Raw genomic sequence first — 72,089 nt, forward strand, 5'->3', positions numbered from 1 at the left:
ATTATCCAAGTAAGCCATTCCACATTGTTGATTATCTTGGACTCGGATGTCACGCAGGTAGCTATAATCTCCCACGTGGTAAGGTCAATTGCTGCTGTAACCACAAATGCACGACTGACTTCTAATGTTGATTTCATTCGTTTGTTATTTCCTTCAATGTTTCTCATTCTAACACTTTTCGTCGTATTGCACAGGGACGAAAGCTTGACACGCGTGTCTGAGGAAACCACTTTGGTATAAGGGACTGTTCTTATTCCCTTCGTTTTGTTTAATGAACCATTATCCAAGTAAGCCATTCCACATTGTTGATTTTCTTGGACTCGGATGTCACGCAGGTAGCTATAATCTCCCACGTGGTAAGGTCAATTGCTGCTGTAACCACAAATGCACGACTGACTTCTGTTGTTGATTTCATTTGTTTGTTATTTCCTTCTATGTTTCTCATTCTAACACTTTTCATCGTATTGCACAGGAACGAAAGCTTGACGCAGGTGTCTAAGGAAACCACTTTGGTATAAGGGACTGTTCTTATTCCCTTCTTTTTGTTTAATGAACAATTATCCAAGTAGGCCATTCCACATTGTTGATTTTCTTGGACTCGGATGACACGCGGGTAGCTATACTCCCACGTGGTAAGGTCAATTGCTGCTGTAACCACAATTGGACGGCTGACTTCTGTTGTTGATTTCATTTGTTTGTGATTTCCTTCAATGTTACTCATTCTAACACTTCTCATCGTATTGCACAGGGACGAAAGCTTGACACACGTGTCTATGGAAACCACATTGGTATAAGGGACTGTTCTTATTCCCTTCTTTCTGTATGATGATCAATTATCCAAGTAAGCCATTCCACATTGTTGATTTTCTTGGACTCGGATGACACGCAGGTATCTATAATCTGTAACGTGGTAAGGTCAATTGCTGCTGTAACCACAAATGCACGACTGACTTCTGTTGTTGATTTCATTTGTTTGTTATTTCCTTCAATGTTTCTCATCCTAACACTTTTCATCGTATTGCACAGGGACGAAAGCTTGACACACGTGTCTAAGGAAACCACTTTGGTATAAGGGACTGTTCTTATTCAATTCTTTTTGTTTAATGAACAATTATCCAAGTAAGCCGTTCCACATTGTTGATTTTCTTGGACTCGGATGTCACGCAGGTAGCTATAATCTCCCACGTGGTAAGGTCAATTGCTGCTGTAACCACAAATGCACGACTGACTTCTGTTGTTGATTTCATTCGTTTGTTATTTTCTTCAATGTTTCTCATTCTAACACTTTTCATCGTATTGCACAGGGACGAGAGCTTGACACACGTGTCTAAGGAAACCACTTTGGTATAAGGGACTGTTCTTATTCCCTTCTTTTTGTTCAATCAACAATTATCCAAGTAAGCAATTCCACATTGTTGATTTTCTTGGACTCGAATGTCACGCAGGTAGCTATAATCTCCCACGTGGTAAGGTCAATTGCTGCTGTAACCACAAATGCACGACTGACTTCTGTTGTTGATTTCATTTGTTTGTTATTTCCTTCTATGTTTCTCATTCTAACACTTTTCATCGTATTTCACAGGGACGAAAGCTTGACACACGTGTCTCAGGAAACCACTTTGGTATAAGGGACTGTTCTTATTCCATTCTTTTTGTTTAATGAACATTTATCCAAGTAAGCCGTTCCACATTGTTCATTTTCTTGGGCTCGGATGTCACGCAGGTAGCTGTAATCTCCCACGTGGTAAGGTCAATTGCTGCTGTAACCACAAATGCACGACTGAATTCTGTTGTTGATTTCATTTGTTTGTTATTTCCTTCTATGTTTCTCATTCTAACACTTTTCATCGTATTGCACAGGGACGAAAGCTTGACACGCGTGTCTAAGGAAACCACTTTGGTATAAGGGACTGTTCTTATTCCCTTCGTTTTGTTTAATGAACAATTATCCAAGTAAGCCATTCCACATTGTTTATTTTCTTGGACTCGGATGACACGCAGGTAGCTATTATCTTTTACGTGGTAAGGTCAATTGCTGCTGTAACCACAAATGCACGACTGACTTCTGTTGTTGATTTCATTTGTTTGTTATTTCCTTTAATGTTTCTCATTCTAACATTTTTCATCGTATTGCACAGGGACGAAAGCTTGACACACGTGTCTGAGGAAACCACTTTGGTATAAGGGACTGTTCTTATTCCATTCTTTTTGTTTAATGAACATTTATCCAAGTAAGCCGTTCCACATTGTTCATTTTCTTGGGCTCGGATGTCACGCAGGTAGCTGTAATCTCCCACGTGGTAAGGTCAATTGCTGCTGTAACCACAAATGCACGACTGACTTCTGTTGTTGATTTCATTCGTTTGTTATTTTCTTCAATGTTTCTCATTCTAACACTTTTCATCGTATTACACAGAGACGAAAGCTTGACACGCGTGTCTAAGGAAACCACTTTGGTATAAGGGACTGTTCTTATTCCCTTCTTTTTGTTTAATGAACAATTATCCAAGTAAGCCATTCCACATTGTTGATTTTCTTGGACTCGGATGTCACGCAGGTAGCTATAATCTCCCACGTGGTAAGGTCAATTGCTGCTGTAACCACAAATGCACGACTGACTTCTGTTGTTGATTTCATTCGTTTGTTATTTTCTTCAATGTTTCTCATTCTAACACTTTTCATCGTATTGCACAGGGACGAAAGCTTGACACACGTGTCTAAGGAAACCACTTTGGTATAAGGAACTGTTCTTACTTCATTCTTTCTGTATAATGATCAATTATCCAAGTAAGCCATTCCACATTGTTGATTTTCTTGGACTCGGATGTCACGCAGGTAGCTATAATCTCCCACGTGGTAAGGTCAATTGCTGCTGTAACCACAAATGCACGACTGACTTCTGTTGTTGATTTCATTTGTTTGTTATTTCCTTCTATGTTTCTCATTCTAACACTTTTCATCGTATTGCACAGGAACGAAAGTTTGACGCAGGTGTCTAAGGAAACCACTTTGGTATAAGGGACTGTTCTTATTCCCTTCTTTTTGTTTAATGAACAATTATCCAAGTAGGCCATTCCACATTGTTGATTTTCTTGGACTCGGATGACACGCGGGTAGCTATACTCCCACGTGGTAAGGTCAATTGCTGCTGTAACCACAATTGGACGGCTGACTTCTGTTGTTGATTTCATTTGTTTGTGATTTCCTTCAATGTTACTCATTCTAACACTTCTTCTCATCGTATTGCACAGGGACGAAAGCTTGACACACGTGTCTATGGAAACCACATTGGTATAAGGGACTGTTCTTATTCCCTTCTTTCTGTATGATGATCAATTATCCAAGTAAGCCATTCCACATTGTTGATTTTCTTGGACTCGGATGACACGCAGGTATCTATAATCTGTAACGTGGTAAGGTCAATTGCTGCTGTAACCACAAATGCACGACTGACTTCTGTTGTTGATTTCATTTGTTTGTTATTTCCTTCAATGTTTCTCATCCTAACACTTTTCATCGTATTGCACAGGGACGAAAGCTTGACACACGTGTCTAAGGAAACCACTTTGGTATAAGGGACTGTTCTTATTCAATTCTTTTTGTTTAATGAACAATTATCCAAGTAAGCCGTTCCACATTGTTGATTTTCTTGGACTCGGATGTCACGCAGGTAGCTATAATCTCCCACGTGGTAAGGTCAATTGCTGCTGTAACCACAAATGCACGACTGACTTCTGTTGTTGATTTCATTCGTTTGTTATTTTCTTCAATGTTTCTCATTCAAACACTTTTCATCGTATTGCACAGGGACGAGAGCTTGACACACGTGTCTAAGGAAACCACTTTGGTATAAGGGACTGTTCTTATTCCCTTCTTTTTGTTCAATCAACAATTATCCAAGTAAGCAATTCCACATTGTTGATTTTCTTGGACTCGAATGTCACGCAGGTAGCTATAATCTCCCACGTGGTAAGGTCAATTGCTGCTGTAACCACAAATGCACGACTGACTTCTGTTGTTGATTTCATTTGTTTGTTATTTCCTTCTATGTTTCTCATTCTAACACTTTTCATCGTATTGCACAGGGACGAAAGCTTGACACGCGTGTCTAAGGAAACCACTTTGGTATAAGGGACTGTTCTTATTCCCTTCGTTTTGTTTAATGAACAATTATCCAAGTAAGCCATTCCACATTGTTTATTTTCTTGGACTCGGATGACACGCAGGTAGCTATTATCTTTTACGTGGTAAGGTCAATTGCTGCTGTAACCACAAATGCACGACTGACTTCTGTTGTTGATTTCATTTGTTTGTTATTTCCTTCTATGTTTCTCATTCTAACACTTTTCATCGTATTTCACAGGGACGAAAGCTTGACACACGTGTCTAAGGAAACCACTTTGGTATAAGGGACTGTTCTTATTCCATTCTTTTTGTTTAATGAACATTTATCCAAGTAAGCCGTTCCACATTGTTCATTTTCTTGGGCTCGGATGTCACGCAGGTAGCTGTAATCTCCCACGTGGTAAGGTCAATTGCTGCTGTAACCACAAATGCACGACTGACTTCTGTTGTTGATTTCATTTGTTTGTTATTTCCTTCTATGTTTCTCATTCTAACACTTTTCATCGTATTGCACAGGGACGAAAGCTTGACACGCGTGTCTAAGGAAACCACTTTGGTATAAGGGACTGTTCTTATTCCCTTCGTTTTGTTTAATGAACAATTATCCAAGTAAGCCATTCCACATTGTTTATTTTCTTGGACTCGGATGACACGCAGGTAGCTATTATCTTTTACGTGGTAAGGTCAATTGCTGCTGTAACCACAAATGCACGACTGACTTCTGTTGTTGATTTCATTTGTTTGTTATTTCCTTTAATGTTTCTCATTCTAACATTTTTCATCGTATTGCACAGGGACGAAAGCTTGACACACGTGTCTGAGGAAACCACTTTGGTATAAGGGACTGTTCTTATTCCATTCTTTTTGTTTAATGAACATTTATCCAAGTAAGCCGTTCCACATTGTTCATTTTCTTGGGCTCGGATGTCACGCAGGTAGCTGTAATCTCCCACGTGGTAAGGTCAATTGCTGCTGTAACCACAAATGCACGACTGACTTCTGTTGTTGATTTCATTCGTTTGTTATTTTCTTCAATGTTTCTCATTCTAACACTTTTCATCGTATTACACAGAGACGAAAGCTTGACACGCGTGTCTAAGGAAACCACTTTGGTATAAGGGACTGTTCTTATTCCCTTCTTTTTGTTTAATGAACAATTATCCAAGTAAGCCATTCCACATTGTTGATTTTCTTGGACTCGGATGTCACGCAGGTAGCTATAATCTCCCACGTGGTAAGGTCAATTGCTGCTGTAACCACAAATGCACGACTGACTTCTGTTGTTGATTTCATTCGTTTGTTATTTTCTTCAATGTTTCTCATTCTAACACTTTTCATCGTATTGCACAGGGACGAAAGCTTGACACACGTGTCTAAGGAAACCACTTTGGTATAAGGAACTGTTCTTACTTCATTCTTTCTGTATAATGATCAATTATCCAAGTAAGCCATTCCACATTGTTGATTTTCTTGGACTCGGATGTCACGCAGGTAGCTATAATCTCCCACGTGGTAAGGTCAATTGCTGCTGTAACCACAAATGCACGACTGACTTCTGTTGTTGATTTCATTTGTTTGTTATTTCCTTCTATGTTTCTCATTCTAACACTTTTCATCGTATTGCACAGGAACGAAAGCTTGACACAGGTGTCTAAGGAAACCACTTTGGTATGAGGGACTGTTCTTATTCCCTTCTTTTTGTTTAATGAACAATTATCCAAGTAAGCCATTCCACATTGTTGATTATCTTGGACTCGGATGTCACGCAGGTAGCTATAATCTCCCACGTGGTAAGGTCAATTGCTGCTGTAACCACAAATGCACGACTGACTTCTAATGTTGATTTCATTTGTTTGTTATTTCCTTCAATGTTTCTCATTCTAACACTTTTCGTCGTATTGCACAGGGACAAAAGCTTGACACGCGTGTCTAAGGAAACCACTTTGGTATAAGGGACTGTTCTTATTCCCTTCGTTTTGTTTAATGAACAATTATCCAAGTAAGCCATTCCACATTGTTGATTTTCTTGGACTCGGATGTCACGCAGGTAGCTTTAATCTCCCACGTGGTAAGGTCAATTGCTGCTGTAACCACTAATGCACGACTGACTTCTGTTGTTGATTTCATTTGTTTGTTATTTCCTTCTATGTTTCTCATTCTAACACTTTTCATCGTATTGCACAGGAACGAAAGCTTGACGCAGGTGTCTATGGAAACCACTTTGGTATAAGGGACTGTTCTTATTCCCTTCTTTTTGTTTAATGAACAATTATCCAAGTAGGCCATTCCACATTGTTGATTTTCTTGGACTCGGATGACACGCGGGTAGCTATACTCCCACGTGGTAAGGTCAATTGCTGCTGTAACCACATTTGGACGGCTGACTTCTGTTGTTGATTTCATTTGTTTGTAATTTCCTTCAATGTTACTCAATCTAACACTTCTCATCGTATTGCACAGGGACGAAAGCTTGACACACGTGTCTATGGAAACCACATTGGTATAAGGGACTGTTCTTATTCCCTTCTTTCTGTATGATGATCAATTATCCAAGTAAGCCATTCCACATTGTTGATTTTCTTGGACTCGGATGACACGCAGGTATCTATAATCTGTAACGTGGTAAGGTCAATTGCTGCTGTAACCACAAATGCACGACTGACTTCTAATGTTGATTTCATTTGTTTGTTATTTCCTTCAATGTTTCTCATTCTAACACTTTTCGTCGTATTGCACAGGGACAAAAGCTTGACACGCGTGTCTAAGGAAACCACTTTGGTATAAGGGACTGTTCTTATTCAATTCTTTTTGTTTAATGAACAATTATCCAAGTAAGCCGTTCCACATTGTTGATTTTCTTGGACTCGGATGTCACGCAGGTAGCTATAATCTCCCACGTGGTAAGGTCAATTGCTGCTGTAACCACAAATGCACGACTGACTTCTGTTGTTGATTTCATTCGTTTGTTATTTTCTTCAATGTTTCTCATTCTAACACTTTTCATCGTATTGCACAGGGACGAGAGCTTGACACACGTGTCTATGGGAACCACATTCGTATAAGGGACTGTTCTTACTTCATTCTTTCTGTATAATGATCAATTATCCAAGTAAGCCATTCCACATTGTTGATTTTCTTGGACTCGGATGTCACGCTGTAGCTATAATCTCCCACGTGGTACGGTCAATTGCTGCTGTAACCACAAATGCACGACTGACTTCTGTTGTTGATTTCATTCGTTTGTTATTTTCTTCAATGTTTCTCATTCTAACACTTTTCATCGTATTGCACAGGGACGAAAGCTTGACACACGTGTCTATGGAAACCACATTGGTATAAGGGACTGTTCTTATTCCCTTCTTTCTGTATAATGATCAATTATCCAAGTGAGCCATTCCACATTGTTGATTTTCTTGGACTCGGATGACACGCAGGTAGCTATTATCTTTTACGTGGTAAGGTCAATTGCTGCTGTAACCACAAATGCACGACTGACTTCTGTTGTTGATTTCATTTGTTTGTTATTTCCTTCAATGTTTCTCATTCTAACATTTTTCATCGTATTGCACAGGGACGAAAGCTTGACACACGTGTCTGAGGAAACCACTTTGGTATAAGGGACTGTTCTTATTCCCTTCTTTTTGTTTAATGAACAATTATCCAAGTAAGCCGTTCCACATTGTTCATTTTCTTGGGCTCGGATGTCACGCAGGTAGCTGTAATCTCCCACGTGGTAAGGTCAATTGCTGCTGTAACCACAAATGCACGACTGACTTCTGTTGTTGATTTCATTCGTTTGTTATTTTCTTCAATGTTTCTCATTCTAACACTTTTCATCGTATTGCACAGAGACGAAAGCTTGACACGCGTGTCTAAGGAAACCACTTTGGTATAAGGGACTGTTCTTATTCCCTTCTTTTTGTTTAATGAACAATTATCCAAGTAAGCCATTCCACATTGTTGATTTTCTTGGACTCGGATGTCACGCAGGTAACTATAATCTCCCACGTGGTAAGGTCAATTGCTGCTGTAACCACAAATGCACGACTGACTTCTGTTGTTGATTTCATTCGTTTGTTATTTTCTTCAATGTTTCTCATTCTAACACTTTTCATCGTATTGCACAGGGACGAAAGCTTGACACACGTGTCTAAGGAAACCACTTTGGTATAAGGCAATTGTCGGTTGACTTCTGTTGTTGATTTCATTCGTTTGTTATTTCCTTCAATGTTTCTTACTCTAACACTTTTTGTCGTATTGCTGAGGGATGAAAGCTTGACACACGTGTCTAAGGAAACCACTTTGGTATAAAGGACTGTTCTTATTTCCTTTTTTTTGTTTAATCAACAATTATCCAAGTAAGCCGTTCCACATTGTTGATTTTCTTGGGCTCGGATGTCACGCAGGTAGCTGTAATCTCCCACGTGGTAAGGTCAATTGCTGCTGTAACCACGAATGCACGACTGACTTCTGTTGTTGATTTCATTCGTTTGTTTTTTCTTCAATGTTTCTCATTCTAACACTTTTCATCGTATTGCACAGTGACCAAAGCTTGACACACGTGTCTAGGGAAACCACTTTGGTATGAGGGACTGCTCTTCTTCCCTTTTTTCTTTTTGATGAACAATTATCCAAGTAAGCCATTCCACATTGTTGATTTTCTTGGACTAGGATGTCACGCAGCTAGCTATAATCTCCCACGTGGAAAGGTCAATTGCTGCTGTAACCACAAATGCACGACTGACTTCTGTTGTTGATTTCATTTGTTTGTTATTTTCTTCTATGTTTCTCATTCTAACACTCTTCATCGTATTGCACAGGGACGAAAGCTTGACACACATGTCTGAGAAAACCACTTTGGTATGAGGGACTGTTCTTATTCCCTTTTTTTTTGTTTAATCAACAATTATCCAAGTGAGCCATTCCACATTGTTGATTTTCTTGGACTCGGATGTCACGCATGTAGCTACAATCTCTCAAATGGTAAGGTCAATTGCTGCTGTAACCAAAACTGGACGGCTGACTTCTGTTGTTGATTTCATTTGTTTGTTATTTCCTCCAATATTTCTTATTAAGCCATTCCACATTTTTGATTTCCTCCCACGTGGTAAGGTCAATTGCTGCTGTAACCAAAACTGGACGGTTGACTTCTGTTGTTGATTTCATTTGTTGTTATTTCCTTCAATGTTTCTTACTCTAACACTTTTTGTCGTATTGCTGAGGGATGAAAGCTTGACACACGTGTCTAAGGAAACCACTTTGGTATAAGGCAATTGTCGGTTGACTTCTGTTGTTGATTTCATTCGTTTGTTATTTCCTTCAATGTTTCTTACTCTAACACTTTTTGTCGTATTGCTGAGGGATGAAAGCTTGACACACGTGTCTAAGGAAACCACTTTGGTATAAAGGACTGTTCTTATTTCCTTTTTTTTGTTTAATCAACAATTATCCGAGTAGGCCATTCCACATTGTTGATTTTCTTGGACTCGGATGTCTCGCAGGTAGCTATAATCTCCCACGTGGTAAGGTCAATTGCTGCTGTAACCACAAATGCACGACTGACTTCTGTTGTTGATTTCATTTGTTTGTTATTTCCTTCAATGTTTCTCATTCTAACACTTTTCATCGTATTGCACAGGGACGAAAGCTTGACACACGTGTCTATGGAAACCACATTGGTATAAGGGACTGTTCTTACTTCATTCTTTCTGTATAATGATCAATTATCCAAGTAAGTCATTCCACATTGTTGATTTTCTTGGACTCGGATGTCACGCAGGTAGCTATAATCTCCCACGTGGTAAGGTCAATTGCTGCTGTAACCACAAATGCACGACCGACTTCTGTTGTTGATTTCATTCGTTTGTTATTTTCTTCAATGTTTCTCATTCTAACACTTTTCATCGTATTGCACAGGGACGAAAGCTTGACACACGTGTCTATGGAAACCACATTGGTATAAGGGACTGTACTTACTTCATTCTTTCTGTATAATGATCAATTATCCAAGTAAGTCATTCCACATTGTTGATTTTCTTGGACTCGGATGTCACGCAGGTAGCTATAATCTCCCACGTGGTAAGGTCAATTGCTGCTGTAATCACAAATGCACGACTGACTTCTGTTGTTGATTTGATTTGTTTGTTATTTCCTTCAATGTTTCTCATTCTAACACTTCTCATCGTATTGCACAGGGACGAAAGCTTGACACACGTGTCTATGGAAACCACATTGGTAAAGGGGACTGTTCTTATTTCCTTTTTTCTGTATAATGATCAATTATCCAAGTAAGCCATTCCACATTATTGATTTTCTTGGACTCGGATGTCACGCAAGTAGCTATAATCTCCCACGTGGTAAGGTCAATTGCTGCTGTAACCACAAATGCACGACTGACTTCTGTTGTTGATTTCATTCGTTTGTTATTTTCTTCAATGTTTCTCATTCTAACACTTTTCATCGTATTGCACAGGGACGAAAGCTTGACACACGTGTCTATGGAAACCACATTGGTATAAGGGACTGTTCTTACTTCATTCTTTCTGTATAATGATCAATTATCCGAGTAAGTCATTCCACATTGTTGATTTTCTTGGACTCGGATGTCACGCAGGTAGCTATAATCTCTCACGTGATAAGGTCAATTGCTGCTGTAATCACAAATGCACGACTGACTTCTGTTGTTGATTTGATTTGTTTGTTATTTCCTTCAATGTTTCTCATTCTAACACTTCTCATCGTATTGCACAGGGACGAAAGCTTGACACACGTGTCTATGGAAACCACATTGGTATAAGAGACTGTTCTTATTCCCTTTTTTTGGTATAATGATCAATTATCCAAGTAAGCCGTTCCACATTGTTCATTTTCTTGGGCTCGGATGTCACGCAGGTAGCTATAATCTCCCACGTGGTAAGGTCAATTGCTGCTGTAACCACAAATGCACGTCTGACTTCTGTTGTTGATTTCATTTGTTTGTTATTTCCTTCTATGTTTCTCATTCTAACACTTTTCATCGTATTGCACAGGGACGAAAGCTTGACACGCGTGTCTAAGGAAATCACTTTGGTATAAGGGACTGTTCTTATTCCCTTCTTTTTGTTTAATGAACAATTATCCAAGTAAGCCATTCCACATTGTTGATTTTCTTGGACTCGGATGTCACGCAGGTAGCTATAATCTCCCACGTGGTAAGGTCAATTGCTGCTGTAACCACAAATGCACGACTGACTTCGGTTGTTGATTTCATTTGTTTGTTATTTCATTCTATGTTTCTCATTCTAACACTTTTCATCGTATTGCACAGGGACGAAAGCTTGACACACGTGTCTAAGGAAACCACTTTGGTATAAGGGAATGTTCTTATTCCCTTTCTTTTTGTTTAATGAACAATTATCCAAGTAAGCCATTCCACATTGTTGATTTTCTTGGACTCGGATGACACGCGGGTAGCTATAATCTCCCACGTGCTAAGGTCAATTGCTGCTGTAACCACAATTGGACGGCTGACTTCTGTTGTTGATTTCATTTGTTTGTTATTTCCTTCAATGTTCCTCATTCTAACACTTCTCATCGTATTGCACAGGGACGAAAGCTTGACACACGTGTCTAAGGAAACCACTTTGGTATAAGGGACTGTTCTTACTTCATTCTTTCTGTATAATGATCAATTATCCAAGTAAGTCATTCCACATTGTTGATTTTCTTGGACTCGGATGACACGCAGGTAGCTATAATCTCCCACGTGGTAAGGTCAATTGCTGCTGTAACCACAATTGGACGGATAACTTCTGTTGTTGATTTCATTTGTTTGTTATTTCCTTCAATGTTCCTCATTCTAACACTTCTCATCGTATTGCACAGGGACGAAAGCTTGACACACGTGTCTAAGGAAACCACTTTGGTATAAGGGACTGTTCTTACTTCATTCTTTCTGTATAATGATCAATTATCCAAGTAAGTCATTCCACATTGTTGATTTTCTCGGACTCGGATGTCACGCAGGTATCTATAATCTCCCACGTGGTAAGGTCAATTGCTGCTGTAATCACAAATGCACGACTGACTTCTGTTGTTGATTTGATTTGTTTGTTATTTCCTTCAATGTTTCTCATTCTAACACTTTTCATCGTATTGCACAGGGACGAAAGCTTGACACACGTGTCTAAGGAAACCACATTGGTATAAGGGACTGTTCTTATTCCCTTCTTTCTGTATGATGATCAATTATCCAAGTAAGCCATTCCACATTATTGATTTTCTTGGACTCGGATGTCACGCAGGTAGCTATATTCTCCCACGTGGTAAGGTCAATTGCTGCTGTAACCACAATTGGACGGATAACTTCTGTTGTTGATTTCATTTGTTTGTTATTTCCTTCAATGTTCCTCATTCTAACACTTCTCATCGTATTGCACAGGGACGAAAGCTTGACACACGTGTCTAAGGAAACCACATTGGTATAAGGGACTGTTCTTATTCCCTTCTTTCTGTATGATGATCAATTATCCAAGTAAGCCATTCCACATTATTGATTTTCTTGGACTCGGATGTCACGCAGGTAGCTATAATCTCCCACGTGGTAAGGTCAATTGCTGCTGTAACCACAAATGCACGACTGACTTCTGTTGTTGATTTCATTCGTTTGTTATTTTCTTCAATGTTTCTCATTCTAACACTTTTCATCGTATTGCACAGGGACGAAAGCTTGACACACGTGTCTATGGAAACCACTTTGGTATAAAGGACTGTTCTTATTTCCTTTTTTTTGTTTAATCAACAATTATCCAAGTAAGCCATTCCACATTATTGATTTTCTTGGACTCGGATGTCACGCAGGTAGCTATAATCTCCCACGTGGTAAGGTCAATTGCTGCTGTAACCACAAATGCACGACTGACTTCTGTTGTTGATTTCATTCGTTTGTTATTTTCTTCAATGTTTCTCATTCTAACACTTTTCATCGTATTGCACAGAGACGAATGCTTGACACTCGTCTCTATGGAAACCACATTGGTATAAGGGACTGTTCTTACTTCATTCTTTCTGTATAATGATCAATTATCCAAGTAAGCCATTCCACATTGTTGATTTTCTTGGACTCGGATGTCACGCAGGTAGCTAAAATCTCCCACGTGGTAAGGTCAATTGCTGCTGAAACCACAAATGCACGACTGACTTCTGTTGTTGATTTCATTTGTTTGTTATTTCCTTCAATGTTTCTCATTCTAACACTTTTCATCGTATTGCACAGGGACGAGTACTTGACACACGTGTCTAAGAAAACCACTTTGGTATGAGGGACTGTTCTTATTTCCTTCTTTTTGTTCAATCAACAATTATCCAAGTAAACCATTCCACATTGTCGATTTTCTTGGACTCGGATGTCACGTAGGTAGCTATAATCTCCCACGTGGTAAGGTCAATTGCTGCTGTAACCACAAATGCACGACTGACTTCTGTTGTTGATTTCATTTGTTTGTTATTTCCTTCAATGTTTCTCATTCTAACACTTCTCATCGTATTGCACAGGGACGAAAGCTTGACACACGTGTCTATGGAAACCACATTGGTATAAGGGACTGTTCTTATTCCCTTTTTTTGGTATAATGATGAATTATCCAAGTAAGCCATTCCACATTGTTGATTTTCTTGGACTCGGATGTCACGCAGGTAGCTAAAATCTCCCACGTGGTAAGGTCAATTGCTGCTGTAACCACAAATGCACGACTGACTTCTGTTGTTGATTTCATTTGTTTGTTTTTTCCTTCTATGTTTCTCATTCTTACACTTTTCATCGTATTGCACAGAGACGAATGCTTGACACTCGTCTCTATGGAAACCACATTGGTATAAGGGACTGTTCTTACTTCATTCTTTCTGTATAATGATCAATTATCCAAGTAAGCCATTCCACATTGTTGATTTTCTTGGACTCGGATGTCACGCAGGTAGCTAAAATCTCCCACGTGGTAAGGTCAATTGCTGCTGAAACCACAAATGCACGACTGACTTCTGTTGTTGATTTCATTTGTTTGTTATTTCCTTCAATGTTTCTCATTCTAACACTTTTCATCGTATTGCACAGGGACGAGTACTTGACACACGTGTCTAAGAAAACCACTTTGGTATGAGGGACTGTTCTTATTTCCTTCTTTTTGTTCAATCAACAATTATCCAAGTAAACCATTCCACATTGTCGATTTTCTTGGACTCGGATGTCACGTAGGTAGCTATAATCTCCCACGTGGTAAGGTCAATTGCTGCTGTAACCACAAATGCACGACTGACTTCTGTTGTTGATTTCATTTGTTTGTTATTTCCTTCAATGTTTCTCATTCTAACACTTCTCATCGTATTGCACAGGGACGAAAGCTTGACACACGTGTCTAAGGAAACCACTTTGGTATAAGGGACTGTTCTTATTTTTTTTTTGTTCAATCAACAATTATCCAAGTAGGCCATTCCACATTGTTGATTTTCTTGGACTCGGATGTCACGCAGGTAGCTATAATCTCCCACGTGGTAAGGTCAATTGCTGCTGTAACCACAAATGCACAACTGACTTCTGTTGTTGATATCATTTGTTTGTTATTTCCTTCAATGTTTCTCATTCTATCACTTCTCATCGTATTGCACAGGGACGAAAGCTTGACACACGTGTCTAAGGAAACCACTTTGGTATGAGGGACTGTTCTTATTCCCTTCTTTTTGTTTAATGAACAATTATCCAAGTAAGCCATTCCACATTGTTGATTTTCTTGGACTCGGATGTCACGCAGGTAGCTATAATCTCCCACGTGGTAAGGTCAATTGCTGCTGTAACCACAAATGCACGACTGACTTCTAATGTTGATTTCATTTGTTTGTTATTTCCTTCAATGTTTCTCATTCTAACACTTCTCATCGTATTGCACATTGACGAAAGCTTGACACACGTGTCTAAGGAAACCACTTTGGTATAAGGGACTGTTCTTATTTTTTTTTTTGTTTAATCAACAATTATCCAAGTAGGCCATTCCACATTGTTGATTTTCTTGGACTCGGATGTCACGCAGGTAGCTATAATCTCCCACGTGGTAAGGTCAATTGCTGCTGTAACCACAATTGGACGGCTGACTTCTGTTGTTGATTTCATTTGTTTGTTATTTCCTTCAATGTTCCTCATTCTAACACTTCTCATCGTATTGCACAGGGACGAAAGCTTGACACACGTGTCTAAGGAAACCACTTTGGTATAAGGGACTGTTCTTACTTCATTCTTTCTGTATAATGATCAATTATCCAAGTAAGTCATTCCACATTGTTGATTTTCTCGGACTCGGATGTCACGCAGGTATCTATAATCTCCCACGTGGTAAGGTCAATTGCTGCTGTAATCACAAATGCACGACTGACTTCTGTTGTTGATTTGATTTGTTTGTTATTTCCTTCAATGTTTCTCATTCTAACACTTCTCATCGTATTGCACAGGGACGAAAGCTTGACACACGTGTCTAAGGAAACCACATTGGTATAAGGGACTGTTCTTATTCCCTTCTTTCTGTATGATGATCAATTATCCAAGTAAGCCATTCCACATTATTGATTTTCTTGGACTCGGATGTCACGCAGGTAGCTATAATCTCCCACGTGGTAAGGTCAATTGCTGCTGTAACCACAAATGCACGACTGACTTCTGTTGTTGATTTCATTCGTTTGTTATTTTCTTCAATGTTTCTCATTCTAACACTTTTCATCGTATTGCACAGGGACGAAAGCTTGACACACGTGTCTATGGAAACCACATTGGTATAAGGGACTGTTCTTACTTCATTCTTTCTGTATAATGATCAATTATCCAAGTAAGTCATTCCACATTGTTGATTTTCTTGGACTCGGATGTCACGCAGGTAGCTATAATCTCCCACGTGGTAAGGTCAATTGCTGCTGTAATCACAAATGCACGACTGACTTCTGTTGTTGATTTGATTTGTTTGTTATTTCCTTCAATGTTTCTCATTCTAACACTTCTCATCGTATTGCACAGGGACGAAAGCTTGACACACGTGTCTATGGAAACCACATTGGTATAAGGGACCGTTCTTATTCCCTTTTTTTGGTATAATGATGAATTATCCAAGTAAGCCATTCCACATTGTTGATTTTCTTGGACTCGCATGACACGCAGGTAGCTATAATCTTTTACGTGGTAAGGTCAATTGCTGCTGTAACCACAAATGCACGACTGACTTCTGTTGTTGATTTCATTCGTTTGTTATTTTCTTCAATGTTTCTCATTCTAACACTTTTCATCGTATTGCACAGGGACGAAAGCTTGACACGCGTGTCTAAGGAAACCACTTTGGTATAAGGGACTGTTCTTATTCCCTTCTTTTTGTTTAATGAACAATTATCCAAGTAAGCAATTCCACATTGTTGATTTTCTTGGACTCGGATGTCACGCAGGTAGCTATAATCTCCCACGTGGTAAGGTCAATTGCTGCTGTAACCACAAATGCACGACTGACTTCTGTTGTTGATTTCATTCGTTTGTTATTATCTTCAATGTTTCTCATTCTAACACTTTTCATCGTATTGCACAGGGACGAAAGCTTGACACACGTGTCTATGGAAACCACATTGGTATAAGGGACTGTTCTTACTTCATTCTTTCTGTATAATGATCAATTATCCAAGTAAGTCATTCCACATTGTTGATTTTTTTGGACTCGGATGTCACGCAGGTAGCTATAATCTCCCACGTGGTAAGGTCAATTGCTGCTGTAATCACAAATGCACGACAGACTTCTGTTGTTGATTTGATTTGTTTGTTATTTCCTTCAATGTTTCTCATTCTAACACTTCTCATCGTATTGCACAGGGACGAAAGCTTGACACACGTGTCTATGGAAACCACATTGGTATAAGGGACTGTTCTTATTCCCTTTTTTGGTATAATGATGAATTATCCAAGTAAGCCATTCCACATTGTTGATTTTCTTGGACTCGGATGACACGCAGGTAGCTATAATCTTTTACGTGGTAAGGTCAATTGCTGCTGTAACCACAAATGCACGACTGACTTCTGTTGTTGATTTCATTCGTTTGTTATTTTCTTCAATGTTTCTCATTCTAACACTTTTCATCGTATTGCACAGGGACGAAAGCTTGACACGCGTGTCTAAGGAAACCACTTCGGTATAAGGGACTGGTCTTATTCCCTTCTTTTTGTTTAATGAACAATTATCCATGTAAGCCATTCCACATTGTTGATTTTCTTGGACTCGGATGTCACGCAGGTAGCTAAAATCTCCCACGTGGTAAGGTCAATTGCTGCTGTAACCACAAATGCACGACTGACTTCTGTTGTTGATTTCATTTGTTTGTTTTTTCCTTCTATGTTTCTCATTCTTACACTTTTCATCGTATTGCACAGAGACGAATGCTTGACACTCGTCTCTATGGAAACCACATTGGTATAAGGGACTGTTCTTACTTCATTCTTTCTGTATAATGATCAATTATCCAAGTAAGCCATTCCACATTGTTGATTTTCTTGGACTCGGATGTCACGCAGGTAGCTAAAATCTCCCACGTGGTAAGGTCAATTGCTGCTGAAACCACAAATGCACGACTGACTTCTGTTGTTGATTTCATTTGTTTGTTATTTCCTTCAATGTTTCTCATTCTAACACTTTTCATCGTATTGCACAGGGACGAGTACTTGACACACGTGTCTAAGAAAACCACTTTGGTATGAGGGACTGTTCTTATTTCCTTCTTTTTGTTCAATCAACAATTATCCAAGTAAACCATTCCACATTGTCGATTTTCTTGGACTCGGATGTCACGTAGGTAGCTATAATCTCCCACGTGGTAAGGTCAATTGCTGCTGTAACCACAAATGCACGACTGACTTCTGTTGTTGATTTCATTTGTTTGTTATTTCCTTCAATGTTTCTCATTCTAACACTTCTCATCGTATTGCACAGGGACGAAAGCTTGACACACGTGTCTATGGAAACCACATTGGTATAAGGGACTGTTCTTATTCCCTTTTTTTGGTATAATGATGAATTATCCAAGTAAGCCATTCCACATTGTTGATTTTCTTGGACTCGGATGTCACGCAGGTAGCTATAATCTCCCACGTGGTAAGGTCAATTGCTGCTGTAACCACAAATGCACGACTGACTTCTGTTGTTGATTTCATTTGTTTGTTTTTTCCTTCTATGTTTCTCATTCTTACACTTTTCATCGTATTGCACAGAGACGAATGCTTGACACTCGTCTCTATGGAAACCACATTGGTATAAGGGACTGTTCTTACTTCATTCTTTCTGTATAATGATCAATTATCCAAGTAAGCCATTCCACATTGTTGATTTTCTTGGACTCGGATGTCACGCAGGTAGCTAAAATCTCCCACGTGGTAAGGTCAATTGCTGCTGAAACCACAAATGCACGACTGACTTCTGTTGTTGATTTCATTTGTTTGTTATTTCCTTCAATGTTTCTCATTCTAACACTTTTCATCGTATTGCACAGGGACGAGTACTTGACACACGTGTCTAAGAAAACCACTTTGGTATGAGGGACTGTTCTTATTTCCTTCTTTTTGTTCAATCAACAATTATCCAAGTAAACCATTCCACATTGTCGATTTTCTTGGACTCGGATGTCACGTAGGTAGCTATAATCTCCCACGTGGTAAGGTCAATTGCTGCTGTAACCACAAATGCACGACTGACTTCTGTTGTTGATTTCATTTGTTTGTTATTTCCTTCAATGTTTCTCATTCTAACACTTCTCATCGTATTGCACAGGGACGAAAGCTTGACACACGTGTCTAAGGAAACCACTTTGGTATAAGGGACTGTTCTTATTTTTTTTTTGTTCAATCAACAATTATCCAAGTAGGCCATTCCACATTGTTGATTTTCTTGGACTCGGATGTCACGCAGGTAGCTATAATCTCCCACGTGGTAAGGTCAATTGCTGCTGTAACCACAAATGCACAACTGACTTCTGTTGTTGATATCATTTGTTTGTTATTTCCTTCAATGTTTCTCATTCTATCACTTCTCATCGTATTGCACAGGGACGAAAGCTTGACACACGTGTCTAAGGAAACCACTTTGGTATGAGGGACTGTTCTTATTCCCTTCTTTTTGTTTAATGAACAATTATCCAAGTAAGCCATTCCACATTGTTGATTTTCTTGGACTCGGATGTCACGCAGGTAGCTATAATCTCCCACGTGGTAAGGTCAATTGCTGCTGTAACCACAAATGCACGACTGACTTCTAATGTTGATTTCATTTGTTTGTTATTTCCTTCAATGTTTCTCATTCTAACACTTCTCATCGTATTGCACATTGACGAAAGCTTGACACACGTGTCTAAGGAAACCACTTTGGTATAAGGGACTGTTCTTATTTTTTTTTTGTTTAATCAACAATTATCCAAGTAGGCCATTCCACATTGTTGATTTTCTTGGACTCGGATGTCACGCAGGTAGCTATAATCTCCCACGTGGTAAGGTCAATTGCTGCTGTAACCACAAATGCACGACTGACTTCTGTTGTTGATTTCATTTGTTTATTATTTCCTTCAATGTTTCTCATTCTAACACTTCTCATCGTATTGCACAGAACGAAAGCTTGACACACGTGTCTAAGGAAACCACTTTGGTATAAGGGACTGTTCTTATTTTTTTTTTTGATCAATCAACAATTATCCAAGTAGGCTATTCCACATTGTTTATTTTCTTGGACTCGGATGTCACGCAGGTAGCTATAATCTCCCACGTGGTAAGGTCAATTGCTGCTGTAACCACAAATGCACGACTGACTTCTGTTGTTGATATCATTTGTTTGTTATTTCCTTCAATGTTTCTCATTCTATCACTTTTCATCGTATTGCACAGGGACGAAAGCTTGACACACGTGTCTAAGGAAACCACTTTGGTATAAGGAACTGTTCTTATTCTCTTTTTTTTGTTTAAACAACAATTATCCAAGTAGGCCATTCCACATTGTTGATTATCTTGGACTCGGATGTCACGCAGGTAGCTATAATCTCCCACGTGGTAAGGTCAATTGCTGCTGTAACCACAAATGCACGACTGACATCTAATGTTGATTTCATTTGTTTGTTATTTCCTTCAATGTTTCTCATTCTAACACTTCTCATCGTATTGCACAGGGACGAAAGCTTGACACACGTGTCTATGGAAACCACATTGGTATAAGGGACTGTTCTTACTTCATTCTTTCTGTATAATGATCAATTATCCAAGTAAGTCATTCCACATTGTTGATTTTCTTGGACTCGGATGTCACGCAGGTAGCTATAATCTCCCACGTGGTAAGGTCAATTGCTGCTGTAATCACAAATGCACGACTGACTTCTGTTGTTGATTTGATTTGTTTGTTATTTCCTTCAATGTTTCTCATTCTAACACTTCTCATCGTATTGCACAGGGACGAAAGCTTGACACACGTGTCTATGGAAACCACATTGGTATAAGGGACCGTTCTTATTCCCTTTTTTTGGTATAATGATGAATTATCCAAGTAAGCCATTCCACATTGTTGATTTTCTTGGACTCGGATGACACGCAGGTAGCTATAATCTTTTACGTGGTAAGGTCAATTGCTGCTGTAACCACAAATGCACGACTGACTTCTGTTGTTGATTTCATTCGTTTGTTATTTTCTTCAATGTTTCTCATTCTAACACTTTTCATCGTATTGCACAGGGACGAAAGCTTGACACGCGTGTCTAAGGAAACCACTTTGGTATAAGGGACTGTTCTTATTCCCTTCTTTTTGTTTAATGAACAATTATCCAAGTAAGCAATTCCACATTGTTGATTTTCTTGGACTCGGATGTCACGCAGGTAGCTATAATCTCCCACGTGGTAAGGTCAATTGCTGCTGTAACCACAAATGCACGACTGACTTCTGTTGTTGATTTCATTCGTTTGTTATTATCTTCAATGTTTCTCATTCTAACACTTTTCATCGTATTGCACAGGGACGAAAGCTTGACACACGTGTCTATGGAAACCACATTGGTATAAGGGACTGTTCTTACTTCATTCTTTCTGTATAATGATCAATTATCCAAGTAAGTCATTCCACATTGTTGATTTTTTTGGACTCGGATGTCACGCAGGTAGCTATAATCTCCCACGTGGTAAGGTCAATTGCTGCTGTAATCACAAATGCACGACAGACTTCTGTTGTTGATTTGATTTGTTTGTTATTTCCTTCAATGTTTCTCATTCTAACACTTCTCATCGTATTGCACAGGGACGAAAGCTTGACACACGTGTCTATGGAAACCACATTGGTATAAGGGACTGTTCTTATTCCCTTTTTTGGTATAATGATGAATTATCCAAGTAAGCCATTCCACATTGTTGATTTTCTTGGACTCGGATGACACGCAGGTAGCTATAATCTTTTACGTGGTAAGGTCAATTGCTGCTGTAACCACAAATGCACGACTGACTTCTGTTGTTGATTTCATTCGTTTGTTATTTTCTTCAATGTTTCTCATTCTAACACTTTTCATCGTATTGCACAGGGACGAAAGCTTGACACGCGTGTCTAAGGAAACCACTTCGGTATAAGGGACTGGTCTTATTCCCTTCTTTTTGTTTAATGAACAATTATCCATGTAAGCCATTCCACATTGTTGATTTTCTTGGACTCGGATGTCACGCAGGTAGCTAAAATCTCCCACGTGGTAAGGTCAATTGCTGCTCTAACCACAAATGCACGACTGACTTCTGTTGTTGATTTCATTTGTTTGTTTTTTCCTTCTATGTTTCTCATTCTTACACTTTTCATCGTATTGCACAGAGACGAATGCTTGACACTCGTCTCTATGGAAACCACATTGGTATAAGGGACTGTTCTTACTTCATTCTTTCTGTATAATGATCAATTATCCAAGTAAGCCATTCCACATTGTTGATTTTCTTGGACTCGGATGTCACGCAGGTAGCTAAAATCTCCCACGTGGTAAGGTCAATTGCTGCTGAAACCACAAATGCACGACTGACTTCTGTTGTTGATTTCATTTGTTTGTTATTTCCTTCAATGTTTCTCATTCTAACACTTTTCATCGTATTGCACAGGGACGAGTACTTGACACACGTGTCTAAGAAAACCACTTTGGTATGAGGGACTGTTCTTATTTCCTTCTTTTTGTTCAATCAACAATTATCCAAGTAAACCATTCCACATTGTCGATTTTCTTGGACTCGGATGTCACGTAGGTAGCTATAATCTCCCACGTGGTAAGGTCAATTGCTGCTGTAACCACAAATGCACGACTGACTTCTGTTGTTGATTTCATTTGTTTGTTATTTCCTTCAATGTTTCTCATTCTAACACTTCTCATCGTATTGCACAGGGACGAAAGCTTGACACACGTGTCTATGGAAACCACATTGGTATAAGGGACTGTTCTTATTCCCTTTTTTTGGTATAATGATGAATTATCCAAGTAAGCCATTCCACATTGTTGATTTTCTTGGACTCGGATGTCACGCAGGTAGCTAAAATCTCCCACGTGGTAAGGTCAATTGCTGCTGTAACCACAAATGCACGACTGACTTCTGTTGTTGATTTCATTTGTTTGTTTTTTCCTTCTATGTTTCTCATTCTTACACTTTTCATCGTATTGCACAGAGACGAATGCTTGACACTCGTCTCTATGGAAACCACATTGGTATAAGGGACTGTTCTTACTTCATTCTTTCTGTATAATGATCAATTATCCAAGTAAGCCATTCCACATTGTTGATTTTCTTGGACTCGGATGTCACGCAGGTAGCTAAAATCTCCCACGTGGTAAGGTCAATTGCTGCTGTAACCACAAATGCACGACTGACTTCTGTTGTTGATTTCATTTGTTTGTTATTTCCTTCAATGTTTCTCATTCTAACACTTTTCATCGTATTGCACAGGGACGAGTACTTGACACACGTGTCTAAGAAAACCACTTTGGTATGAGGGACTGTTCTTATTTCCTTCTTTTTGTTCAATCAACAATTATCCAAGTAAACCATTCCACATTGTCGATTTTCTTGGACTCGGATGTCACGTAGGTAGCTATAATCTCCCACGTGGTAAGGTCAATTGCTGCTGTAACCACAAATGCACGACTGACTTCTGTTGTTGATTTCATTTGTTTGTTATTTCCTTCAATGTTTCTCATTCTAACACTTCTCATCGTATTGCACAGGGACGAAAGCTTGACACACGTGTCTAAGGAAACCACTTTGGTATAAGGGACTGTTCTTATTTTTTTTTTGTTTAATCAACAATTATCCAAGTAGGCCATTCCACATTGTTGATTTTCTTGGACTCGGATGTCACGCAGGTAGCTATAATCTCCCACGTGGTAAGGTCAATTGCTGCTGTAACCACAAATGCACAACTGACTTCTGTTGTTGATATCATTTGTTTGTTATTTCCTTCAATGTTTCTCATTCTATCACTTCTCATCGTATTGCACAGGGACGAAAGCTTGACACACGTGTCTAAGGAAACCACTTTGGTATGAGGGACTGTTCTTATTCCCTTCTTTTTGTTTAATGAACAATTATCCAAGTAAGCCATTCCACATTGTTGATTTTCTTGGACTCGGATGTCACGCAGGTAGCTATAATCTCCCACGTGGTAAGGTCAATTGCTGCTGTAACCACAAATGCACGACTGACTTCTAATGTTGATTTCATTTGTTTGTTATTTCCTTCAATGTTTCTCATTCTAACACTTCTCATCGTATTGCACATTGACGAAAGCTTGACACACGTGTCTAAGGAAACCACTTTGGTATAAGGGACTGTTCTTATTTTTTTTTTTGTTTAATCAACAATTATCCAAGTAGGCCATTCCACATTGTTGATTTTCTTGGACTCGGATGTCACGCAGGTAGCTATAATCTCCCACGTGGTAAGGTCAATTGCTGCTGTAACCACAAATGCACGACTGACTTCTGTTGTTGATTTCATTTGTTTATTATTTCCTTCAATGTTTCTCATTCTAACACTTCTCATCGTATTGCACAGAACGAAAGCTTGACACACGTGTCTAAGGAAACCACTTTGGTATAAGGGACTGTTCTTATTTTTTTTTTTGATCAATCAACAATTATCCAAGTAGGCTATTCCACATTGTTTATTTTCTTGGACTCGGATGTCACGCAGGTAGCTATAATCTCCCACGTGGTAAGGTCAATTGCTGCTGTAACCACAAATGCACGACTGACTTCTGTTGTTGATATCATTTGTTTGTTATTTCCTTCAATGTTTCTCATTCTATCACTTTTCATCGTATTGCACAGGGACGAAAGCTTGACACACGTGTCTAAGGAAACCACTTTGGTATAAGGAACTGTTCTTATTCTCTTTTTTTTGTTTAAACAACAATTATCCAAGTAGGCCATTCCACATTGTTGATTATCTTGGACTCGGATGTCACGCAGGTAGCTATAATCTCCCACGTGGTAAGGTCAATTGCTGCTGTAACCACAAATGCACGACTGACATCTAATGTTGATTTCATTTGTTTGTTATTTCCTTCAATGTTTCTCATTCTAACACTTCTCATCGTATTGCACAGGGACGAAAGCTTGACACACGTGTCTAAGGAAACCACTTTGGTATAAGGGACTGTTCTTATTCCCTTCTTTTTGTTCAATCAACAATTATCCAAGTAAGCAATTCCACATTGTTGATTTTCTTGGACTCGAATGTCACGCAGGTAGCTATAATCTCCCACGTGGTAAGGTCAATTGCTGCTGTAACCACAAATGCACGACTGACTTCTGTTGTTGATTTCATTTGTTTGTTATTTCCTTCTATGTTTCTCATTCTAACACTTTTCATCGTATTGCACAGGGACGAAAGCTTGACACAGGTGTCTAAGGAAACCACTTTGGTATAAGGGACTGTTCTTATTCCCTTCGTTTTGTTTAATGAACAATTATCCAAGTAAGCCATTCCACATTGTTGATTTTCTTGGACTCGGATGTCACGCAGGTAGCTATAATCTCCCACGTGGTAAGGTCAATTGCTGCTGTAACCACAAATGCACGACTGACTTCTGTTGTTGATTTCATTTGTTTGTTATTTCCTTCAATGTTTCTCATTCTAACACTTTTCATCGTATTGCACAGGGACGAAAGCTTGACACACGTGTCTAAGGAAACCACTTTGGTATAAGGGACTGTTCTTATTCAATTCTTTTTGTTTAATGAACAATTATCCAAGTAAGCCGTTCCACATTGTTGATTTTCTTGGACTCGGATGTCACGCAGGTAGCTATAATGTCCCACGTGGTAAGGTCAATTGCTGCTGTAACCACAAATGCACGACTGACTTCTGTTGTTGATTTCATTCGTTTGTTATTTTCTTCAATGTTTCTCATTCTAACACTTTTCATCGTATTGCACAGGGACGAAAGCTTGACACACGTGTCTATGGAAACCACATTGGTATAAGGGACTGTTCTTACTTCATTCTTTCTGTATAATGATCAATTATCCAAGTAAGCCATTCCACATTGTTGATTTTCTTGGACTCGGATGTCACGCAGGTAGCTATAATCTCCCACGTGGTAAGGTCAATTGCTGCTGTAATCACCAATGCACGACTGACTTCTGTTGTTGATTTGATTTGTTTGTTATTTCCTTCAATGTTTCTCATTCTTACACTTCTCATCGTATTGCACAGGGACGAAAGCTTGACACACGTGTCTATGGAAACCACATTGGTATAAGGGACTGTTCTTATTCCCTTCTTTCTGTATAATGATCAATTATCCAAGTAAGCCATTCCACATTGTTGATTTTCTTGGACTCGGATGACACGCAGGTTGCTATAATCTTTTACGTGGTAAGGTCAATTGCTGCTGTAACCACAAATGCACGACTGACTCCTGTTGTTGATTTCATTCGTTTGTTATTTTCTTCAATGTTTCTCATTCTAACACTTTTCATCGTATTGCACAGGGACGAAAGCTTGACACACGTGTCTATGGAAACCACATTGGTATAAGGGACTGTTCTTACTTCATTCTTTCTGTATAATGATCAATTATCCAAGTAAGCCATTCCACATTGTTGATTTTCTTGGACTCGGATGTCACGCAGGTAGCTATAATCTCCCACGTGGTAAGGTCAATTGCTGCTGTAACCACAAATGCACGACTGACTTCTGTTGTTGATTTCATTTGTTTTTTATTTCCTTCTATGTTTCTCATTCTAACACTTTTCATCGTATTGCACAGAGACGAAAGCATGACACACGTGTCTAAGGAAACCACTTTGGAATAAGGGACTATTCTTATTCCCTTCTTTTTGTTTAATGAACAATTATCCAAGTAAGCCATTCCACATTGTTGATTTTCTTGGACTCGGATGACACGCGGGTAGCTATAATCTCCCACGTGGTAAGGTCAATTGCTGCTGTAACCACAATTGGACGGCTGACTTCTGTTGTTGATTTCATTTGTTTGTTATTTCCTTCAATGTTTCTCATTCTAACACTTCTCATCGTATTGCACAGGGACGAAAGATTGACACACGTGTCTATGGAAACCACATTGGTATAAGTCCTTGTTCTTATTCCCTTTCTTTCTGTATGATGATCAATTATCTAAGTAAGCCATTTCACATTGTTGATTTTCTTGGACTCGGATGACACGCAGGTAGCTATAATCTTTAACGTGGTAAGGTCAATTGCTGCTGTAACCACAAATGCACGACTGACTTCTGTTGTTGATTTCTTTCGTTTGTTATTTTCTTCAATGTTTCTCATTCTAACACTTTTCATCGTATCGCACAGGGACGAAAGCTTGACACACGTGTCTATGGAAACCACATCGGTATAAAGGACTGTTCTTATTCCATTCTTTCTGTATAATGATCAATTATCCAAGTAAGCCATTCCACATTGTTGATTTTCTTGGACTCGAATGTCACGCAGGTAGCTATAATCTCACACGTGGTGAGGTCAATTGCTGCTGTAACCACAAATGCACGACTGACTTCTGTTGTTGATTTCATTTGTTTGTTATTTCCTTCAATGTTTCTCATTTTAACACTTTTCATCGTATTGCACAGGGACGAAAGCTTGACACACGTGTCTACGGAAACCACAAGGGTTTGTTCTCATTCCCTTTTTTCTTTTTGATGAACAATTATCCAAGTAAGCCATTCCACATTGATGATTTTCTTGGACTCGGATGTCACGCAGGTAGCTATAATCTCCCACGTGGTAAGGTCAATTGCTGCTGTAACCACAAATGCTCGACTGACTTCTGTTGTTGATTTCATTCGTTTGTTATTTTCTTCAATGTTTCTCATTCTAACACTTTTCATCGTATTGCACAGGGACGAAAGCTTGACACATGTGTCTAAGGAACCCACTTTGGTATAAGGGACTGTTCTTATTCCCTCCTTTTTGTTTAATGAACAATTATCCAAGTAAGCCATTCCACATTGTTGATTTTCTTGGACTCGGATGTCACGCAGCTAGCTATAATCTCCCACGTGGTAAGGTCAATTGCTGCTGTAACCACAAATGCACGACTGACTTCTGTTGTTGATTTCATTTGTTTGTTATTTCCTTCAATGTTTCTCATTTTAACACTTTTCATCGTATTGCACAGGGACGAAAGCTTGACACACGTGTCTACGGAAACCACAAGGGTTTGTTCTCATTCCCTTTTTTCTTTTTGATGAACAATTATCCAAGTAAGCCATTCCACATTGATGATTTTCTTGGACTCGGATGTCACGCAGGTAGCTATAATCTCCCACGTGGTAAGGTCAATTGCTGCTGTAACCACAAATGCTCGACTGACTTCTGTTGTTGATTTCATTCGTTTGTTATTTTCTTCAATGTTTCTCATTCTAACACTTTTCATCGTATTACACAGGGACGAAAGCTTGACTTTCGTGTCTAAGGAAGCCACATTGGTATGAGGTACTGTTCTTATTCCCTTTTTTCTTTTTGATGAACAATTATCCAAGTAAGCCATTCCACATTTTTGATTTTCTTGGACTAGGATGTCACGCAGCTAGCTATAATCTCCCACGTGGTAAGGTCAATTGCTGCTGTAACCACAAATGCACGACTGACTTCTGTTGTTAATTTCATTTGTTTGTTATTTCCTTCTATGTTTCTCATTTTAACACTTTTCATCGTATTGCACAGGGACGAAAGCTTGACACACGTGTCTACGGAAACCACAAGGGTTTGTTCTCATTCCCTTTTTTCTTTTTGATGAACAATTATCCAAGTAAGCCATTCCACATTGATGATTTTCTTGGACTCGGATGTCACGCAGGTAGCTATAATCTCCCACGTGGTAAGGTCAATTGCTGCTGTAACCACAAATGCTCGACTGACTTCTGTTGTTGATTTCATTCGTTTGTTATTTTCTTCAATGTTTCTCATTCTAACACTTTTCATCGTATTGCACAGGGACGAAAGCTGGACACATGTGTCTAAGGAACCCACTTTGGTATAAGGGACTGTTCTTATTCCCTCCTTTTTGTTTAATGAACAATTATCCAAGTAAGCCATTCCACATTGTTGATTTTCTTGGACTCGGATGTCACGCAGGTAGCTATAATCTCTCACGTGGTAAGGTCCATTCGTGCTGTAACCACGAATGCATGATTGACTTCTGTTGTTGATTTCATTTGTTTGTTATTTCCTTCTATGTTTCTCATTCTAACACTTTTCATCGTATTGCACAGGGACGAATGCTTGACACATGTGTCTAAGGAAACCACTTTGGTATGAGGGACTGTTCTTATTCCCTTCTTTTTGTTTAATGAACAATTATCCAAGTAAGCCATTCCACATTGTTGATTTCCTTGGACTCGGATGTCACGCAGGGAGCTATAACCTCCCACGTGGTTAGGTCAATTGCTGCTGTAACCACAAATGCACGACTGACTTCTGTTGTTGATTTCATTCGTTTGTTATTTTCTTCAATGTTTCACATTCTAATACTTTTCATCGTATTGCACAGGGACGAAAGCTTGACACACGTGTCTATGGAAACCACATTGGTATAAGGGACTGTTCTTACTTCATTCTTTCTGTATAATGATCAATTATCCAAGTAAGTCATTCCACATTGTTGATTTTCTTGGACTCGGATGTCACGCAGGTAGCTATAATCTCCCACGTGGTAAGGTCAATTGCTGCTGTAACCACAAATGCACGACCGACTTCTGTTGTTGATTTCATTCGTTTGTTATTTTCTTCAATGTTTCTCATTCTAACACTTTTCATCGTATTGTACAGGGACGAAAGCTTGACACACGTGTCTATGGAAACCACATTGGTATAAGGGACTGTACTTACTTCATTCTTTCTGTATAATGATCAATTATCCAAGTAAGTCATTCCACATTGTTGATTTTCTTGGACTCGGATGTCACGCAGGTAGCTATAATCTCCCACGTGGTAAGGTCAATTGCTGCTGTAATCACAAATGCACGACTGACTTCTGTTGTTGATTTGATTTGTTTGTTATTTCCTTCAATGTTTCTCATTCTAACACTTCTCATCGTATTGCACAGGGACGAAAGCTTGACACACGTGTCTATGGAAACCACATTGGTAAAGGGGACTGTTCTTATTTCCTTTTTTCTGTATAATGATCAATTATCCAAGTAAGCCATTCCACATTGTTGATTTTCTTGGACTCGGATGTCACGCAGGTAGCTATAATCTCCCACGTGGTAAGGTCAATTGCTGCTGTAACCACAAATGCACGACTGACTTCTGTTGTTGATTTCATTTGTTTGTTATTTCCTCCAATATTTCTTATTAAGCCATTCCACATTTTTGATTTCCTCCCACGTGGTAAGGTCAATTGCTGCTGTAACCAAAACTGGACGGTTGACTTCTGTTGTTGATTTCATTCGTTTGTTATTTCCTTCAATGTTTCTTACTCTAACACTTTTTGTCGTATTGCTGAGGGATGAAAGCTTGACACACGTGTCTAAGGAAACCACTTTGGTATAAAGGACTGTTCTTATTTCCTTTTTTTTGTTTAATCAACAATTATCCGAGTAGGCCATTCCACATTGTTGATTTTCTTGGACTCGGATGTCTCGCAGGTAGCTATAATCTCCCACGTGGTAAGGTCAATTGCTGCTGTAACCACAAATGCACGTCTGACTTCTGTTGTTGATTTCATTTGTTTGTTATTTCCTTCTATGTTTCTCATTCTAACACTTTTCATCGTATTGCACAGGGACGAAAGCTTGACACGCGTGTCTAAGGAAACCACTTTGGTATAAGGGACTGTTCTTATTCCCTTCTTTTTGTTTAATGAACAATTATCCAAGTAAGCCATTCCACATTGTTGATTTTCTTGGACTCGGATGTCACGCAGGTAGCTATAATCTCCCACGTGGTAAGGTCAATTGCTGCTGTAACCACAAATGCACGACTGACTTCGGTTGTTGATTTCATTTGTTTGTTATTTCATTCTATGTTTCTCATTCTAACACTTTTCATCGTATTGCACAGGGACGAAAGCTTGACACACGTGTCTAAGGAAACCACTTTGGTATAAGGGAATGTTCTTATTCCCTTTCTTTTTGTTTAATGAACAATTATCCAAGTAAGCCATTCCACATTGTTGATTTTCTTGGACTCGGATGACACGCGGGTAGCTATAATCTCCCACGTGGTAAGGTCAATTGCTGCTGTAACCACAATTGGACGGCTGACTTCTGTTGTTGATTTCATTTGTTTGTTATTTCCTTCAATGTTCCTCATTTTAACACTTCTCATCGTATTGCACAGGGACGAAAGCTTGACACACGTGTCTAAGGAAACCACTTTGGTATAAGGGACTGTTCTTACTTCATTCTTTCTGTATAATGATCAATTATCCAAGTAAGTCATTCCACATTGTTGATTTTCTTGGACTCGGATGTCACGCAGGTATCTATAATCTCCCACGTGGTAAGGTCAATTGCTGCTGTAATCACAAATGCACGACTGACTTCTGTTGTTGATTTGATTTGTTTGTTATTTCCTTCAATGTTTCTCATTCTAACACTTCTCATCGTATTGCACAGGGACGAAAGCTTGACACACGTGTCTAAGGAAACCACATTGGTATAAGGGACTGTTCTTATTCCCTTCTTTCTGTATGATGATCAATTATCCAAGTAAGCCATTCCACATTATTGATTTTCTTGGACTCGGATGTCACGCAGGTAGCTATAATCTCCCACGTGGTAAGGTCAATTGCTGCTGTAACCACAAATGCACGACTGACTTCTGTTGTTGATTTCATTCGTTTGTTATTTTCTTCAATGTTTCTCATTCTAACACTTTTCATCGTATTGCACAGGGACGAAAGCTTGACACACGTGTCTATGGAAACCACATTGGTATAAGGGACTGTTCTTACTTCATTCTTTCTGTATAATGATCAATTATCCGAGTATGTCATTCCACATTGTTGATTTTCTTGGACTCGGATGTCACGCAGGTAGCTATAATCTCTCACGTGATAAGGTCAATTGCTGCTGTAATCACAAATGCACGACTGACTTCTGTTGTTGATTTGATTTGTTTGTTATTTCCTTCAATGTTTCTCATTCTAACACTTCTCATCGTATTGCACAGGGACGAAAGCTTGACACACGTGTCTATGGAAACCACATTGGTATAAGGGACTGTTCTTATTCCCTTTTTTTGGTATAATGATGAATTATCCAAGTAAGCCATTCCACATTGTTCATTTTCTTGGGCTCGGATGTCACGCAGGTAGCTGTAATCTCCCACGTGGTAAGGTCAATTGCTGCTGTAACCACAAATGCACGACTGACTTCTGTTGTTGATTTCATTCGTTTGTTATTTTCTTCAATGTTTCTCATTCTAACACTTTTCATCGTATTGCTGAGGGATGAAAGCTTGACACACGTGTCTAAGGAAACCACTTTAGTATAAGGAACTGTTCTTACTTCATTCTTTCTGTATAATGATCAATTATCCAAGTAAGCCATTCCACATTGTTGATTTTCTTGGACTCGGATGTCACGCAGGTAGCTATAATCTCCCACGTGGTAAGGTCAATTGCTGCTGTAACCACAAATGCACGACTGACTTCTGTTGTTGATTTCATTTGTTTGTTATTTCCTTCTATGTTTCTCATTCTAACACTTTTCATCGTATTGCACAGGAACGAAAGTTTGACGCAGGTGTCTAAGGAAACCACTTTGGTATAAGGGACTGTTCTTATTCCCTTCTTTTTGTTTAATGAACAATTATCCAAGTAGGCCATTCCACATTGTTGATTTTCTTGGACTCGGATGACACGCGGGTAGCTATACTCCCACGTGGTAAGGTCAATTGCTGCTGTAACCACAATTGGACGGCTGACTTCTGTTGTTGATTTCATTTGTTTGTGATTTCCTTCAATGTTACTCATTCTAACACTTCTCATCGTATTGCACAGGGACGAAAGCTTGACACACGTGTCTATGGAAACCACATTGGTATAAGGGACTGTTCTTATTCCCTTCTTTCTGTATGATGATCAATTATCCAAGTAAGCCATTCCACATTGTTGATTTTCTTGGACTCGGATGACACGCAGGTATCTATAATCTGTAACGTGGTAAGGTCAATTGCTGCTGTAACCACAAATGCACGACTGACTTCTGTTGTTGATTTCATTTGTTTGTTATTTCCTTCAATGTTTCTCATCCTAACACTTTTCATCGTATTGCACAGGGACGAAAGCTTGACACACGTGTCTAAGGAAACCACTTTGGTATAAGGGACTGTTCTTATTCAATTCTTTTTGTTTAATGAACAATTATCCAAGTAAGCCGTTCCACATTGTTGATTTTCTTGGACTCGGATGTCACGCAGGTAGCTATTATCTTTTACGTGGTAAGGTCAATTGCTGCTGTAACCACAAATGCACGACTGACTTCTGTTGTTGATTTCATTTGTTTGTTATTTCCTTTAATGTTTCTCATTCTAACATTTTTCATCGTATTGCACAGGGACGAAAGCTTGACACACGTGTCTGAGGAAACCACTTTGGTATAAGGGACTGTTCTTATTCCATTCTTTTTGTTTAATGAACATTTATCCAAGTAAGCCGTTCCACATTGTTCATTTTCTTGGGCTCGGATGTCACGCAGGTAGCTGTAATCTCCCACGTGGTAAGGTCAATTGCTGCTGTAACCACAAATGCACGACTGACTTCTGTTGTTGATTTCATTCGTTTGTTATTTTCTTCAATGTTTCTCATTCTAACACTTTTCATCGTATTACACAGAGACGAAAGCTTGACACGCGTGTCTAAGGAAACCACTTTGGTATAAGGGACTGTTCTTATTCCCTTCTTTTTGTTTAATGAACAATTATCCAAGTAAGCCATTCCACATTGTTGATTTTCTTGGACTCGGATGTCACGCAGGTAGCTATAATCTCCCACGTGGTAAGGTCAATTGCTGCTGTAACCACAAATGCACGACTGACTTCTGTTGTTGATTTCATTCGTTTGTTATTTTCTTCAATGTTTCTCATTCTAACACTTTTCATCGTATTGCACAGGGACGAAAGCTTGACACACGTGTCTAAGGAAACCACTTTGGTATAAGGAACTGTTCTTACTTCATTCTTTCTGTATAATGATCAATTATCCAAGTAAGCCATTCCACATTGTTGATTTTCTTGGACTCGGATGTCACGCAGGTAGCTATAATCTCCCACGTGGTAAGGTCAATTGCTGCTGTAACCACAAATGCACGACTGACTTCTGTTGTTGATTTCATTTGTTTGTTATTTCCTTCTATGTTTCTCATTCTAACACTTTTCATCGTATTGCACAGGAACGAAAGCTTGACACAGGTGTCTAAGGAAACCACTTTGGTATGAGGGACTGTTCTTATTCCCTTCTTTTTGTTTAATGAACAATTATCCAAGTAAGCCATTCCACATTGTTGATTATCTTGGACTCGGATGTCACGCAGGTAGCTATAATCTCCCACGTGGTAAGGTCAATTGCTGCTGTAACCACAAATGCACGACTGACTTCTAATGTTGATTTCATTTGTTTGTTATTTCCTTCAATGTTTCTCATTCTAACACTTTTCGTCGTATTGCACAGGGACGAAAGCTTGACACGCGTGTCTAAGGAAACCACTTTAGTATAAGGGACTGTTCTTATTCCCTTCGTTTTGTTTAATGAACAATTATCCAAGTAAGCCATTCCACATTGTTGATTTTCTTGGACTCGGATGTCACGCAGGTAGCTTTAATCTCCCACGTGGTAAGGTCAATTGCTGCTGTAACCACTAATGCACGACTGACTTCTGTTGTTGATTTCATTTGTTTGTTATTTCCTTCTATGTTTCTCATTCTAACACTTTTCATCGTATTGCACAGGAACGAAAGCTTGACGCAGGTGTCTATGGAAACCACTTTGGTATAAGGGACTGTTCTTATTCCCTTCTTTTTGTTTAATGAACAATTATCCAAGTAGGCCATTCCACATTGTTGATTTTCTTGGACTCGGATGACACGCGGGTAGCTATACTCCCACGTGGTAAGGTCAATTGCTGCTGTAACCACATTTGGACGGCTGACTTCTGTTGTTGATTTCATTTGTTTGTAATTTCCTTCAATGTTACTCAATCTAACACTTCTCATCGTATTGCACAGGGACGAAAGCTTGACACACGTGTCTATGGAAACCACATTGGTATAAGGGACTGTTCTTATTCCCTTCTTTCTGTATGATGATCAATTATCCAAGTAAGCCATTCCACATTGTTGATTTTCTTGGACTCGGATGACACGCAGGTATCTATAATCTGTAACGTGGTAAGGTCAATTGCTGCTGTAACCACAAATGCACGACTGACTTCTGTTGTTGATTTCATTTGTTTGTTATTTCCTTCAATGTTTCTCATTCTAACACTTTTCATCATATTGCACAGATACGAAAGCTTGACACACGTGTCTAAGGAAACCACTTTGGTATAAGGGACTGTTCTTATTCAATTCTTTTTGTTTAATGAACAATTATCCAAGTAAGCCGTTCCACATTGTTGATTTTCTTGGACTCGGATGTCACGCAGGTAGCTATAATCTCCCATGTGGTAAGGTCAATTGCTGCTGTAACCACAAATGCACGACTGACTTCTGTTGTTGATTTCATTCGTTTGTTATTTTCTTCAATGTTTCTCATTCTAACACTTTTCATCGTATTGCACAGGGACGAGAGCTTGACACACGTGTCTATGGGAACCACATTCGTATAAGGGACTGTTCTTACTTCATTCTTTCTGTATAATGATCAATTATCCAAGTAAGCCATTCCACATTGTTGATTTTCTTGGACTCGGATGTCACGCTGTAACTATAATCTCCCACGTGGTAAGGTCAATTGCTGCTGTAATCACAAATGCACGACTGACTTCTGTTGTTGATTTGATTTGTTTGTTATTTCCTTCAATGTTTCTCATTCTAACACTTTTCATCGTATTGCACAGGGACGAGAGCTTGACACACGTGTCTATGGAAACCACATTCGTATAAGGGACTGTTCTTACTTCATTCTTTCTGTATAATGATCAATTATCCAAGTAAGCCATTCCACATTGTTGATTTTCTTGGACTCGGATGTCACGCTGTAGCTATAATCTCCCACGTGGTACGGTCAATTGCTGCTGTAACCACAAATGCACGACTGACTTCTGTTGTTGATTTCATTCGTTTGTTATTTTCTTCAATGTTTCTCATTCTAACACTTTTCATCGTATTGCACAGGGACGAAAGCTTGACACACATGTGTATGGAAACCACATTGGTATAAGGGACTGTTCTTATTCCCTTCTTTCTGTATAATGATCAATTATCCAAGTGAGCCATTCCACATTGTTGATTTTCTTGGACTCGGATGACACGCAGGTAGCTATTATCTTTTACGTGGTAAGGTCAATTGCTGCTGTAACCACAAATGCACGACTGACTTCTGTTGTTGATTTCATTCGTTTGTTATTTTCTTCAATGTTTCTCATTCTAACACTTTTCATCGTATTGCACAGGGACGAAAGCTTGACACACGTGTCTAAGGAAACCACTTTGGTATAAGGCAATTGTCGGTTGAATTCTGTTGTTGATTTCATTCGTTTGTTATTTCCTTCAATGTTTCTTACTCTAACACTTTTTGTCGTATTGCTGAGGGATGAAAGCTTGACACACGTGTCTAAGGAAACCACTTTGGTATAAAGGACTGTTCTTATTTCCTTTTTTTTGTTTAATCAACAATTATCCAAGTAAGCCGTTCCACATTGTTGATTTTCTTGGGCTCGGATGTCACGCAGGTAACTATAATCTCCCACGTGGTAAGGTCAATTGCTGCTGTAACCACAAATGCACGACTGACTTCTGTTGTTGATTTCATTCGTTTGTTATTTTCTTCAATGTTTCTCATTCTAACACTTTTCATCGTATTGCACAGAGACGAAAGCTTGACACGCGTGTCTAAGGAAACCACTTTGGTATAAGGGACTGTTCTTATTCCCTTCTTTTTGTTTAATGAACAATTATCCAAGTAAGCCATTCCACATTGTTGATTTTCTTGGACTCGGATGTCACGCAGGTAACTATAATCTCCCACGTGGTAAGGTCAATTGCTGCTGTAACCACAAATGCACGACTGACTTCTGTTGTTGATTTCATTCGTTTGTTATTTTCTTCAATGTTTCTCATTCTAACACTTTTCATCGTATTGCACAGAGACGAAAGCTTGACACGCGTGTCTAAGGAAACCACTTTGGTATAAGGGACTGTTCTTATTCCCTTCTTTTTGTTTAATGAACAATTATCCAAGTAAGCCATTCCACATTGTTGATTTTCTTGGACTCGGATGTCACGCAGGTAACTATAATCTCCCACGTGGTAAGGTCAATTGCTGCTGTAACCACAAATGCACGACTGACTTCTGTTGTTGATTTCATTCGTTTGTTATTTTCTTCAATGTTTCTCATTCTAACACTTTTCATCGTATTGCACAGGGACGAAAGCTTGACACACGTGTCTAAGGAAACCACTTTGGTATAAGGCAATTGTCGGTTGAATTCTGTTGTTGATTTCATTCGTTTGTTATTTCCTTCAATGTTTCTTACTCTAACACTTTTTGTCGTATTGCTGAGGGATGAAAGCTTGACACACGTGTCTAAGGAAACCACTTTGGTATAAAGGACTGTTCTTATTTCCTTTTTTTTGTTTAATCAACAATTATCCAAGTAAGCCGTTCCACATTGTTGATTTTCTTGGGCTCGGATGTCACGCAGGTAGCTGTAATCTCCCACGTGGTAAGGTCAATTGCTGCTGTAACCACGAATGCACGACTGACTTCTGTTGTTGATTTCATTCGTTTGTTATTTTCTTCAATGTTTCTCATTCTAACACTTTTCATCGTATTGCACAGTGACCAAAGCTTGACACACGTGTCTAGGGAAACCACTTTGGTATGAGGGACTGCTCTTCTTCCCTTTTTTCTTTTTGATGAACAATTATCCAAGTAAGCCATTCCACATTGTTGATTTTCTTGGACTAGGATGTCACGCAGCTAGCTATAATCTCCCACGTGGAAAGGTCAATTGCTGCTGTAACCACAAATGCACGACTGACTTCTGTTGTTGATTTCATTTGTTTGTTATTTTCTTCTATGTTTCTCATTCTAACACTCTTCATCGTATTGCACAGGGACGAAAGCTTGACACACATGTCTGAGAAAACCACTTTGGTATGAGGGACTGTTCTTATTCCCTTTTTTTTTGTTTAATCAACAATTATCCAAGTGAGCCATTCCACATTGTTGATTTTCTTGGACTCGGATGTCACGCATGTAGCTACAATCTCTCAAATGGTAAGGTCAATTGCTGCTGTAACCAAAACTGGACGGCTGACTTCTGTTGTTGATTTCATTTGTTTGTTATTTCCTCCAATATTTCTTATTAAGCCATTCCACATTTTTGATTTCCTCCCACGTGGTAAGGTCAATTGCTGCTGTAACCAAAACTGGACGGTTGACTTCTGTTGTTGATTTCATTTGTTGTTATTTCCTTCAATGTTTCTTACTCTAACACTTTTTGTCGTATTGCTGAGGGATGAAAGCTTGACACACGTGTCTAAGGAAACCACTTTGGTATAAGGCAATTGTCGGTTGACTTCTGTTGTTGATTTCATTCGTTTGTTATTTCCTTCAATGTTTCTTACTCTAACACTTTTTGTCGTATTGCTGAGGGATGAAAGCTTGACACACGTGTCTAAGGAAACCACTTTGGTATAAAGGACTGTTCTTATTTCCTTTTTTTTGTTTAATCAACAATTATCCGAGTAGGCCATTCCACATTGTTGATTTTCTTGGACTCGGATGTCTCGCAGGTAGCTATAATCTCCCACGTGGTAAGGTCAATTGCTGCTGTAACCACAAATGCACGACTGACTTCTGTTGTTGATTTCATTTGTTTGTTATTACCTTCAATGTATCTCATTCTAACACTTTTCATCGTATTGCACAGGGACGAAAGCTTGACACACGTGTCTAAGGATACCACTTTGGTATAAGGGACTGTTCTTATTCAATTCTTTTTGTATAATGATCAATTATCCAAGTAAGTCATTCCACATTGTTGATTTTCTTGGACTCGGATGTCACGCAGGTAGCTATAATCTCCCACGTGGTAAGGTCAATTGCTGCTGTAACCACAAATGCACGACCGACTTCTGTTGTTGATTTCATTCGTTTGTTATTTTCTTCAATGTTTCTCATTCTAACACTTTTCATCGTATTGCACAGGGACGAAAGCTTGACACACGTGTCTATGGAAACCACATTGGTATAAGGGACTGTACTTACTTCATTCTTTCTGTATAATGATCAATTATCCAAGTAAGTCATTCCACATTGTTGATTTTCTTGGACTCGGATGTCACGCAGGTAGCTATAATCTCCCACGTGGTAAGGTCAATTGCTGCTGTAATCACAAATGCACGACTGACTTCTGTTGTTGATTTGATTTGTTTGTTATTTCCTTCAATGTTTCTCATTCTAACACTTCTCATCGTATTGCACAGGGACGAAAGCTTGACACACGTGTCTATGGAAACCACATTGGTAAAGGGGACTGTTCTTATTTCCTTTTTTCTGTATAATGATCAATTATCCAAGTAAGCCATTCCACATTGTTGATTTTCTTGGACTCGGATGACACGCAGGTAGCTATAATTTTTTACGTGGTAAGGTCAATTGCTGCTGTAACCACAAATGCACGACTGACTTCTGTTGTTGATTTCATTTGTTTGTTATTTCCTCCAATATTTCTTATTAAGCCATTCCACATTTTTGATTTCCTCCCACGTGGTAAGGTCAATTGCTGCTGTAACCAAAACTGGACGGTTGACTTCTGTTGTTGATTTCATTCGTTTGTTATTTCCTTCAATGTTTCTTACTCTAACACTTTTTGTCGTATTGCTGAGGGATGAAAGCTTGACACACGTGTCTAAGGAAACCACTTTGGTATAAAGGACTGTTCTTATTTCCTTTTTTTTGTTTAATCAACAATTATCCGAGTAGGCCATTCCACATTGTTGATTTTCTTGGACTCGGATGTCTCGCAGGTAGCTATAATCTCCCACGTGGTAAGGTCAATTGCTGCTGTAACCACAAATGCACGACTGACTTCTGTTGTTGATTTCATTCGTTTGTTATTTTCTTCAATGTTTCTCATTCTAACACTTCTCATCGTATTGCACAGGGACGAAAGCTTGACACACGTGTCTATGGAAACCACATTGGTATAAGGGACTGTTCTTATTCCCTTTTTTTGGTATAATGATGAATTATCCAAGTAAGCCATTCCACATTGTTCATTTTCTTGGGCTCGGATGTCACGCAGGTAGCTGTAATCTCCCACGTGGTAAGGTCAATTGCTGCTGTAACCACAAATGCACGACTGACTTCTGTTGTTGATTTCATTCGTTTGTTATTTTCTTCAATGTTTCTCATTCTAACACTTCTCATCGTATTGCACAGGGACGAAAGCTTGACACACGTGTCTATGGAAACCACATTGGTATAAGGGACTGTTCTTATTCCCTTTTTTTGGTATAATGATGAATTATCCAAGTAAGCCATTCCACATTGTTCATTTTCTTGGGCTCGGATGTCACGCAGGTAGCTGTAATCTCCCACGTGGTAAGGTCAATTGCTGCTGTAACCACAAATGCACGACTGACTTCTGTTGTTGATTTCATTCGTTTGTTATTTTCTTCAATGTTTCTCATTCTAACACTTCTCATCGTATTGCACAGGGACGAAAGCTTGACACACGTGTCTAAGGAAACCACTTTGGTATAAGGGACTGTTCTTATTCCCTTCTTTTTGTTTAATGAACAATTATCCAAGTAGGCCATTCCACATTGTTGATTTTCTTGGACTCGGATGACACGCGGGTAGCTATACTCCCACGTGGTAAGGTCAATTGCTGCTGTAACCACAAATGCACGACTGACTTCGGTTGTTGATTTCATTTGTTTGTTATTTCATTCTATGTTTCTCATTCTAACACTTTTCATCGTATTGCACAGGGACGAAAGCTTGACACACGTGTCTAAGGAAACCACTTTGGTATAAGGGAATGTTCTTATTCCCTTTCTTTTTGTTTAATGAACAATTATCCAAGTAAGCCATTCCACATTGTTGATTTTCTTGGACTCGGATGACACGCGGGTAGCTATAATCTCCCACGTGGTAAGGTCAATTGCTGCTGTAACCACAATTGGACGGCTGACTTCTGTTGTTGATTTCATTTGTTTGTTATTTCCTTCAATGTTCCTCATTCTAACACTTCTCATCGTATTGCACAGGGACGAAAGCTTGACACACGTGTCTAAGGAAACCACATTGGTATAAGGGACTGTTCTTATTCCCTTTTTTTGGTATAATGATGAATTATCCAAGTAAGCCATTCCACATTGTTCATTTTCTTGGGCTCGGATGTCACGCAGGTAGCTGTAATCTCCCACGTGGTAAGGTCAATTGCTGCTGTAATCACAAATGCACGACTGACTTCTGTTGTTGATTTGATTTGTTTGTTATTTCCTTCAATGTTTCTCATTCTAACACTTCTCATCGTATTGCACAGGGACGAAAGCTTGACACACGTGTCTATGGAAACCACATTGGTAAAGGGGACTGTTCTTATTTCCTTTTTTCTGTATAATGATCAATTATCCAAGTAAGCCATTCCACATTGTTGATTTTCTTGGACTCGGATGACACGCAGGTAGCTATAATTTTTTACGTGGTAAGGTCAATTGCTGCTGTAACCACAAATGCACGACTGACTTCTGTTGTTGATTTCATTTGTTTGTTATTTCCTCCAATATTTCTTATTAAGCCATTCCACATTTTTGATTTCCTCCCACGTGGTAAGGTCAATTGCTGCTGTAACCAAAACTGGACGGTTGACTTCTGTTGTTGATTTCATTCGTTTGTTATTTCCTTCAATGTTTCTTACTCTAACACTTTTTGTCGTATTGCTGAGGGATGAAAGCTTGACACACGTGTCTAAGGAAACCACTTTGGTATAAAGGACTGTTCTTATTTCCTTTTTTTTGTTTAATCAACAATTATCCGAGTAGGCCATTCCACATTGTTGATTTTCTTGGACTCGGATGTCTCGCAGGTAGCTATAATCTCCCACGTGGTAAGGTCAATTGCTGCTGTAACCACAAATGCACGACTGACTTCTGTTGTTGATTTCATTCGTTTGTTATTTTCTTCAATGTTTCTCATTCTAACACTTCTCATCGTATTGCACAGGGACGAAAGCTTGACACACGTGTCTATGGAAACCACATTGGTATAAGGGACTGTTCTTATTCCCTTTTTTTGGTATAATGATGAATTATCCAAGTAAGCCATTCCACATTGTTCATTTTCTTGGGCTCGGATGTCACGCAGGTAGCTGTAATCTCCCACGTGGTAAGGTCAATTGCTGCTGTAACCACAAATGCACGACTGACTTCTGTTGTTGATTTCATTCGTTTGTTATTTTCTTCAATGTTTCTCATTCTAACACTTTTCATCGTATTGCTGAGGGATGAAAGCTTGACACACGTGTCTAAGGAAACCACTTTGGTATAAAGGACTGTTCTTATTTCCTTTTTTTTGTTTAATCAACAATTATCCGAGTAGGCCATTCCACATTGTTGATTTTCTTGGACTCGGATGTCTCGCAGGTAGCTATAATCTCCCACGTGGTAAGGTCAATTGCTGCTGTAACCACAAATGCACGTCTGACTTCTGTTGTTGATTTCATTTGTTTGTTATTTCCTTCTATGTTTCTCATTCTAACACTTTTCATCGTATTGCACAGGGACGAAAGCTTGACACGCGTGTCTAAGGAAACCACTTTGGTATAAGGGACTGTTCTTATTCCCTTCTTTTTGTTTAATGAACAATTATCCAAGTAAGCCATTCCACATTGTTGATTTTCTTGGACTCGGATGTCACGCAGGTAGCTATAATCTCCCACGTGGTAAGGTCAATTGCTGCTGTAACCACAAATGCACGACTGACTTCGGTTGTTGATTTCATTTGTTTGTTATTTCATTCTATGTTTCTCATTCTAACACTTTTCATCGTATTGCACAGGGACGAAAGCTTGACACACGTGTCTAAGGAAACCACTTTGGTATAAGGGACAGTTCTTATTCCCTTTCTTTTTGTTTAATGAACAATTATCCAAGTAAGCCATTCCACATTGTTGATTTTCTTGGACTCGGATGACACGCGGGTAGCTATAATCTCCCACGTGGTAAGGTCAATTGCTGCTGTAACCACAATTGGACGGCTGACTTCTGTTGTTGATTTCATTTGTTTGTTATTTCCTTCAATGTTCCTCATTCTAACACTTCTCATCGTATTGCACAGGGACGAAAGCTTGACACACGTGTCTAAGGAAACCACTTTGGTATAAGGGACTGTTCTTACTTCATTCTTTCTGTATAATGATCAATTATCCAAGTAAGTCATTCCACATTGTTGATTTTCTTGGACTCGGATGTCACGCAGGTATCTATAATCTCCCACGTGGTAAGGTCAATTGCTGCTGTAATCACAAATGCACGACTGACTTCTGTTGTTGATTTGATTTGTTTGTTATTTCCTTCAATGTTTCTCATTCTAACACTTCTCATCGTATTGCACAGGGACGAAAGCTTGACACACGTGTCTAAGGAAACCACATTGGTATAAGGGACTGTTCTTATTCCCTTCTTTCTGTATGATGATCAATTATCCAAGTAAGCCATTCCACATTATTGATTTTCTTGGACTCGGATGTCACGCAGGTAGCTATAATCTCCCACGTGGTAAGGTCAATTGCTGCTGTAACCACAAATGCACGACTGACTTCTGTTGTTGATTTCATTCGTTTGTTATTTTCTTCAATGTTTCTCATTCTAACACTTCTCATCGTATTGCACAGGGACGAAAGCTTGACACACGTGTCTATGGAAACCACATTGGTATAAGGGACTGTTCTTATTCCCTTTTTTTGGTATAATGATGAATTATCCAAGTAAGCCATTCCACATTGTTCATTTTCTTGGGCTCGGATGTCACGCAGGTAGCTGTAATCTCCCACGTGGTAAGGTCAATTGCTGCTGTAACCACAAATGCACGACTGACTTCTGTTGTTGATTTCATTCGTTTGTTATTTTCTTCAATGTTTCTCATTCTAACACTTTTCATCGTATTGCACAGGGACGAAAGCTTGACACGCGTGTCTAAGGAAACCACTTTGGTATAAGGGACTGTTCTCATTCCCTTCTTTTTGTTCAATGAACAATTATCCAAGTAAGCAATTCCACATTGTGGATTTTCTTGGACTCGGATGTCACGCAGGTAGCTATAATCTCCCACGTGGTGAGGTCAATTGCTGCTGTAACCACAAATGCACGACTGACTTCTGTTGTTGATTTCATTCGTTTGTTATTTTCTTCAATGATTCTCATTCTAACACTTTTCATCGTATTGCACAGGGACGAAAGCTTGACACGCGTGTCTAAGGAAACCACTTTGGTATAAGGGACTGTTCTTATTCCCTTCTTTTTGTTTAATGAACAATTATCCAAGTAAGCCATTCCACATTGTTGATTTTCTTGGACTCGGATGTCACGCAGGTAGCTATAATCTCCCACGTGGTAAGGTCAATTGCTGCTGTAACCACAAATGCACGACTGACTTCGGTTGTTGATTTCATTTGTTTGTTATTTCATTCTATGTTTCTCATTCTAACACTTTTCATCGTATTGCACAGGGACGAAAGCTTGACACACGTGTCTAAGGAAACCACTTTGGTATAAGGGAATGTTCTTATTCCCTTTCTTTTTGTTTAATGAAAAATTATCCAAGTAAGCCATTCCACATTGTTGATTTTCTTGGACTCGGATGACACGCGGGTAGCTATAATCTCCCACGTGGTAAGGTCAATTGCTGCTGTAACCACAATTGGACGGCTGACTTCTGTTGTTGATTTCATTTGTTTGTTATTTCCTTCAATGTTCCTCATTCTAACACTTCTCATCGTATTGCACAGGGACGAAAGCTTGACACACGTGTCTAAGGAAACCACTTTGGTATAAGGGACTGTTCTTACTTCATTCTTTCTGTATAATGATCAATTATCCAAGTAAGTCATTCCACATTGTTGATTTTCTCGGACTCGGATGTCACGCAGGTATCTATAATCTCCCACGTGGTAAGGTCAATTGCTGCTGTAATCACAAATGCACGACTGACTTCTGTTGTTGATTTGATTTGTTTGTTATTTCCTTCAATGTTTCTCATTCTAACACTTCTCATCGTATTGCACAGGGACGAAAGCTTGACACACGTGTCTAAGGAAACCACATTGGTATAAGGGACTGTTCTTATTCCCTTCTTTCTGTATGATGATCAATTATCCAAGTAAGCCATTCCACATTGTTGATTTTCTTGGACTCGGATGTCACGCAGGTAGCTATAATCTCCCACGTGGTAAGGTCAATTGCTGCTGTAACCACAAATGCACGACTGACTTCTGTTGTTGATTTCATTCGTTTGTTATTTTCTTCAATGTTTCTCATTCTAACACTTTTCATCGTATTGCACAGGGACGAAAGCTTGACACACGTGTCTATGGAAACCACATTGGTATAAGGGACTGTTCTTACTTCATTCTTTCTGTATAATGATCAATTATCCAAGTAAGTCATTCCACATTGTTGATTTTCTTGGACTCGGATGTCACGCAGGTAGCTATAATCTCCCACGTGGTAAGGTCAATTGCTGCTGTAATCACAAATGCACGACTGACTTCTGTTGTTGATTTGATTTGTTTGTTATTTCCTTCAATGTTTCTCATTCTAACACTTCTCATCGTATTGCACAGGGACGAAAGCTTGACACACGTGTCTATGGAAACCACATTGGTATAAGGGACCGTTCTTATTCCCTTTTTTTGGTATAATGATGAATTATCCAAGTAAGCCATTCCACATTGTTGATTTTCTTGGACTCGGATGACACGCAGGTAGCTATAATCTTTTACGTGGTAAGGTCAATTGCTGCTGTAACCACAAATGCACGACTGACTTCTGTTGTTGATTTCATTCGTTTGTTATTTTCTTCAATGTTTCTCATTCTAACACTTTTCATCGTATTGCACAGGGACGAAAGCTTGACACGCGTGTCTAAGGAAACCACTTTGGTATAAGGGACTGTTCTTATTCCCTTCTTTTTGTTTAATGAACAATTATCCAAGTAAGCAATTCCACATTGTTGATTTTCTTGGACTCGGATGTCACGCAGGTAGCTATAATCTCCCACGTGGTAAGGTCAATTGCTGCTGTAACCACAAATGCACGACTGACTTCTGTTGTTGATTTCATTCGTTTGTTATTATCTTCAATGTTTCTCATTCTAACACTTTTCATCGTATTGCACAGGGACGAGTACTTGACACACGTGTCTAAGAAAACCACTTTGGTATGAGGGACTGTTCTTATTTCCTTCTTTTTGTTCAATCAACAATTATCCAAGTAAACCATTCCACATTGTCGATAATCTTGGACTCGGATGTCACGTAGGTAGCTATAATCTCCCACGTGGTAAGGTCAATTGCTGCTGTAACCACAAATGCACGACTGACTTCTGTTGTTGATTTCATTTGTTTGTTATTTCCTTCAATGTTTCTCATTCTAACACTTCTCATCGTATTGCACAGGGACGAAAGCTTGACACACGTGTCTATGGAAACCACATTGGTATAAGGGACTGTTCTTATTCCCTTTTTTTGGTATAATGATGAATTATCCAAGTAAGCCATTCCACATTGTTGATTTTCTTGGACTCGGATGTCACGCAGGTAGCTAAAATCTCCCACGTGGTAAGGTCAATTGCTGCTGTAACCACAAATGCACGACTGACTTCTGTTGTTGATTTCATTTGTTTGTTTTTTCCTTCTATGTTTCTCATTCTTACACTTTTCATCGTATTGCACAGAGACGAATGCTTGACACTCGTCTCTATGGAAACCACATTGGTATAAGGGACTGTTCTTACTTCATTCTTTCTGTATAATGATCAATTATCCAAGTAAGCCATTCCACATTGTTGATTTTCTTGGACTCGGATGTCACGCAGGTAGCTAAAATCTCCCACGTGGTAAGGTCAATTGCTGCTGTAACCACAAATGCACGACTGACTTCTGTTGTTGATTTCATTTGTTTGTTATTTCCTTCAATGTTTCTCATTCTAACACTTCTCATCGTATTGCACAGGGACGAAAGCTTGACACACGTGTCTATGGAAACCACATTGGTATAAGGGACTGTTCTTATTCCCTTTTTTTGGTATAATGATGAATTATCCAAGTAAGCCATTCCACATTGTTGATTTTCTTGGACTCGGATGTCACGCAGGTAGCTAAAATCTCCCACGTGGTAAGGTCAATTGCTGCTGTAACCACAAATGCACGACTGACTTCTGTTGTTGATTTCATTTGTTTGTTTTTTCCTTCTATGTTTCTCATTCTTACACTTTTCATCGTATTGCACAGAGACGAATGCTTGACACTCGTCTCTATGGAAACCACATTGGTATAAGGGACTGTTCTTACTTCATTCTTTCTGTATAATGATCAATTATCCAAGTAAGCCATTCCACATTGTTGATTTTCTTGGACTCGGATGTCACGCAGGTAGCTAAAATCTCCCACGTGGTAAGGTCAATTGCTGCTGAAACCACAAATGCACGACTGACTTCTGTTGTTGATTTCATTTGTTTGTTATTTCCTTCAATGTTTCTCATTCTAACACTTTTCATCGTATTGCACAGGGACGAGTACTTGACACACGTGTCTAAGAAAACCACTTTGGTATGAGGGACTGTTCTTATTTCCTTCTTTTTGTTCAATCAACAATTATCCAAGTAAACCATTCCACATTGTCGATTTTCTTGGACTAGGATGTCACGCAGCTAGCTATAATCTCCCACGTGGAAAGGTCAATTGCTGCTGTGACCACAAATGCACGACTGACTTCTGTTGTTGATTTCATTTGTTTGTTATTTCCTTCAATGTTTCTCATTCTAACACTTCTCATCGTATTGCACAGAGACGAAAGCTTGACACACGTGTCTAAGGAAACCACTTTGGTATAAGGGACTGTTCTTATTTTTTTTTTGTTCAATCAACAATTATCCAAGTAGGCCATTCCACATTGTTGATTTTCTTGGACTAGGATGTCACGCAGCTAGCTATAATCTCCCACGTGGAAAGGTCAATTGCTGCTGTGACCACAAATGCACGACTGACTTCTGTTGTTGATTTCATTTGTTTGTTATTTCCTTCAATGTTTCTCATTCTAACACTTCTCATCGTATTGCACAGGGACGAAAGCTTGACACACGTGTCTAAGGAAACCACTTTGGTATAAGGGACTGTTCTTATTTTTTTTTTGTTCAATCAACAATTATCCAAGTAGGCCATTCCACATTGTTGATTTTCTTGGACTCGGATGTCACGCAGGTAGCTGTAATCTCCCACGTGGTAAGGTCAATTGCTGCTGTAACCACAAATGCACGACTGACTTCTGTTGTTGATATCATTTGTTTGTTATTTCCTTCAATGTTTCTCATTCTATCACTTCTCATCGTATTGCACAGGGACGAAAGCTTGACACACGTGTCTAAGGAAACCACTTTGGTATGAGGGACTGTTCTTATTCCCTTCTTTTTGTTTAATGAACAATTATCCAAGTAAGCCATTCCACATTGTTGATTTTCTTGGACTCGGATGTCACGCAGGTAGCTATAATCTCCCACGTGGTAAGGTCAATTGCTGCTGTAACCACAAATGCACGACTGACTTCTAATGTTGATTTCATTTGTTTGTTATTTCCTTCAATGTTTCTCATTCTAACACTTCTCATCGTATTGCACATTGACGAAAGCTTGACACACGTGTCTAAGGAAACCACTTTGGTATAAGGGACTGTTCTTATTTTTTTTTTTGTTTAATCAACAATTATCCAAGTAGGCCATTCCACATTGTTGATTTTCTTGGACTCGGATGTCACGCAGGTAGCTATAATCTCCCACGTGGTAAGGTCAATTGCTGCTGTAACCACAAATGCACGACTGACTTCTGTTGTTGATTTCATTTGTTTATTATTTCCTTCAATGTTTCTCATTCTAACACTTCTCATCGTATTGCACAGAACGAAAGCTTGACACACGTGTCTAAGGAAACCACTTTGGTATAAGGGACTGTTCTTATTTTTTTTTTTGATCAATCAACAATTATCCAAGTAGGCTATTCCACATTGTTTATTTTCTTGGACTCGGATGTCACGCAGGTAGCTATAATCTCCCACGTGGTAAGGTCAATTGCTGCTGTAACCACAAATGCACGACTGACTTCTGTTGTTGATTTCATTTGTTTGTTATTTCCTTCTATGTTTCTCATTCTAACACTTTTCATCGTATTGCACAGGGACGAAAGCTTGACACACGTGTCTAAGGAAACCACTTTGGTATAAGGAACTGTTCTTATTCTCTTTTTTTTGTTTAAACAACAATTATCCAAGTAGGCCATTCCACATTGTTGATTATCTTGGACTCGGATGTCACGCAGGTAGCTATAATCTCCCACGTGGTAAGGTCAATTGCTGCTGTAACCACAAATGCACGACTGACATCTAATGTTGATTTCATTTGTTTGTTATTTCCTTCAATGTTTCTCATTCTAACACTTCTCATCGTATTGCACAGGGACGAAAGCTTGACACACGTGTCTAAGGAAACCACTTTGGTATAAGGGACTGTTCTTATTCCCTTCTTTTTGTTCAGTCAACAATTATCCAAGTAAGCAATTCCACATTGTTGATTTTCTTGGACTCGAATGTCACGCAGGTAGCTATAATCTCCCACGTGGTAAGGTCAATTGCTGCTGTAACCACAAATGCACGACTGACTTCTGTTGTTGATTTCATTTGTTTGTTATTTCCTTCTATGTTTCTCATTCTAACACTTTTCATCGTATTGCACAGGGACGAAAGCTTGACACAGGTGTCTAAGGAAACCACTTTGGTATAAGGGACTGTTCTTATTCCCTTCGTTTTGTTTAATGAACAATTATCCAAGTAAGCCATTCCACATTGTTGATTTTCTTGGACTCGGATGTCACGCAGGTAGCTATAATCTCCCACGTGGTAAGGTCAATTGCTGCTGTAACCACAAATGCACGACTGACTTCTGTTGTTGATTTCATTTGTTTGTTATTTCCTTCAATGTTTCTCATTCTAACACTTTTCATCGTATTGCACAGGGACGAAAGCTTGACACACGTGTCTAAGGAAACCACTTTGGTATAAGGGACTGTTCTTATTCAATTCTTTTTGTTTAATGAACAATTATCCAAGTAAGCCGTTCCACATTGTTGATTTTCTTGGACTCGGATGTCACGCAGGTAGCTATAATCTCCCACGTGGTAAGGTCAATTGCTGCTGTAACCACAAATGCACGACTGACTTCTGTTGTTGATTTCATTCGTTTGTTATTTTCTTCAATGTTTCTCATTCTAACACTTTTCATCGTATTGCACAGGGACGAAAGCTTGACACACGTGTCTATGGAAACCACATTGGTATAAGGGACTGTTCTTACTTCATTCTTTCTGTATAATGATCAATTATCCAAGTAAGCCATTCCACATTGTTGATTTTCTTGGACTCGGATGTCACGCAGGTAGCTATAATCTCCCACGTGGTAAGGTCAATTGCTGCTGTAATCACCAATGCACGACTGACTTCTGTTGTTGATTTGATTTGTTTGTTATTTCCTTCAATGTTTCTCATTCTTACACTTCTCATCGTATTGCACAGGGACGAAAGCTTGACACACGTGTCTATGGAAACCACATTGGTATAAGGGACTGTTCTTATTCCCTTCTTTCTGTATAATGATCAATTATCCAAGTAAGCCATTCCACATTGTTGATTTTCTTGGACTCGGATGACACGCAGGTTGCTATAATCTTTTACGTGGTAAGGTCAATTGCTGCTGTAACCACAAATGCACGACTGACTCCTGTTGTTGATTTCATTCGTTTGTTATTTTCTTCAATGTTTCTCATTGTAACACTTTTCATCGTATTGCACAGGGACGAAAGCTTGACACACGTGTCTATGGAAACCACATTGGTATAAGGGACTGTTCTTACTTCATTCTTTCTGTATAATGATCAATTATCCAAGTAAGCCATTCCACATTGTTGATTTTCTTGGACTCGGATGTCACGCAGGTAGCTATAATCTCCCACGTGGTAAGGTCAATTGCTGCTGTAACCACAAATGCACGACTGACTTCTGTTGTTGATTTCATTTGTTTTTTATTTCCTTCTATGTTTCTCATTCTAACACTTTTCATCGTATTGCACAGAGACGAAAGCATGACACACGTGTCTAAGGAAACCACTTTGGAATAAGGGACTATTCTTATTCCCTTCTTTTTGTTTAATGAACAATTATCCAAGTAAGCCATTCCACATTGTTGATTTTCTTGGACTCGGATGACACGCGGGTAGCTATAATCTCCCACGTGGTAAGGTCAATTGCTGCTGTAACCACAATTGGACGGCTGACTTCTGTTGTTGATTTCATTTGCTTGTTATTTCCTTCAATGTTTCTCATTCTAACACTTCTCATCGTATTGCACAGGGACGAAAGATTGACACACGTGTCTATGGAAACCACATTGGTATAAGTCCTTGTTCTTATTCCCTTTCTTTCTGTATGATGATCAATTATCTAAGTAAGCCATTTCACATTGTTGATTTTCTTGGACTCGGATGACACGCAGGTAGCTATAATCTTTAACGTGGTAAGGTCAATTGCTGCTGTAACCACAAATGCACGACTGACTTCTGTTGTTGATTTCTTTCGTTTGTTATTTTCTTCAATGTTTCTCATTCTAACACTTTTCATCGTATCGCACAGGGACGAAAGCTTGACACACGTGTCTATGGAAACCACATCGGTATAAAGGACTGTTCTTATTCCATTCTTTCTGTATAATGATCAATTATCCAAGTAAGCCATTCCACATTGTTGATTTTCTTGGACTCGAATGTCACGCAGGTAGCTATAATCTCACACGTGGTTAGGTCAATTGCTGCTGTAACCACAAATGCACGACTGACTTCTGTTGTTGATTTCATTTGTTTGTTATTTCCTTCAATGTTTCTCATTCTAACTCTTTTCATCGTATTACACAGGGACGAAAGCTTGACTTTCGTGTCTAAGGAAGCCACATTGGTATGAGGTACTGTTCTTATTCCCTTTTTTCTTTTTGATGAACAATTATCCAAGTAAGCCATTCCACATTTTTGATTTTCTTGGACTAGGATGTCACGCAGCTATCTATAATCTCCCACGTGGTAAGGTCAATTGCTGCTGTAACCACAAATGCACGACTGACTTCTGTTGTTAATTTCATTTGTTTGTTATTTCCTTCTATGTTTCTCATTTTAACACTTTTCATCGTATTGCACAGGGACGAAAGCTTGACACACGTGTCTACGGAAACCACAAGGGTTTGTTCTCATTCCCTTTTTTCTTTTTGATGAACAATTATCCAAGTAAGCCATTCCACATTGATGATTTTCTTGGACTCGGATGTCACGCAGGTAGCTATAATCTCCCACGTGGTAAGGTCAATTGCTGCTGTAACCACAAATGCTCGACTGACTTCTGTTGTTGATTTCATTCGTTTGTTATTTTCTTCAATGTTTCTCATTCTAACACTTTTCATCGTATTGCACAGGGACGAAAGCTTGACACATGTGTCTAAGGAACCCACTTTGGTATAAGGGACTGTTGTTATTCCCTTCTTTTTGTTTAATGAACAATTATCCAAGTAAGCCATTCCACATTGTTGATTTCCTTGGACTCGGATGTCACGCAGGGAGCTATAACCTCCCACGTGGTTAGGTCAATTGCTGCTGTAACCACAAATGCACGACTGACTTCTGTTGTTGATTTCATTCGTTTGTTATTTTCTTCAATGTTTCACATTCTAATACTTTTCATCGTATTGCACAGGGAGGAAAGCTTGACACACGTGTCTATGGAAACCACATTGGTATAAGGGACTGTTCTTACTTCATTCTTTCTGTATAATGATCAATTATCCAAGTAAGTCATTCCACATTGTTGATTTTCTTGGACTCGGATGTCACGCAGGTAGCTATAATCTCCCACGTGGTAAGGTCAATTGCTGCTGTAACCACAAATGCACGACCGACTTCTGTTGTTGATTTCATTCGTTTGTTATTTTCTTCAATGTTTCTCATTCTAACACTTTTCATCGTATTGCACAGGGACGAAAGCTTGACACACGTGTCTATGGAAACCACATTGGTATAAGGGACTGTTCTTACTTCATTCTTTCTGTATAATGATCAATTATCCAAGTAAGCCATTCCACATTGTTGATTTTCTTGGACTCGGATGTCACGCAGGTAGCTATAATCTCCCACGTGGTAAGGTCAATTGCTGCTGTAATCACCAATGCACGACTGACTTCTGTTGTTGATTTGATTTGTTTGTTATTTCCTTCAATGTTTCTCATTCTTACACTTCTCATCGTATTGCACAGGGACGAAAGCTTGACACACGTGTCTATGGAAACCACATTGGTATAAGGGACTGTTCTTATTCCCTTCTTTCTGTATAATGATCAATTATCCAAGTAAGCCATTCCACATTGTTGATTTTCTTGGACTCGGATGACACGCAGGTTGCTATAATCTTTTACGTGGTAAGGTCAATTGCTGCTGTAACCACAAATGCACGACTGACTCCTGTTGTTGATTTCATTCGTTTGTTATTTTCTTCAATGTTTCTCATTCTAACACTTTTCATCGTATTGCACAGGGACGAAAGCTTGACACACGTGTCTATGGAAACCACATTGGTATAAGGGACTGTTCTTACTTCATTCTTTCTGTATAATGATCAATTATCCAAGTAAGCCATTCCACATTGTTGATTTTCTTGGACTCGGATGTCACGCAGGTAGCTATAATCTCCCACGTGGTAAGGTCAATTGCTGCTGTAACCACAAATGCACGACTGACTTCTGTTGTTGATTTCATTTGTTTTTTATTTCCTTCTATGTTTCTCATTCTAACACTTTTCATCGTATTGCACAGAGACGAAAGCATGACACACGTGTCTAAGGAAACCACTTTGGAATAAGGGACTATTCTTATTCCCTTCTTTTTGTTTAATGAACAATTATCCAAGTAAGCCATTCCACATTGTTGATTTTCTTGGACTCGGATGACACGCGGGTAGCTATAATCTCCCACGTGGTAAGGTCAATTGCTGCTGTAACCACAATTGGACGGCTGACTTCTGTTGTTGATTTCATTTGTTTGTTATTTCCTTCAATGTTTCTCATTCTAACACTTCTCATCGTATTGCACAGGGACGAAAGATTGACACACGTGTCTATGGAAACCACATTGGTATAAGTCCTTGTTCTTATTCCCTTTCTTTCTGTATGATGATCAATTATCCAAGTAAGCCATTTCACATTGTTGATTTTCTTGGACTCGGATGACACGCAGGTAGCTATAATCTTTAACGTGGTAAGGTCAATTGCTGCTGTAACCACAAATGCACGACTGACTTCTGTTGTTGATTTCTTTCGTTTGTTATTTTCTTCAATGTTTCTCATTCTAACACTTTTCATCGTATCGCACAGGGACGAAAGCTTGACACACGTGTCTATGGAAACCACATCGGTATAAAGGACTGTTCTTATTCCATTCTTTCTGTATAATGATCAATTATCCAAGTAAGCCATTCCACATTGTTGATTTTCTTGGACTCGAATGTCACGCAGGTAGCTATAATCTCACACGTGGTTAGGTCAATTGCTGCTGTAACCACAAATGCACGACTGACTTCTGTTGTTGATTTCATTTGTTTGTTATTTCCTTCAATGTTTCTCATTCTAACTCTTTTCATCGTATTACACAGGGACGAAAGCTTGACTTTCGTGTCTAAGGAAGCCACATTGGTATGAGGTACTGTTCTTATTCCCTTTTTTCTTTTTGATGAACAATTATCCAAGTAAGCCATTCCACATTTTTGATTTTCTTGGACTAGGATGTCACGCAGCTAGCTATAATCTCCCACGTGGTAAGGTCAATTGCTGCTGTAACCACAAATGCACGACTGACTTCTGTTGTTAATTTCATTTGTTTGTTATTTCCTTCTATGTTTCTCATTTTAACACTTTTCATCGTATTGCACAGGGACGAAAGCTTGACACACGTGTCTACGGAAACCACAAGGGTTTGTTCTCATTCCCTTTTTTCTTTTTGATGAACAATTATCCAAGTAAGCCATTCCACATTGATGATTTTCTTGGACTCGGATGTCACGCAGGTAGCTATAATCTCCCACGTGGTAAGGTCAATTGCTGCTGTAACCACAAATGCTCGACTGACTTCTGTTGTTGATTTCATTCGTTTGTTATTTTCTTCAATGTTTCTCATTCTAACACTTTTCATCGTATTGCACAGGGACGAAAGCTTGACACATGTGTCTAAGGAACCCACTTTGGTATAAGGGACTGTTCTTATTCCCTCCTTTTTGTTTAATGAACAATTATCCAAGTAAGCCATTCCACATTGTTGATTTTCTTGGACTCGGATGTCACGCAGGTAGCTATAATCTCTCACGTGGTAAGGTCCATTCGTGCTGTAACCACGAATGCATGATTGACTTCTGTTGTTGATTTCATTTGTTTGTTATTTCCTTCTATGTTTCTCATTCTAACACTTTTCATCGTATTGCACAGGGACGAATGCTTGACACATGTGTCTAAGGAAACCACTTTGGTATGAGGGACTGTTCTTATTCCCTTCTTTTTGTTTAATGAACAATTATCCAAGTAAGCCATTCCACATTGTTGATTTCCTTGGACTCGGATGTCACGCAGGGAGCTATAACCTCCCACGTGGTTAGGTCAATTGCTGCTGTAACCACAAATGCACGACTGACTTCTGTTGTTGATTTCATTCGTTTGTTATTTTCTTCAATGTTTCACATTCTAATACTTTTCATCGTATTGCACAGGGACGAAAGCTTGACACACGTGTCTATGGAAACCACATTGGTATAAGGGACTGTTCTTACTTCATTCTTTCTGTATAATGATCAATTATCCAAGTAAGTCATTCCACATTGTTGATTTTCTTGGACTCGGATGTCACGCAGGTAGCTATAATCTCCCACGTGGTAAGGTCAATTGCTGCTGTAACCACAAATGCACGACCGACTTCTGTTGTTGATTTCATTCGTTTGTTATTTTCTTCAATGTTTCTCATTCTAACACTTTTCATCGTATTGCACAGGGACGAAAGCTTGACACACGTGTCTATGGAAACCACATTGGTATAAGGGACTGTACTTACTTCATTCTTTCTGTATAATGATCAATTATCCAAGTAAGTCATTCCACATTGTTGATTTTCTTGGACTCGGATGTCACGCAGGTAGCTATAATCTCCCACGTGGTAAGGTCAATTGCTGCTGTAATCACAAATGCACGACTGACTTCTGTTGTTGATTTGATTTGTTTGTTATTTCCTTCAATGTTTCTCATTCTAACACTTCTCATCGTATTGCACAGGGACGAAAGCTTGACACACGTGTCTATGGAAACCACATTGGTAAAGGGGACTGTTCTTATTTCCTTTTTTCTGTATAATGATCAATTATCCAAGTAAGCCATTCCACATTGTTGATTTTCTTGGACTCGGATGACACGCAGGTAGCTATAATTTTTTACGTGGTAAGGTCAATTGCTGCTGTAACCACAAATGCACGACTGACTTCTGTTGTTGATTTCATTTGTTTGTTATTTCCTCCAATATTTCTTATTAAGCCATTCCACATTTTTGATTTCCTCCCACGTGGTAAGGTCAATTGCTGCTGTAACCAAAACTGGACGGTTGACTTCTGTTGTTGATTTCATTCGTTTGTTATTTCCTTCAATGTTTCTTACTCTAACACTTTTTGTCGTATTGCTGAGGGATGAAAGCTTGACACACGTGTCTAAGGAAACCACTTTGGTATAAAGGACTGTTCTTATTTCCTTTTTTTTGTTTAATCAACAATTATCCGAGTAGGCCATTCCACATTGTTGATTTTCTTGGACTCGGATGTCTCGCAGGTAGCTATAATCTCCCACGTGGTAAGGTCAATTGCTGCTGTAACCACAAATGCACGACTGACTTCTGTTGTTGATTTCATTTGTTTGTTATTTCCTTCTATGTTTCTCATTCTAACACTTTTCATCGTATTGCACAGGGACGAAAGCTTGACACGCGTGTCTAAGGAAACCACTTTGGTATAAGGGACTGTTCTTATTCCCTTCTTTTTGTTTAATGAACAATTATCCAAGTAAGCCATTCCACATTGTTGATTTTCTTGGACTCGGATGTCACGCAGGTAGCTATAATCTCCCACGTGGTAAGGTCAATTGCTGCTGTAACCACAAATGCACGACTGACTTCGGTTGTTGATTTCATTTGTTTGTTATTTCCTTCTATGTTTCTCATTCTAACACTTTTCATCGTATTGCACAGGGACGAAAGCTTGACACACGTGTCTAAGGAAACCACTTTGGTATAAGGGAATGTTCTTATTCCCTTTCTTTTTGTTTAATGAACAATTATCCAAGTAAGCCATTCCACATTGTTGATTTTCTTGGACTCGGATGACACGCGGGTAGCTATAATCTCCCACGTGGTAAGGTCAATTGCTGCTGTAACCACAATTGGACGGCTGACTTCTGTTGTTGATTTCATTTGTTTGTTATTTCCTTCAATGTTTCTCATTCTAACACTTCTCATCGTATTGCACAGGGACGAAAGATTGACACACGTGTCTATGGAAACCACATTGGTATAAGTCCTTGTTCTTATTCCCTTTCTTTCTGTATGATGATCAATTATCTAAGTAAGCCATTTCACATTGTTGATTTTCTTGGACTCGGATGACACGCAGGTAGCTATAATCTTTAACGTGGTAAGGTCAATTGCTGCTGTAACCACAAATGCACGACTGACTTCTGTTGTTGATTTCTTTCGTTTGTTATTTTCTTCAATGTTTCTCATTCTAACACTTTTCATCGTATCGCACAGGGACGAAAGCTTGACACACGTGTCTATGGAAACCACATCGGTATAAAGGACTGTTCTTATTCCATTCTTTCTGTATAATGATCAATTATCCAAGTAAGCCATTCCACATTGTTGATTTTCTTTGACTCGAATGTCACGCAGGTAGCTATAATCTCACACGTGGTTAGGTCAATTGCTGCTGTAACCACAAATGCACGACTGACTTCTGTTGTTGATTTCATTTGTTTGTTATTTCCTTCAATGTTTCTCATTCTAACTCTTTTCATCGTATTACACAGGGACGAAAGCTTGACTTTCGTGTCTAAGGAAGCCACATTGGTATGAGGTACTGTTCTTATTCCCTTTTTTCTTTTTGATGAACAATTATCCAAGTAAGCCATTCCACATTTTTGATTTTCTTGGACTAGGATGTCACGCAGCTAGCTATAATCTCCCACGTGGTAAGGTCAATTGCTGCTGTAACCACAAATGCACGACTGACTTCTGTTGTTAATTTCATTTGTTTGTTATTTCCTTCTATGTTTCTCATTTTAACACTTTTCATCGTATTGCACAGGGACGAAAGCTTGACACACGTGTCTACGGAAACCACAAGGGTTTGTTCTCATTCCCTTTTTTCTTTTTGATGAACAATTATCCAAGTAAGCCATTCCACATTGATGATTTTCTTGGACTCGGATGTCACGCAGGTAGCTATAATCTCCCACGTGGTAAGGTCAATTGCTGCTGTAACCACAAATGCTCGACTGACTTCTGTTGTTGATTTCATTCGTTTGTTATTTTCTTCAATGTTTCTCATTCTAACACTTTTCATCGTATTGCACAGGGACGAAAGCTTGACACATGTGTCTAAGGAACCCACTTTGGTATAAGGGACTGTTCTTATTCCCTCCTTTTTGTTTAATGAACAATTATCCAAGTAAGCCATTCCACATTGTTGATTTTCTTGGACTCGGATGTCACGCAGGTAGCTATAATCTCTCACGTGGTAAGGTCCATTCGTGCTGTAACCACGAATGCATGATTGACTTCTGTTGTTGATTTCATTTGTTTGTTATTTCCTTCTATGTTTCTCATTCTAACACTTTTCATCGTATTGCACAGGGACGAATGCTTGACACATGTGTCTAAGGAAACCACTTTGGTATGAGGGACTGTTCTTATTCCCTTCTTTTTGTTTAATGAACAATTATCCAAGTAAGCCATTCCACATTGTTGATTTCCTTGGACTCGGATGTCACGCAGGGAGCTATAACCTCCCACGTGGTTAGGTCAATTGCTGCTGTAACCACAAATGCACGACTGACTTCTGTTGTTGATTTCATTCGTTTGTTATTTTCTTCAATGTTTCACATTCTAATACTTTTCATCGTATTGCACAGGGACGAAAGCTTGACACACGTGTCTATGGAAACCACATTGGTATAAGGGACTGTTCTTATTTCATTCTTTCTGTATAATGATCAATTATCCAAGTAAGTCATTCCACATTGTTGATTTTCTTGGACTCGGATGTCACGCAGGTAGCTATAATCTCCCACGTGGTAAGGTCAATTGCTGCTGTAACCACAAATGCACGACCGACTTCTGTTGTTGATTTCATTCGTTTGTTATTTTCTTCAATGTTTCTCATTCTAACACTTTTCATCGTATTGCACAGGGACGAAAGCTTGACACACGTGTCTATGGAAACCACATTGGTATAAGGGACTGTACTTACTTCATTCTTTCTGTATAATGATCAATTATCCAAGTAAGTCATTCCACATTGTTGATTTTCTTGGACTCGGATGTCACGCAGGTAGCTATAATCTCCCACGTGGTAAGGTCAATTGCTGCTGTAATCACAAATGCACGACTGACTTCTGTTGTTGATTTGATTTGTTTGTTATTTCCTTCAATGTTTCTCATTCTAACACTTCTCATCGTATTGCACAGGGACGAAAGCTTGACACACGTGTCTATGGAAACCACATTGGTAAAGGGGACTGTTCTTATTTCCTTTTTTCTGTATAATGATCAATTATCCAAGTAAGCCATTCCACATTGTTGATTTTCTTGGACTCGGATGACACGCAGGTAGCTATAATCTCCCACGTGGTAAGGTCAATTGCTGCTGTAACCACAAATGCACGACTGACTTCTGTTGTTGATTTCATTTGTTTGTTATTTCCTCCAATATTTCTTATTAAGCCATTCCACATTTTTGATTTCCTCCCACGTGGTAAGGTCAATTGCTGCTGTAACCAAAACTGGACGGTTGACTTCTGTTGTTGATTTCATTCGTTTGTTATTTCCTTCAATGTTTCTTACTCTAACACTTTTTGTCGTATTGCTGAGGGATGAAAGCTTGACACACGTGTCTAAGGAAACCACTTTGGTATAAGAAACTGTTCTTATTCCCTTCTTTTTGTTTAATCAACAATTATCCGAGTAGGCCATTCCACATTGTTGATTTTCTTGGACTCGGATGTCTCGCAGGTAGCTATAATCTCCCACGTGGTAAGGTCAATTGCTGCTGTAACCACAAATGCACGTCTGACTTCTGTTGTTGATTTCATTTGTTTGTTATTTCCTTCTATGTTTCTCATTCTAACACTTTTCATCGTATTGCACAGGGACGAAAGCTTGACACGCGTGTCTAAGGAAACCACTTTGGTATAAGGGACTGTTCTTATTCCCTTCTTTTTGTTTAATGAACAATTATCCAAGTAAGCCATTCCACATTGTTGATTTTCTTGGACTCGGATGTCACGCAGGTAGCTATAATCTCCCACGTGGTAAGGTCAATTGCTGCTGTAACCACAAATGCACGACTGACTTCGGTTGTTGATTTCATTTGTTTGTTATTTCCTTCTATGTTTCTCATTCTAACACTTTTCATCGTATTGCACAGGGACGAAAGCTTGACACACGTGTCTAAGGAAACCACTTTGGTATAAGGGAATGTTCTTATTCCCTTTCTTTTTGTTTAATGAACAATTATCCAAGTAAGCCATTCCACATTGTTGATTTTCTTGGACTCGGATGACACGCGGGTAGCTATAATCTCCCACGTGGTAAGGTCAATTGCTGCTGTAACCACAATTGGACGGCTGACTTCTGTTGTTGATTTCATTTGTTTGTTATTTCCTTCAATGTTCCTCATTTTAACACTTCTCATCGTATTGCACAGGGACGAAAGCTTGACACACGTGTCTAAGGAAACCACTTTGGTATAAGGGACTGTTCTTACTTCATTCTTTCTGTATAATGATCAATTATCCAAGTAAGTCATTCCACATTGTTGATTTTCTTGGACTCGGATGTCACGCAGGTATCTATAATCTCCCACGTGGTAAGGTCAATTGCTGCTGTAATCACAAATGCACGACTGACTTCTGTTGTTGATTTGATTTGTTTGTTATTTCCTTCAATGTTTCTCATTCTAACACTTCTCATCGTATTGCACAGGGACGAAAGCTTGACACACGTGTCTAAGGAAACCACATTGGTATAAGGGACTGTTCTTATTCCCTTCTTTCTGTATGATGATCAATTATCCAAGTAAGCCATTCCACATTATTGATTTTCTTGGACTCGGATGTCACGCAGGTAGCTATAATCTCCCACGTGGTAAGGTCAATTGCTGCTGTTACCACAAATGCACGACTGACTTCTGTTGTTGATTTCATTCGTTTGTTATTTTCTTCAATGTTTCTCATTCTAACACTTTTCATCGTATTGCACAGGGACGAAAGCTTGACACACGTGTCTATGGAAACCACATTGGTATAAGGGACTGTTCTTACTTCATTCTTTCTGTATAATGATCAATTATCCGAGTAAGTCATTCCACATTGTTGATTTTCTTGGACTCGGATGTCACGCAGGTAGCTATAATCTCTCACGTGATAAGGTCAATTGCTGCTGTAATCACAAATGCACGACTGACTTCTGTTGTTGATTTGATTTGTTTGTTATTTCCTTCAATGTTTCTCATTCTAACACTTCTCATCGTATTGCACAGGGACGAAAGCTTGACACACGTGTCTATGGAAACCACATTGGTATAAGGGACTGTTCTTATTCCCTTTTTTTGGTATAATGATGAATTATCCAAGTAAGCCATTCCACATTGTTCATTTTCTTGGGCTCGGATGTCACGCAGGTAGCTGTAATCTCCCACGTGGTAAGGTCAATTGCTGCTGTAACCACAAATGCACGACTGACTTCTGTTGTTGATTTCATTCGTTTGTTATTTTCTTCAATGTTTCTCATTCTAACACTTTTCTTCGTATTGCTGAGGGATGAAAGCTTGACACACGTGTCTAAGGAAACCACTTTGGTATAAAGGACTGTTCTTATTTCCTTTTTTTTGTTTAATCAACAATTATCCGAGTAGGCCATTCCACATTGTTGATTTTCTTGGACTCGGATGTCTCGCAGGTAGCTATAATCTCCCACGTGGTAAGGTCAATTGCTGCTGTAACCACAAATGCACGTCTGACTTCTGTTGTTGATTTCATTTGTTTGTTATTTCCTTCTATGTTTCTCATTCTAACACTTTTCATCGTATTGCACAGGGACGAAAGCTTGACACGCGTGTCTAAGGAAACCACTTTGGTATAAGGGACTGTTCTTATTCCCTTCTTTTTGTTTAATGAACAATTATCCAAGTAAGCCATTCCACATTGTTGATTTTCTTGGACTCGGATGTCACGCAGGTAGCTATAATCTCCCACGTGGTAAGGTCAATTGCTGCTGTAACCACAAATGCACGACTGACTTCGGTTGTTGATTTCATTTGTTTGTTATTTCATTCTATGTTTCTCATTCTAACACTTTTCATCGTATTGCACAGGGACGAAAGCTTGACACACGTGTCTAAGGAAACCACTTTGGTATAAGGGAATGTTCTTATTCCCTTTCTTTTTGTTTAATGAACAATTATCCAAGTAAGCCATTCCACATTGTTGATTTTCTTGGACTCGGATGACACGCGGGTAGCTATAATCTCCCACGTGGTAAGGTCAATTGCTGCTGTAACCACAATTGGACGGCTGACTTCTGTTGTTGATTTCATTTGTTTGTTATTTCCTTCAATGTTCCTCATTCTAACACTTCTCATCGTATTGCACAGGGACGAAAGCTTGACACACGTGTCTAAGGAAACCAATTTGGTATAAGGGACTGTTCTTACTTCATTCTTTCTGTATAATGATCAATTATCCAAGTAAGTCATTCCACATTGTTGATTTTCTTGGACTCGGATGTCACGCAGGTATCTATAATCTCCCACGTGGTAAGGTCAATTGCTGCTGTAATCACAAATGCACGACTGACTTCTGTTGTTGATTTGATTTGTTCGTTATTTCCTTCAATGTTTCTCATTCTAACACTTCTCATCGTATTGCACAGGGACGAAAGCTTGACACACGTGTCTAAGGAAACCACATTGGTATAAGGGACTGTTCTTATTCCCTTCTTTCTGTATGATGATCAATTATCCAAGTAAGCCATTCCACATTATTGATTTTCTTGGACTCGGATGTCACGCAGGTAGCTATAATCTCCCACGTGGTAAGGTCAATTGCTGCTGTAACCACAAATGCACGACTGACTTCTGTTGTTGATTTCATTCGTTTGTTATTTTCTTCAATGTTTCTCATTCTAACACTTCTCATCGTATTGCACAGGGACGAAAGCTTGACACACGTGTCTATGGAAACCACATTGGTATAAGGGACTGTTCTTATTCCCTTTTTTTGGTATAATGATGAATTATCCAAGTAAGCCATTCCACATTGTTCATTTTCTTGGGCTCGGATGTCACGCAGGTAGCTGTAATCTCCCACGTGGTAAGGTCAATTGCTGCTGTAATCACAAATGCACGACTGACTTCTGTTGTTGATTTGATTTGTTTGTTATTTCCTTCAATGTTTCTCATTCTAACACTTTTCATCGTATTGCACAGGGACGAAAGCTTGACACGCGTGTCTAAGGAAACCACTTTGGTATAAGGGACTGTTCTTATTCCCTTCTTTTTGTTCAATGAACAATTATCCAAGTAAGCAATTCCACATTGTGGATTTTCTTGGACTCGGATGTCACGCAGGTAGCTATAATCTCCCACGTGGTGAGGTCAATTGCTGCTGTAACCACAAATGCACGACTGACTTCTGTTGTTGATTTCATTCGTTTGTTATTTTCTTCAATGATTCTCATTCTAACACTTTTCATCGTATTGCACAGGGACGAAAGCTTGACACGCGTGTCTAAGGAAACCACTTTGGTATAAGGGACTGTTCTTATTCCCTTCTTTTTGTTTAATGAACAATTATCCAAGTAAGCCATTCCACATTGTTGATTTTCTTGGACTCGGATGTCACGCAGGTAGCTATAATCTCCCACGTGGTAAGGTCAATTGCTGCTGTAACCACAAATGCACGACTGACTTCGGTTGTTGATTTCATTTGTTTGTTATTTCATTCTATGTTTCTCATTCTAACACACTTTTCATCGTATTGCACAGGGACGAAAGCTTGACACACGTGTCTAAGGAAACCACTTTGGTATAAGGGAATGTTCTTATTCCCTTTCTTTTTGTTTAATGAAAAATTATCCAAGTAAGCCATTCCACATTGTTGATTTTCTTGGACTCGGATGACACGCGGGTAGCTATAATCTCCCACGTGGTAAGGTCAATTGCTGCTGTAACCACAATTGGACGGCTGACTTCTGTTGTTGATTTCATTTGTTTGTTATTTCCTTCAATGTTCCTCATTCTAACACTTCTCATCGTATTGCACAGGGACGAAAGCTTGACACACGTGTCTAAGGAAACCACTTTGGTATAAGGGACTGTTCTTACTTCATTCTTTCTGTATAATGATCAATTATCCAAGTAAGTCATTCCACATTGTTGATTTTCTCGGACTCGGATGTCACGCAGGTATCTATAATCTCCCACGTGGTAAGGTCAATTGCTGCTGTAATCACAAATGCACGACTGACTTCTGTTGTTGATTTGATTTGTTTGTTATTTCCTTCAATGTTTCTCATTCTAACACTTCTCATCGTATTGCACAGGGACGAAAGCTTGACACACGTGTCTAAGGAAACCACATTGGTATAAGGGACTGTTCTTATTCCCTTCTTTCTGTATGATGATCAATTATCCAAGTAAGCCATTCCACATTATTGATTTTCTTGGACTCGGATGTCACGCAGGTAGCTATAATCTCCCACGTGGTAAGGTCAATTGCTGCTGTAACCACAAATGCACGACTGACTTCTGTTGTTGATTTCATTCGTTTGTTATTTTCTTCAATGTTTCTCATTCTAACACTTTTCATCGTATTGCACAGGGACGAAAGCTTGACACACGTGTCTATGGAAACCACATTGGTATAAGGGACTGTTCTTACTTCATTCTTTCTGTATAATGATCAATTATCCAAGTAAGTCATTCCACATTGTTGATTTTCTTGGACTCGGATGTCACGCAGGTAGCTATAATCTCCCACGTGGTAAGGTCAATTGCTGCTGTAATCACAAATGCACGACTGACTTCTGTTGTTGATTTGATTTGTTTGTTATTTCCTTCAATGTTTCTCATTCTAACACTTCTCATCGTATTGCACAGGGACGAAAGCTTGACACACGTGTCTATGGAAACCACATTGGTATAAGGGACCGTTCTTATTCCCTTTTTTTGGTATAATGATGAATTATCCAAGTAAGCCATTCCACATTGTTGATTTTCTTGGACTCGGATGACACGCAGGTAGCTATAATCTTTTACGTGGTAAGGTCAATTGCTGCTGTAACCACAAATGCACGACTGACTTCTGTTGTTGATTTCATTCGTTTGTTATTTTCTTCAATGTTTCTCATTCTAACACTTTTCATCGTATTGCACAGGGACGAAAGCTTGACACGCGTGTCTAAGGAAACCACTTTGGTATAAGGGACTGTACTTATTCCCTTCTTTTTGTTTAATGAACAATTATCCAAGTAAGCAATTCCACATTGTTGATTTTCTTGGACTCGGATGTCACGCAGGTAGCTATAATCTCCCACGTGGTAAGGTCAATTGCTGCTGTAACCACAAATGCACGACTGACTTCTGTTGTTGATTTCATTCGTTTGTTATTATCTTCAATGTTTCTCATTCTAACACTTTTCATCGTATTGCACAGGGACGAAAGCTTGACACACGTGTCTATGGAAACCACATTGGTATAAGGGACTGTTCTTACTTCATTCTTTCTGTATAATGATCAATTATCCAAGTAAGCCATTCCACATTGTTGATTTTCTTGGACTCGGATGTCACGCAGGTAGCTAAAATCTCCCACGTGGTAAGGTCAATTGCTGCTGAAACCACAAATGCACGACTGACTTCTGTTGTTGATTTCATTTGTTTGTTATTTCCTTCAATGTTTCTCATTCTAACACTTTTCATCGTATTGCACAGGGACGAGTACTTGACACACGTGTCTAAGAAAACCACTTTGGTATGAGGGACTGTTCTTATTTCCTTCTTTTTGTTCAATCAACAATTATCCAAGTAAACCATTCCACATTGTCGATTTTCTTGGACTCGGATGTCACGTAGGTAGCTATAATCTCCCACGTGGTAAGGTCAATTGCTGCTGTAACCACAAATGCACGACTGACTTCTGTTGTTGATTTCATTTGTTTGTTATTTCCTTCAATGTTTCTCATTCTAACACTTCTCATCGTATTGCACAGGGACGAAAGCTTGACACACGTGTCTATGGAAACCACATTGGTATAAGGGACTGTTCTTATTCCCTTTTTTTGGTATAATGATGAATTATCCAAGTAAGCCATTCCACATTGTTGATTTTCTTGGACTCGGATGTCACGCAGGTAGCTAAAATCTCCCACGTGGTAAGGTCAATTGCTGCTGTAACCACAAATGCACGACTGACTTCTGTTGTTGATTTCATTTGTTTGTTTTTTCCTTCTATGTTTCTCATTCTTACACTTTTCATCGTATTGCACAGAGACGAATGCTTGACACTCGTCTCTATGGAAACCACATTGGTATAAGGGACTGTTCTTACTTCATTCTTTCTGTATAATGATCAATTATCCAAGTAAGCCATTCCACATTGTTGATTTTCTTGGACTCGGATGTCACGCAGGTAGCTAAAATCTCCCACGTGGTAAGGTCAATTGCTGCTGAAACCACAAATGCACGACTGACTTCTGTTGTTGATTTCATTTGTTTGTTATTTCCTTCAATGTTTCTCATTCTAACACTTCTCATCGTATTGCACAGGGACGAGTACTTGACACACGTGTCTAAGAAAACCACTTTGGTATGAGGGACTGTTCTTATTTCCTTCTTTTTGTTCAATCAACAATTATCCAAGTAAACCATTCCACATTGTCGATTTTCTTGGACTCGGATGTCACGTAGGTAGCTATAATCTCCCACGTGGTAAGGTCAATTGCTGCTGTAACCACAAATGCACGACTGACTTCTGTTGTTGATTTCATTTGTTTGTTATTTCCTTCAATGTTTCTCATTCTAACACTTCTCATCGTATTGCACAGGGACGAAAGCTTGACACACGTGTCTAAGGAAACCACTTTGGTATAAGGGACTGTTCTTATTTTTTTTTTGTTCAATCAACAATTATCCAAGTAGGCCATTCCACATTGTTGATTTTCTTGGACTCGGATGTCACGCAGGTAGCTATAATCTCCCACGTGGTAAGGTCAATTGCTGCTGTAACCACAAATGCACGACTGACTTCTGTTGTTGATATCATTTGTTTGTTATTTCCTTCAATGTTTCTCATTCTATCACTTCTCATCGTATTGCACAGGGACGAAAGCTTGACACACGTGTCTAAGGAAACCACTTTGGTATGAGGGACTGTTCTTATTCCCTTCTTTTTGTTTAATGAACAATTATCCAAGTAAGCCATTCCACATTGTTGATTTTCTTGGACTCGGATGTCACGCAGGTAGCTATAATCTCCCACGTGGTAAGGTCAATTGCTGCTGTAACCACAAATGCACGACTGACTTCTAATGTTGATTTCATTTGTTTGTTATTTCCTTCAATGTTTCTCATTCTAACACTTCTCATCGTATTGCACATTGACGAAAGCTTGACACACGTGTCTAAGGAAACCACTTTGGTATAAGGGACTGTTCTTATTTTTTTTTTTGTTTAATCAACAATTATCCAAGTAGGCCATTCCACATTGTTGATTTTCTTGGACTCGGATGTCACGCAGGTAGCTATAATCTCCCACGTGGTAAGGTCAATTGCTGCTGTAACCACAAATGCACGACTGACTTCTGTTGTTGATTTCATTTGTTTATTATTTCCTTCAATGTTTCTCATTCTAACACTTCTCATCGTATTGCACAGAACGAAAGCTTGACACACGTGTCTTAGGAAACCACTTTGGTATAAGGGACTGTTCTTATTTTTTTTTTTGATCAATCAACAATTATCCAAGTAGGCTATTCCACATTGTTTATTTTCTTGGACTCGGATGTCACGCAGGTAGCTATAATCTCCCACGTGGTAAGGTCAATTGCTGCTGTAACCACAAATGCACGACTGACTTCTGTTGTTGATTTCATTTGTTTGTTATTTCCTTCTATGTTTCTCATTCTAACACTTTTCATCGTATTGCACAGGGACGAAAGCTTGACAAACGTGTCTAAGGAAACCACTTTGGTATAAGGAACTGTTCTTATTCTCTTTTTTTTGTTTAAACAACAATTATCCAAGTAGGCCATTCCACATTGTTGATTATCTTGGACTCGGATGTCACGCAGGTAGCTATAATCTCCCACGTGGTAAGGTCAATTGCTGCTGTAACCACAAATGCACGACTGACATCTAATGTTGATTTCATTTGTTTGTTATTTCCTTCAATGTTTCTCATTCTAACACTTCTCATCGTATTGCACAGGGACGAAAGCTTGACACACGTGTCTAAGGAAACCACTTTGGTATAAGGGTCTGTTCTTATTCCCTTCTTTTTGTTCAATCAACAATTATCCAAGTAAGCAATTCCACATTGTTGATTTTCTTGGACTCGAATGTCACGCAGGTAGCTATAATCTCCCACGTGGTAAGGTCAATTGCTGCTGTAACCACAAATGCACGACTGACTTCTGTTGTTGATTTCATTTGTTTGTTATTTCCTTCTATGTTTCTCATTCTAACACTTTTCATCGTATTGCACAGGGACGAAAGCTCGACACAGGTGTCTAAGGAAACCACTTTGGTATAAGGGACTGTTCTTATTCCCTTCGTTTTGTTTAATGAACAATTATCCAAGTAAGCCATTCCACATTGTTGATTTTCTTGGACTCGGATGTCACGCAGGTAGCTATAATCTCCCACGTGGTAAGGTCAATTGCTGCTGTAACCACAAATGCACGACTGACTTCTGTTGTTGATTTCATTTGTTTGTAATTTCCTTCAATGTTTCTCATTCTAACACTTTTCATCGTATTGCACAGGCACGAAAGCTTGACACACGTGTCTATGTAAACCACATTGGTATAAGGGACTGTTCTTATTCCCTTCTTTCTGTATGATGATCAATTATCCAAGTAAGCCATTCCACATTGTTGATTTTCTTGGACTCGGATGACACGCAGGTAGCTATAATCTGTAACGTGGTAATGTCAATTGCTGCTGTAACCACAAATGCACGACTGACTTCTGTTGTTGATTTCATTTGTTTGTTATTTCCTTCAATGTTTCTCATTCTAACACTTTTCATCGTATTGCACAGGGACGAAAGCTTGACACACGTGTCTAAGGAAACCACTTTGGTATAAGGGACTGTTCTTATTCAATTCTTTTTGTTTAATGAACAATTATCCAAGTAAGCCGTTCCACATTGTTGATTTTCTTGGACTCGGATGTCACGCAGGTAGCTATAATGTCCCACGTGGTAAGGTCAATTGCTGCTGTAACCACAAATGCACGACTGACTTCTGTTGTTGATTTCATTCGTTTGTTATTTTCTTCAATGTTTCTCATTCTAACACTTTTCATCGTATTGCACAGGGACGAAAGCTTGACACACGTGTCTATGGAAACCACATTGGTATAAGGGACTGTTCTTACTTCATTCTTTCTGTATAATGATCAATTATCCAAGTAAGCCATTCCACATTGTTGATTTTCTTGGACTCGGATGTCACGCAGGTAGCTATATTCTCCCACGTGGTAAGGTCAATTGCTGCTGTAATCACCAATGCACGACTGACTTCTGTTGTTGATTTGATTTGTTTGTTATTTCCTTCAATGTTTCTCATTCTTACACTTCTCATCGTATTGCACAGGGACGAAAGCTTGACACACGTGTCTATGGAAACCACATTGGTATAAGGGACTGTTCTTATTCCCTTCTTTCTGTATAATGATCAATTATCCAAGTAAGCCATTCCACATTGTTGATTTTCTTGGACTCGGATGACACGCAGGTTGCTATAATCTTTTACGTGGTAAGGTCAATTGCTGCTGTAACCACAAATGCACGACTGACTCCTGTTGTTGATTTCATTCGTTTGTTATTTTCTTCAATGTTTCTCATTCTAACACTTTTCATCGTATTGCACAGGGACGAAAGCTTGACACACGTGTCTATGGAAACCACATTGGTATGAGGGACTGTTCTTACTTCATTCTTTCTGTATAATGATCAATTATCCAAGTAAGCCATTCCACATTGTTGATTTTCTTGGACTCGGATGTCACGCAGGTAGCTATAATCTCCCACGTGGTAAGGTCAATTGCTGCTGTAACCACAAATGCACGACTGACTTCTGTTGTTGATTTCATTTGTTTTTTATTTCCTTCTATGTTTCTCATTCTAACACTTTTCATCGTATTGCACAGAGACGAAAGCATGACACACGTGTCTAAGGAAACCACTTTGGAATAAGGGACTATTCTTATTCCCTTCTTTTTGTTTAATGAACAATTATCCAAGTAAGCCATTCCACATTGTTGATTTTCTTGGACTCGGATGACACGCGGGTAGCTATAATCTCCCACGTGGTAAGGTCAATTGCTGCTGTAACCACAATTGGACGGCTGACTTCTGTTGTTGATTTCATTTGTTTGTTATTTCCTTCAATGTTTCTCATTCTAACACTTCTCATCGTATTGCACAGGGACGAAAGATTGACACACGTGTCTATGGAAACCACATTGGTATAAGACACTATTCTTATTCCCTTTCTTTCTGTATGATGATCAATTATCTAAGTAAGCCATTTCACATTGTTGATTTTCTTGGACTCGGATGACACGCAGGTAGCTATAATCTTTAACGTGGTAAGGTCAATTGCTGCTGTAACCACAAATGCACGACTGACTTCTGTTGTTGATTTCTTTCGTTTGTTATTTTCTTCAATGTTTCTCATTCTAACACTTTTCATCGTATCGCACAGGGACGAAAGCTTGACACACGTGTCTATGGAAACCACATCGGTATAAAGGACTGTTCTTATTCCATTCTTTCTGTATAATGATCAATTATCCAAGTAAGCCATTCCACATTGTTGATTTTCTTGGACTCGAATGTCACGCAGGTAGCTATAATCTCACACGTGGTGAGGTCAATTGCTGCTGTAACCACAAATGCACGACTGACTTCTGTTGTTGATTTCATTTGTTTGTTATTTCCTTCAATGTTTCTCATTCTAACTCTTTTCATCGTATTACACAGGGACGAAAGCTTGACTTTCGTGTCTAAGGAAGCCACATTGGTATGAGGTACTGTTCTTATTCCCTTTTTTCTTTTTGATGAACAATTATCCAAGTAAGCCATTCCACATTTTTGATTTTCTTGGACTAGGATGTCACGCAGCTAGCTATAATCTCCCACGTGGTAAGGTCAATTGCTGCTGTAACCACAAATGCACGACTGACTTCTGTTGTTAATTTCATTTGTTTGTTATTTCCTTCTATGTTTCTCATTTTAACACTTTTCATCGTATTGCACAGGGACGAAAGCTTGACACACGTGTCTACGGAAACCACAAGGGTTTGTTCTCATTCCCTTTTTTCTTTTTGATGAACAATTATCCAAGTAAGC

The sequence above is a fragment of the Harmonia axyridis genome, chromosome X (genome assembly GCF_914767665.1).
Source record: "Harmonia axyridis chromosome X, icHarAxyr1.1, whole genome shotgun sequence".
In the NCBI taxonomy this organism is placed as follows: domain Eukaryota; kingdom Metazoa; phylum Arthropoda; class Insecta; order Coleoptera; family Coccinellidae; genus Harmonia; species Harmonia axyridis.